This window comes from Phoca vitulina, unplaced genomic scaffold (genome assembly GCF_004348235.1).
Source record: "Phoca vitulina isolate PV1807 unplaced genomic scaffold, GSC_HSeal_1.0 scaffold70, whole genome shotgun sequence".
In the NCBI taxonomy this organism is placed as follows: Eukaryota; Metazoa; Chordata; class Mammalia; order Carnivora; family Phocidae; genus Phoca; species Phoca vitulina.
Window position 1 is genome coordinate 6,973,031 of NW_022589773.1, and position 72,089 is coordinate 7,045,119.

The 72,089-nt window shown below is 39.4% G+C and overlaps 1 protein-coding gene, 1 non-coding gene and 4 pseudogenes across 2 annotated transcripts in view; 3 read left to right on the forward strand and 3 right to left on the reverse strand.

The window, feature by feature from the left end:
• Positions 1–5,850: 5,850 nt before the first annotated feature.
• LOC116624724 lies at positions 5,851–6,365 on the reverse strand (annotated as a pseudogene).
• A 15,419-nt stretch (positions 6,366–21,784) lies between these two features.
• LOC116624757 lies at positions 21,785–22,707 on the forward strand (annotated as a pseudogene).
• Positions 22,708–24,253: 1,546 nt separating this feature from the next.
• On the reverse strand, positions 24,254–35,021 carry LOC116624758 (annotated as a pseudogene).
• Positions 35,022–48,506: 13,485 nt separating this feature from the next.
• On the forward strand, positions 48,507–48,613 carry LOC116624805. The gene has a single exon (XR_004297958.1). It is a non-coding gene; the product is annotated as a U6 spliceosomal RNA (small nuclear RNA).
• Positions 48,614–56,103: 7,490 nt separating this feature from the next.
• LOC116624759 lies at positions 56,104–56,387 on the reverse strand (annotated as a pseudogene).
• Positions 56,388–58,569: 2,182 nt separating this feature from the next.
• Positions 58,570–72,089, forward strand: part of HABP4 (hyaluronan binding protein 4) — a 42,281-nt gene continuing 28,761 nt past the window's right edge. The window contains exons 1-4 of the mRNA XM_032392902.1: positions 58,570–59,064; positions 63,745–63,907; positions 70,442–70,582; positions 70,815–70,883. Coding sequence (XP_032248793.1) covers positions 58,710–59,064; positions 63,745–63,907; positions 70,442–70,582; positions 70,815–70,883 — 728 coding nt within the window. The 5' untranslated portion in view covers positions 58,570–58,709. The remainder of the gene's footprint in view (positions 59,065–63,744; positions 63,908–70,441; positions 70,583–70,814; positions 70,884–72,089) is intronic.

The window sequence follows — 72,089 nt, forward strand, 5'->3', positions numbered from 1 at the left end:
TTGCATCAAGTATGTTTCTAATCTCATTTACTGCACTCTTCATCTGTTTCTTTTTTAACTCATTTATCTCTGTTGTAAGGGTCTCATTGTCTTCTATTCTTTTCTCAAGTCTGGTGAGTATCATTATGATTATTGCTTTAAATTCTCCATCAGGCATATTATTTATACTATTTTGCTTAATCTCTGGCTGTGGTCTTATCTTGTTCTTTGATTTGGGATATATTCCTCTGTCTTCTCATTTTGTCTAAGTGTTTGTCTGCATCTGTGTGTTAGAGGAGCCAGTTATGTCTCCTGCTCCTGAATGTAATGGCCTTATGAAGAAGCGGTCAGGGCCTAGCACATTAGGGGCTATCTCCAGTGTGTGCTACATGCACTCTGCTGTTGTGTTCTGGCTATTCTAGCCTTCAGGCCAGTCATGTGGAAACTCTCCTTGCCTTCTGTGGGCAGTGTTTAGTTACTGGCCTGAAAATTACAAGTTTTAACTATGTGTCTTCTGGTCACCTTGTGAAATGAGGGAACCAAGGCCATGTAAAACTTTCTGGTCAGGAGACATGGTAGGGGTAGGTTTTTGTGCTGGTCTCCTAGGGGAGGGGACCCACTGTTCTGGGACTGAGGTAAGCTTGACTGAGAAGGGCAATTCCACAAGAGTGCAGGGGGTGGGTCTTAGTGTTAGCAACTTCAGGCTTTAAGACTCTCTGGTTGCAAGAACTTTCAAAATTCAGCCCCTCTCACTTTCCAAGCCAATAACATTCTCCTTGTGTGTCCCCCTCTGTGCTCCTCTCTCTCACCCTTCTCCGTGACCATGGCTCCCTCCCCTCTGCAGCACCCATGATCCATTTCTCCCCTAAACCAGGTCTCCACACTTCCTACCTTCTTTGATGTGGCCTCTTCTCTAGCTTTAGTTGTGGAGTTTATTTTGCCAGGCTTCAGGTTGATTTCTGGAGTATTTAGGATGATTTGGTAGTTATCTAGTTGTATTTGTGACACCAAGCAAGCCTAGGGTCCTCCTACTCTGCCACCATCTTCCCCCTTCTCCATTTACCCTTGATTGGCTTCTGCCAATTTTCTCAGGATCTCATCTGCAGGCTCTGATATCTATCAAAATTTGGCAAAGTTTTCCATTAATTTTAATTTCCTCTTGGCTGTTTAAAGGAATATCATAGTGTATCAGAAAATCCCTCAAGAATACCATCAATCCTAGGAGGGGCCCTATGGGGTCCTCCTTCAAGGATAAATATGGAGGCATCTGTAGGGCCACTGACTTGGTGGACTTTTATGTCTTGTAGTGTCTTCAGAGTGGAAAGACAACTCAGGATTACTAGAATAGTACTTTTTAAAAAAAGGAAGAAAGAAGGGAACTGTAGGAGTTAATGTCAGTCTTATAGTCTTTTATTTTAGGTACTTTTTATATCTTTAACTTTTCATTAACCATTTGCAATGAAACTTTCAATAAAGCTATTTTGGAATTTTGAAGCCTTTGGAGGCTTCTGCATGCCAATTAAAATAGGTGTCCCGTTCTATTTGTTGATTTGGGAGCCCTTGCTTTGAAGTTCACTTCTTAAATGAATGATCTTGTCTAATTGAATCATTTCTCATACTGGCCATTATAATTTTAGATTGAGGGCTGGCAGGACCCTAGCTACAAATGGAGTTTAACCCATATTTCTGTCCAGCCATATATTGGGGCCCCCAACCTGACAGTTACCAAGCTAAGTTCTCAGGACACAAATTTTAGTAAGATTTTGCCATTTTTGTAGATATCTACAGCTTCCGGGACCACAATTCTTAGATATAAAATAAACAGTTGTGCTGGAAGGTGGCATGCTCAACTCTTTGGAACTAAGGGTCCCATTTCTTTAGCTAAGCCTTGAGTCTCTCAGAGCCAAATTAATGCCTAAGAGGAGCATGCCACTGAGTTGGGGATTGTGTGGTGTTTTACAGTGTGCCTCACTGCATGGAAATTTTCTTGAGGTTGGCAGGTGACCTAGTGTCAATCTAACCCAATCCATGACCAAGTTATGTTAACAGAGAAGTCTTTGAGTTAAGTGGTTAGCATTTTAATAGCTTTTAAGTCGACCCATGCCCACTAATTTTATTTACACAAAACAAGATAAACATGTGCACATCAACACATCAGCAGTAACCAAAGAGATGTTACTGTGGACTGGCCAGTAGAGTTCATGGGTGTATCACCAGCAATTGTCAACGTGGAACTAGGGACTGGAGAAAGTACTGAACCAGCAAATCCAAACAAATGAGGACTGCAGATTGAACAACCAATACTTCCTAATGTGGAATCTTGGAACTGAACCAAGAGCTGAAGGTTCCAATCAAATGCAGAACTACAGACTTAACCAAGGGCTAGAGACTCGGGTTCCAGGTGGAACCATCTGCCAGCTCAAGCTGACATGCTAAGCCCTGGACTGGAAAGCCAATTAGATTGTGAGCTTGACAGAAAGAAAGTGAAGTTCAGAATGGAGAGGAACTTACTTATGACCCTCAGAAATGGCAAGAAAGACAGAGAATTCAGGGGTGTCTGGGTAGCACAGTCAGTTAAGCATCCTACTCTTGGTTTCAGCTCAGGTCATGATCTCATGGGTCGTGAGATGAGCCCAGAGGCAGGCTCCATGCTCAGCGGGGAGTCTGCTTGGGATTCTCTCTCTTCCTTTCCTTCTGTCCCTCCCCCAGCTCATGCTCTCACATGCAGGCTCTCTTTCTCTCTCTCTCTGTCTCTCTCTCTAAAATAAATAAATAAAATCTTTAAAAAAAAGAAAGAGAATGCAAAGGGTTCCTGGGTACCAGTGCCTGTGTTTCTCATTGTCCCTAAAGCCAACAGAAGTTTCCCTCAGATCCCACCACTGCCACCAATATTGTTAAACAAACAAAATTCATCTGAGTAAATTTTAAAGATCTTATTGGCTTTATTCAGTGATTCATGAATCAGGCAGCATTCCATCTAGCAGATAGAAGGGAGCTCCAAGGAGTTGTACAAAATGACTTCTAAGCAGAAGGGGGGAAGGACAAGAAAGTTAGTAGCCAAGAATGGATTTTTTGTGACAAGATCACCTTCCTTTAGAAGATAGCAAGGGCCTATCAGAAAGATTATCTCACTAGTGCTAACCAGATAATTCCAGATTGATTTAAAATTCCACTCCCGGGAGAGGTTGAAACTATAATTAAGTTGGGTATTAAGTCTCAGTTTGGTGATGTGGGACTTAGCACAAGTGACTCTATTTGAGGTATTTTGTCTCTTTTTTAACAATATATACTTCAAACCTGACTCTTTTTAAAATGTATTTTAAAGTTTCAAGATAAATTAAAACCTGAGTAAAACAAAGCAAGATTTTTTTCACTTTGAAAACATATCAATAAGAGCATTTCAAGCTGCTTGATTGCTACAACATCTTCTATTCTAGTTATTGTAGGAGACCGAGCATAACGTAAGTCCTTTTAAATGATGTCTTCACAGATAAAAGTGCAAATAAAATAGCTTTGCAAATAGATGTAGATGAAATAGGATAAAAATGTCTGATCACTTGTTTTGAGGGTAACAGGAAGATATTTTACCATAAAAATTCTCCAAAATAATTTCCTCAATGTTCTGTTTGGCAACAGACTCAAACTTGAGTTCCAAAAAGTCCTCTTACAAAGACAAATCTAGGGAGGAAATGGTTTCCCACAATATTTCAAAGGGATTTTTAAGCTCTAACAAGAGGAAAGTATCTGCACAAACCAGGTACATTTTTCATCCAAAAGAGCATTCATTCCCCAAGATGTTTTTAAGAACCTTGCCCATGAGAGTTTCATCAAGTCACGAGTATAAGGAAACAATTTTTAGCATCAATTTGCCCTATATACTGTCACAAATGCCCAGATACCTCCTAATAAGCAATGATGGTATTCCTTTATTCTTAGAAATTACTCTTGGTTTTGAATAGGAGATCTGACATGGGTTGCAAATAACAGTAAGCCTGTCAGACCAGCTTAGAGAACAAAGAGAATTATTAAAAGGAAACAGGGTGTCTAATGGACTCCAAAGCCAGGGTTAGAACCTAGAATTGGTCATCAGAACCTTCTGAAAACACATGGTTTCTGGCCTCAGTTCCCCTCGTTATAGATATGCTTCATTTTTTTCTCTCTATAGATACACTTCTTTGCTTCCCCATATATATGGTTAAATGTACATCACTGTAAACCAGCACCTGAGTTATTCATGCTGTATTCAAGTCACCAACAGAAACAGACTGGCATTTGCAAATCTCAATTTCAAATTACTAAAAGGCAGAATTTGGTTGCCCAGGTTGGGTCAGGAGATCCAATCAGCAGACACAAGTCACTGGTAAAAAGGTGGACTGGGGTCTCTGTGATCTGAGGGACAGTTCTCAGAGAAGAGGGAGATAGCTTATAGACAATGCTGACAATGCAAAAAGTACATCTTTTTCAGTAAGATGTATGTTTTCCACCTAACAATAAATCATGAATGTGCATTATATGTTGAAGTATTCTTTCACAGTCATCTAGATAACATTGTATTCAGTTGCATGGGAGCACCATAATTTCTGGAGCAATCCCTGTTATTGAAATTGCAGTTTTTTAGTTTGCTGTTTTTATAATCAATACTTTAATGACCATGCTTATAGTTAATTCTTTCCATATGCCCATGATAATTTCCTCAGTTTGTATTTTTCTGAGTAGATTTGATAGATCTGAAAGTTTGCAAAACTTGTAAGTCTTTTGATATGTATTAGAATATTATTTGATCTTATATATTCAACTTAATAGTCCCTGAATTCAAGGTCCTTGTGTCCTATGTCTTTTTTTCATTTTCTCCAGCAACTTTCAAGTTGTAGAGTACATTGTAGAGATTAAATTAACATGTGTTAATTAACTGACACACTTCATAAGTGAATATGTGTGGTGTGGTTGGGGAAACACCAGATTGAAGTATAGGAAATTTGTTCAACACACAAATAGGGATGTTAATTGCTAATAATTTAGACATTATAAATTGGAATTTGACTCTTGGAAAAGGACACACACTAAAAATATTTGTAGTTTTTACACTTACCCTATTCATTTGATTAACCAGAGGGAATAAAGTACCCAATGTGCCATCTTGAACCATTATTACCCTGATATGTAGCAAGAAGCTACATGTTCCTCCTTTCTATATTTAGAATGACACTATGGCAGTATCCGACTACCCAAATATCTATTCTCCCCTTCTTTCTTTTTTTTTTTTCCAGGAGTTTTTTATTGTTTGACTTACAGAATACACAAACCCAAGCAGAGAAGTCCCCAAGGAAATGAGGGTCACGTTTCATTGTTGTTTGCCCTTTGGTCCTTCATCTTCTAAGCATTTATTAGATTTTCTTTTAAAGATATTAGACATTTATTTTTATCACAAATATAATCCAGATGTGAATAAGTAAATTTATTATCCTCTAACATCTGCTTCTCCTCTCCTCCATGTTCCTTTATTTTTTTTATAAACTTTTTAAAAGATTTTTATTTATTTGACAGAGAGAGAGAGAGAGCACAAGCAGGGGAAGCGGCAGGCAGAGGGAGAGGGAGAAGCAGGCTCACCACAGAGCAGGGAACCTGGCATGGAGCTCGATCCCAGGACCTGGGATCACGACCTGAGCCGAAGGCAGAGGCTTAACCCACTGAGCCACCCAGGTGTCCCATCCCCCATGTTCCTTTAAATAGAAAAAAGAGCTAAGTGTCTCTTCAAAGCCTATTTGGCCATAGCTGTCCCACCTGTGGTTTTAAAAACAGACTCTAGCTTACCTTCTGAAATTCCTTCTTGAACTATAGCTCATTCGTCTAAAAAATCTTAGGAAAGAAGTCCTATTGATATTGTCAATAGTCTCCAGAAAGTGAGAATGGTAACTGTGCTGAAGGCAACAGAAAGGGGTCTTTGGCAAACTGAGGACCACTGGGAAATTGTGCAGAGGCAAATCTTGTCAATAAGATACCAGGACCTTCAATTAAAGCTAGGCGAATGCCACCCATTGCAGCTGACCCAACCATGACCACTGGTCCATTTCTTGCTGCCAGTATGGCTCCTGTTAAGGCACCACTTGTGATGGAGTTCCAGGGATCTTCTTTCCCTCTAACTTGAACCATACTGCAGTCAATCATGGAAAATAAACCTCCCCAAACTGCAAAGCTACCTCCCAACTGCAGAGCCCTGGTTTTAATACCTGTCAAACTCCCTCACAGTCTGTGGTTTACTCCCACTGGAGAATTGCAAAAACCTTTGATTGCTTGAAAGATACCAGCCCCTATGGTACCATCATAAAGACCCCACCACAATCATCCACAATTCGCCAAGGGCAAGGCTCTCACGTGTACTACTCCATCTTGACCTCCCCTTCTTTCTTCATGATAAAATGCCTATATTGTTGGTGTATCATTGTGTCTAGCTAAATTCTATATCTACCATCCTTCCTTGAAATTAGATATGGTCATTGTCAATGAGATATCAACCAATGTTGTTAAGTGGAATCTCAGGAAACTTCTTTAAAAAATAGACTCTTCTGTATTTTCACCCTTCTTCCCTCTTCAAGCCTGAAATGTGAATGTGATGTCTAGAGACCTAGCAGCCATTTTGAAAAACAGAAGCTAAGAGCTAAGGATGGTAAAGCAGAAAGGTAGAAGGAATCTGAGTTTTGGATGACTTGATGAAACAGCCACATCTAGGAAGACTGCCCAGTTCTGCATGTCTTATGTGAGAGAGAAATAAACTCTGATCTTGTTTAAGTCACTCTTATTTCTAACAGTCCAAAGCCATTTTAACTGGTAGAATATCCAAGTTAGATTTTGACTGGATGGTTCTAATGATAGGGCTGCTAGTGTGACACACAACTAGATGGCCACCACAGATTTGTGCTTCCCTTCCACAGTGTAGAGTTTTGCCACAAAGGGATTACTCAGGTAGTGACTAATGTTTTGTCATTCCTAACACCTAGGTATGGCCATGTGACTTATTCTCAATAACAAAATGTGAGCAGAAGTGACGTGTGTTTCCAGACCAGCGATGTTAAGAAGAGGATATGCCTAACCCACAATCTCTTCTGACTGTAAGCGAGATGCAGAGAATCAAACCGAGGATGCTGAAGCCCTAGGAGATAGCAGAGCTCCAGTCAGGCCTATCACTACAATGATGGAAGCTGCCAGCAATTAAGAATCTCGTGGAACTGTACATGAATGAGAAATAAGCATCTATCATGACTGAGCTATTAAATTTTTTGGTTCATTTGTTATAGCAGCCAGATTTACCTTAACTAATACAGAAATTAGTATTAGAAATATGATATTGATAGGACAAAAATCTAAAATATGTGAAGCTCAGTTAGTGATGAGGGGAAGCAGTTAAAGAAGCTAATATCAAAAGCCAAATAAACACAGATTCAGTTCATGCAGCCATAACATATTTGGCAAAACTGTCTTAACTGATGAGTTGGAAAGACCAGAGTCTACGAGTCAGTAGCTTTAGTGGAAATGGTTGGTAAGATTTGGCATGATAATGTATGCTGACATTTACTTTCTGCTTTTAGCAAGTTATTATTAAAAAAAAAAAAAGATGGACATCTGGGAAGAACTGGACAGCTTGTAAGCAGAAATGGAAGGTAATAGAGAAAATCCAAACATTTGGGACTTCTAAGGGTTGCAGAAACTGACTGCAAGACCCCAACAGTAAGAGACAAGACTGGAAGACATCTTTGGTACCAAAACTTATACCTAAAGCAACAATCCTTCACGAATGCAGCATTATGGGGCACCTGGGTGGCTCATTTGGTTAAGTGTCTGCCTTCACTCAGGTCATGATCCCAGGCTCAGCAGGGAGTCTGCTTATTCATCCACCTACCCACCCCCACTTGTGCTCTCTCTCTCTCTCTTTCCCAAATAGGTAAATAAATAAAATCTTAAAAAAAAAAAAAAAAGAATGCAGCATTCTCATCTACTGTTTCAAAAGGCCTCAATGTAGTACCCACTAAGAGAGCAATAGGGGGCAAAGAAATGGAGAAATAGATTTAGGCTTCAGAATTCTGCCCTGGGTGCGGTTATAAGCACATTGAACTGCCTGGATGCAAATAGATCAGAAGCCTATTAAGTGTCACAATGAATTCATGACCACAAGGGGTCACAGAGATTATGGCCAAAGGGAATTCTTTCTAGACAACATGCTTGGAATCCACTAAATGAACTGCTCTCCCACCACTATCAATGCCTGCCCTGCAGGATTTTATCATTGCTATGGACAAATTGCTATGACTGCTGTGTTTCTTTATTTTTCTTGTCTGAATGGGCATTTTATCCTGTCCCTGGTCCACCATTATGTATTGTAGAGCAGACAACTTTTTGCTTTATAGTCTATAAACCATGAGGAGTCACTTTTGGGTTTCATCAAGAGGACTGTGTACCACCTGGATGTAGTAAATTGGATGGGTCTTGGGAGGAATTGAGAATGCTCTATGTGTGGGAAGATGGGTGTTCTTGGAGTTTTGGTAGTTACATGATAGGCTAGAGAGAATTGGATAGTTGTACACTAAGGTTCATTTTCTACAAAAATTCTTTTTCAGTCAAAGGGATAAGATTTTCTAGCTCTCTGTGTATCTAGGTGGGGTCATGTGACAAGAAACTTTAGGGATAAGACCCAGCAACCTATGGTTTAGCAAAACCTCCAGGTGATTCTGGTGACTGCTCAAACGTGGGGGTCATTGCCTTAAGAGATAATGCAGCTCAGTTTCTAAAAAGCTGGAGTCCTTCTTTCCCCAAGGAGGAAAACCATATATTAATCAGGAACACCTATTTTGGACTTAACCTGAGTGAAAAGTAAAGTTCTTTCACAGTTGAGCCATCATACATTTGGGAGTTTATCTGTTTCAACGGTTTAACTCACTTGGAGAGATTGGAAAGGGACTAAGAACCAAACCCATCTACATCCAACCCACCCTGGACACTGAGAACTGAAACTACTTCACTTACCTTATTCTCTACATTACATAATTTTCTTTTTTATTCCTCTGTCTTCATACTTTTCTGGGAGTTCCTTTCCCCAGCAAGCTTTGAGAGTTCATCACAGAACTTCCCAAAAGAAAGTCTCCAATGGAAGACATCAACAGGCAGTTTGTGCCCTACAATTCTTTGAAGCCCTAGCCTCAGCCCAGTCCTTATTGTTTCCACCAATCCTGACTGTTTTATTTGATCTTTACCTGATTCTAATCAAATCCCTGTATTGAAAGACCTATCTTAAGACAAACTTCAAATTCTCAATAAATTCTGGCCTGACCTTCCCCTCTTTGAGACCCTGCCAAAGCTCTGAGGAGGTGTGGTTCTTACCAAGCCAAGCAATAAACTCAGCTTTATCTTATCAACAGATTGTGTTGGTGATAGTTGGAAACCATCCCTGGACAGGACTAACAAAATACCACTATATCTATGAGTTGTTTAGTAAATAAAGTAAGTAAAATTCATGTAGATTAAGAGCATATAATAATGTTTGTGCTTACAACTAGAAGAATGAAATCATAACCTCTCATCCTCCCTAGACAGAGTATGACCTTGGCCAAGAATTTAGTCAAGAACTTACGAGTACTGATTTTACAGCCTCAGCTAGGTCTAATCCAGCTAAGGGAGCAGGCATAAAAGGTACAGTTATGAGCTAACAATAGGTTTTCTTTGTCTTCCTAGAAGACCTGAGAGGTCATAATTTGAAAGCAGAGAGTGGAGGGGGGGGATGAGGGAAAAGAACCAATACTGTTTATATTATATCTGTGCAGTAAATAATACACAGGACAGATTTTATTGATTGAGAAGTGGCTTATAAATTATGAGTCAGCAGGAAAATAGTTCTCTTCCTCCTCAAGGGTTTACTGCACTACTTCTGAGAATTAAAATTTGTCCTTGGGAGATGGTATGATGAACATGATAATGTATTTGTGTATTTTATTCATTAGTTAGCCTGGACAGTCCAGAGAATAAAAGATATGTTCAACTTCCACTGGAGGAGAGATATCAAGAGAACTCAATTTTAAGTGACCCACAGATACTGACACTCTTCCTGAGATTGGAGCACCAGTCTTCCCTCACACCTATGCCCACCTGTTCTGACACTTGGAGAGCCACCACCAACTTTGGTTTTCAGGCCCTCTTCTCTGGAGTATAATTCCAATAACTCATACTTGAGCACTTAGACTGCTGAGAGAGAGGTGTGGATCTCCAGTAAGACCAATCCTTATGTGCTGGGACTAGAGTTTCTTGGAAAGTGGCAGGGGTGGGGGACATCTATGTATGACAGGGTTTAGAAGGAGATACTTTAACAGAGAAGAAAGAGATTCAAACAGGAAAGAGGAGGAGTCCCTGTGGAAGGTTTAGCTCCTTCAGCACTTAGACCTAGGACTTCAGGAAGACTTTTCAGTGTATACTTCTGAATTTTTCCTCTCCTATGTGATAATTCCAATTCCAATTCTGGTGAGCATGGTGTATCCTCAGAAGCATGGGTAGTAGTCATATGAACAATATGGAACAAGGCAGAAAGGAAAGTCTGGCTGGCTCCTCATTCATGCTCCCTGGGCCTGTGTGGACAAAACAGCATCCTATTCTAGAGCCCATGAGTTCCAGATGGTGACTGGCAGAAAAAAGGACAGAGCTGATAGGGGCAGGGAGCAGCAGCTGATGGGGGATAATTCAGGAGGACTTAAAAATGAGATCACTCCCTATAAATACATACTTACATACTTTAACTATTTGTATGTATAATTTTGAATGTATGGTAGAAAAAACGGGCTAGTGAATGAAGTACATATTCTAATGAAGATCAAATAAGAAATTATTATTTCTCACTCATTAAATTGGACATTATTTGTATATGATGATATGAGGGCTCCACAAAGTCTATAAAAATTTTTATAAAATTGTCCTTTTTACAAATTCATGGAAACTGAAAATAAATTAGTGGTTGCCTTGGGCTAAAGGTGGAAATGGGATTGACTCCAATTAGGCAGAGGGGTCTGCTGTGGGTGAAGAGAAAGCTCTAAAATGAGATTGTAGTGATGGATGCACAACTTCATAAACTTATTAAACTGAATTGTACACTTACAATAGGAGGATTTTGTAGAATGTAAATTATCCTTCAATGAAACTGTTTTTAACAAAACCCCAAATTGCCCTTTTCAGTTAAAAAGAATACTTACTTAGGGCACCTGGGTGGCTCAGTTGGTCAAGCATCTGCCTACGGCTCAAGTCATGATCTTGGGGTCCTGGAATCAAGCCCTGCTCAGCAGGGAGTCTGCTTCTCCTTCTCCATCTGCCCCTCCTCCCTGCTTATGCTCTCTTTCTCCCCAATAAATAAATAAAATCTTAAAAAAAAAAAAAGGAATACTTACTTAAAATCCTCTCCTATGAACGTGCATCCTAAGTGCTGCCTGACCTTCAATCAGAGAATAAATTAAGAAAAAATAATTCCAGAGCATTCCATCTGAAGTGCCAAATTGATGACTTCACTGAAAATATAGTATACATCAACTTTTTAATTAATTAATAAAATCACACCTACTTTTGCCATTGGTTGTGACATATCTACTAATGTAGAAAATTGTTTTCAACTGTATATGTACAATATATTGTTAAAGTTCCTCTAGAATAAACTGTTATTATCATTATGATTTTTTCATGCCTTGGAAAATAGCTAAAGCAGATGATATCTTTCTGTCTCAAAATTTTTCAGAGCAAATGATCTGAATTAGTTCTTGTTCATATTGCCTGACCTGAATCCCCTGGCTAAAGGTGACCAAAAAAACATGAGCAGAATTTGGAATTGGGTCTGAGAGAACCAGCGCATTTGTGGATAGCTGACATGTCAGCAGCTACATTGAGTAGCTATGGGGCAGCAATCTGCCATGTGGATGGAGAAGTGAAGACAGACAACTAAGAAAAGACGAAATCTGACCCACAGAGCCCACAGAGAAGAGATCAGAACAGGGCATACTGCCCGACCTCTCAATGACCCTTCAGCTCCCAGAGGCCTTGTCCCTTTTCTGAGGCCCAGCTGCATTTCTGCCCATGGTCTCCAGAGAACTCCTGTCTTTCTGTTTTATGTTACTTAACTAAGACAGAAACATAATTACATGTATAGGAACACAACTGGGAGGATAGTCACCCAAGTGGCAACACTGGTTCCATCTGGGTAGTGGGATTGCTGGTGATGTTTATCTCCTTCTTGTGCTTGTATGTAATTTAAAATTATCATTTTGTAGTAAGGTTACTTTTGTATTGTAGTAAAATACATATAACATAAACTTTACTGTTTTAACCACATGACAGTGAAAATTCAGTGGCATTTAGTATGTTCAAGATGCCGTGCAACCATCACCCCTATCTAGCTCCAGAACGTTTTCATCACTCCAAAAGGAAACCCTGTATTCATGAAGCAGCTACTCCTCATTCCCCCTTTCTCCCTAGGCCTCGGCAACTGCTAATCTGCTTTCTGTCTCTATGGATTTGCCCATTCTTGAAGGTTACAATCATTTTTTTTTTTAAGTTTAACATGCATAAAACAATAGCAGACCCCCTGACGGTCGGCAGCTCCCTTGCTGACCTACACTGGAGTGCTTCTGACATCTGCAAGCACTGCTGTGGAAATATCTGATCTCTTACAACACTAAATCTGTATTAGGCAATACATTTCAAATTTCTCTTAATTAAAAGTCATAAAGTGAATGAATATTATAAATAACTTAGTTTAAGCACTTATATTTTCTTTCCTTTTTTTTAAGTAGGCTCCATGCCCAGCATAGAAACCAACACAGAGCTTGAACTCATGACCCTGAGATCAAGACCTGAGCTGCGATCAAGAGTCAGAGGCTTAACCGACAGAGCCACCCAGGTGCGCCTAAGCACTGATATTTTCAAATGTGCACATGCCAAAGTAAGAAAAATTATGTCCTAAATATAACCTCTCTGGCTCTTTTTGAATGATCCTTGTCCTTACTGCCAATATTTGTGTGGCTTTCATGGAGCGGAAATGTGATGATTAATAGGCTTAATGATATCGTCTTTTTTGTCTGTGTCTGGACTTAAAAACTATATGACAAACATTTTTACTATTATTTGGAGATTCTAGGAATTTTCTCCAGTTTAGTAGATTAAGTGAAAGGAATATGTAGGGCAATATATAAATTTCAAGGATAAGAAAATAAAACTATTTCACAAAATTTACAAGAGGCAAAACAAACCAAAACTTTTTTTTTTAAGATTTTATTTATTTATTTGACAGAGAGAGAGTGAGCACAAGCAGGGGGAGTGGCAGGCAGAGGGAGAGGGAGAAGCAGGTTCCCTGCTGAGCAGGGAGCCTGATGTGAGGCTTTATCCCAAGAACCTGGGATCGTGACCTGAGCCAAAGGCAGCCACTTAACAGACTGAGCCACCCAGGCGCCCCTAAACAAACCACAACTTTAAAATAAAAATTAAACCAAAGAACTTCATAAAGAGACATGTCAATGATCAAGACTTATTATATGACACTAATTCTTCTACTTGGAAAGAGAATTTATGGATGTAAGTAGACACTACCGCAGCTGTAAATTTTAAATATGGTATTCATGCTAGAAACTCTCAAAACTCTGTTTAGCTACATAAAGATGCGGTAGACAATTATTGGTTTTGAAAAAGATTCAGTAACTTTGCACATCAATTTATAATGATGAATCAGAAAAATGCTGATTTATTTAAAAACAATCCAGCTTTAAAAAACATTTATAAATGAAACTAGTACCTCCTTCATGATTGTATGAGGAGTAAATGAGATGGAGTGTGAAATTTGGCACTCAACGAATAGTTTTTAAAAGTGAAATTGACCCTCTTTGCAAGTCATTTCTTCACATTCTGTATAGCACTGAATACAGTTGACCCTTCAACAAGGTGGAAGTTCGAAAACCTGCATATAACATTTGGCTCCCTCAAAACCTTAACTGCTAATGTTGACCAGAAGCCTTATCAATAACATAGTCAATTAATACATATTTTGTATATTATATGTATTAATACTGCATTCTTATGCTAAAGTAAGCTAGAGAAAAAAGTTATTAAGAAAATGATAAGGAAGAAAAAATACAGTACTGTACTATATTTACTGAAAAAAATCTGCGCATAAGTGGACCCATGCCATTCAAACCCATGTTGTCCAAGGCTCAACTGTACAATACTCTTTAGTGAACACATGTGAGTTAATTACATAAAGTGTGCCAGAAAAGTATGTAGTAATATACAATGTGTCATATAATTGAAATTCTGTATGGTGATAATACATTCTGCAATTAGGAATGATTCTGATGTGTAAAATATTTTGCTGATTGTCTATCTAAAAATATATCCTTTCACTTGTTTTTTTTTCAAGTTTTTATGGCAGTAAAATATATATAACATAAAATTTGCTATTTTAATCATTTTTAAAATTTTGTCTTTTTTTAAAGATTTTATTTATTTTATAGAGAGCGAAAGAGAGAGAGAGAGAGAGAGCAAGCAGGGGAAGCAGCAGAGGGAGAGGGAGAAACAGACTCCCCGCTGAGCAGGGAGCCTGATGCGGGGCTCGATCCCAAGAACCTGGGATCATGACCTGAGCCAAAGGCAGATGTTTAACTGACTGAGCCACCCAGGTGCCCCTATTTTAATAATTTTTAAGTGTATAATTCAAGGGCATTAAGTACACTCACAATTTTGTGCAGTCTTCAATACTATCCATGTCCAGAACTTTCTCATCAACCCAGAAAGGAACTGTGAACTCCATTCCCTCCTCCCCCAGCCTCTGGTAACCTCTATTGTGCTTACTGTCTTTAAGAATTTGCCTATTCTAGGTATATTCTCATATAAGCAGAATCAACCTTTTATTTGCTTTTAACCAGAGGGGGGGAAAAATAACCACTGTCTTCAACTCTGCCTCCACTTTCCTCCATACTCAATGAATTGCCAAATCCTGTAGATCCTATCTCCAACATGTCTTCTGAATTTATTCCCTCCTTTCCATTCCTGCTTCCCTGGCCCTAGTTCAGACCTTGCTTGTTTCTTCTCACACCATTATAAAACCTTCCTCCCCAGGCCCCCTTCTTCAGTTTCCTCCCTCAGTCCTTTACAATTTCTGGAAGTGAGCTTCCTTAAGTATGAAACCGAGAGCTGAGGAGATATATATCTTTGGGTCCCTAGCATTTTGCAGTGTGCCCAGTACATGGCAAGTTCTCAGCCAATGTTTATTAAATCAAATGAAGCCAAGTTGAGTAAACTAATTGCCCTTGAGGAGATGACAGTGTAGTGGGGAAGACCAGAACATCAATAACTTAAATCCAATGTGATTATCCAAAATTAAAGTCTGGTGCAAATGGCACTAGAACAGATAAGGGATTGATTAAGTCCACTTATAAAGATGGACATCCAGAAAGCCTCAAAGAAGAAAGGATATATTAGCTGCTACTAGAAGAATATTATAGAACACACTTGTGTATTAAGGGTTATTCACACCCAACTGCATCCCCAGTAGATTGCAAACTCTTTGAGGATTTTATTCATCTTTGTGTTAATTACAAATGCAATTACTTATAACTTGAAAGCTTTGGGGATGGGCAACCCTGTTGGGACCCCTCTCACTCTTGAGAGCTTTTTCTGTATCTTCACTTAATAAACTTCTATTTACTCAAAAAAGAAAAAAAAAGAAAAAGAAAGCTTCGGGGATTTTTGTTTACTGTCTTCCTCCTAGATGGTAAACTCCTTAAGCGTGAGGAATGTGTCTTAGGCACTATTGTCGTCCCAGTACCTGGCACATAGTAAGTGCTTAGTCAATATTTATTGAATAAATAAATGAATTTTGCAAGCCTTGCAGAAACCAGCAAGTGCTTTTTGCAACCTCATCTTCAGTAGGAAACCTTTCTGATGCATAAGAGGATTAAATTGCTTTGATGCTCCGATTTCACACATTGTAAGAGTTTACAGTCTCCCCTGAGTCCTGAGATTGAGGCAGGACTGGGACTCCTCCTTCTCTTGGCTGTCTTTGTCTCCCATGTCCTGGCTTCCTCACATGCAACACCACATTGGCCTGTGCTAACTTACACCTCTACCCCTTTTTCAGTGTATCACAACTCAAAAATCACTCACATAGTAGTAATGGATTCTGGAGCTGGGGAAGAGAGAATGGGAAGTTATCATTGAATGGGTACAGAGTTATCCATTGGGATAATGGGATATCCAGTGAGATCAGCAGACAGATAGTGGTGAGGGCTGCACAATGTCCCAATATTAGCTGTCTCCCTAGAAGGGATTCTAGAGCCACATGATGAAGTAATAACATTTTCCTTCCTTAAAAAATTATTATTGAAGTATAGTTCACATACAATGTTATACTAGTTTCAGGGGTACAACATAATAATACACAATCCTATACATTACTCAATGCTCACCATCTGTTACCATATAAGTAATAACATTTTCTTCACTTGGTTACATCGTATATACTACGAATTTTTTTACATTTGTTTTTATTGATATTTTACTTGCTGTTTTGTTTCCTCTGTTGCTATTGTTTTATTATTACCAGCAATATTTTATTTTAAAATCAACTTTAATGAGATATAATTGCATCAATAAAATTCAGATTTGTGACTTTTGACAACAGTATACATCTACCTAACTACCATCCCAGTGACACAACACATTCCATCCTTCCAGAAAGTTCTCTTGTGCCCCGTAGCTAAAGAGTTTCTAAATTCAAAGTAGTACAACAGCAAAGGTGTAATGCTTTGAATTTAGAAACTCTCTAGCTAAAGAGAAAAGATCCCAAAGATTTCTTACCAACAGTTTTTGCCCTATCTTCAGCAATTCCCAAGCTTTCAATCTCCAGAGAACATCGTGCCTGGAAGATTTGGCAAGTGTTTGAGCAGCTATCTTTGTGCCACATGGCTGACTTGCAGCAACAGGTGGGAAAGTGATCTAATATAACCCAGTGGCAAAAACAAAGAACAACAAAACAAAACAAAACAAAACAAAACAAAACAAAAAACCAAAGCAAAAAAGAAGGAAGAAGGGAGGGAGAGAAGGAGAGAGTAGAAAAACAAACAATCATGGTTTAGAAAGGACAACGCAAATTGGTTATAAATAACACACCCAGATACTTTTTTCTAAAACCTAACTCCAATGAAGCATCATAAATTCTGCAGTTATCACCATTTTAACATTGAGCTTTTTGTTTCCCATAAGCAAGGATATATATGTCTGAGAATCAATATCATCAGGATAATGTAATATAAAATGTTGTCTGTAACATCATGTAATATTCATGGATTCATGAATGTAATATTCATATTCACTTCGTGTAGTGAAAATTTAAACTAAGCATTATCATGATAGCCTTAATGAAAATTACTTTGACAAAGAATTTCTCTATTAGAATCATAGAAAATTCAATGCCATTCTTGAAGTGTCCAATTGTGACCAACCTTTTTTTTTTTATTTTTTATTGTTATGTTAATCCCCATACATTACATCATTAGTTTTAGATGTAGTGTTCCATGATTCATTGTTTGTGCATAACACCCAGTGCTCCATGCAGAACGTGCCCTCTTTAATACCCATCACCAGGTTAACCCATCCTCCCACCCCCCTCCCCTCTAGAACCCTCAGTTTGTTTTTCAGAGTCCATCGTCTCTCATGGTTCATCTACCCCTCCGATTTCCCCCCCTTCATTCTCCCCCTCCTGCTATCTTCTTTTTTTTTTCTTAACATATATTGCATTATTTGTTTCATAGGTACAGATCTGAGATTCAACAGTCTTGCACAATTCACAGCGCTTACCAGAGCACATACCCTCCCCAGTGTCTATCACCCAGTCACCCCATCCCTCCCATCCCACCCCCCACTCCAGCAACCCTCAGTTTGTTTCCTGAGATTAAGAATTCCTCATATCAGTGAGGTCATATGATACATGTCTTTCTCTGTTTGACTTATTTCGCTCAGCATAATACCCTCCAGTTCCATCCACGTCGTTGCAAATGGCAAGATCTCATTCCTTTTGATGGCTGCATAATATTCCATTGTATATATATACCACCTCTTCTTTATCCATTCATCTGTCGATGGACATCTTGGCTCTTTCTACAGTTTGGCTATTGTGGACATTGCTGCTATAAACATCGGGGTGCACGTACCCTTTCTGATCCCTACATTTGTATCTTTGGGGTAAATACCCAGTAGTGCAATTGCTGGATCGTATGGTAGCTCTATTTTCAACTTTTTGAGGAACCTCCATACTGTTTTCCGGAGTGGCTGCACCAGCTTGCATTCCCACCAACAGTGTAGGAGGGTTCCCCTTTCTCTGCATCCCCGCCAACATCTGTGACCAACCTTTTAATAAAGTAAAAACGCTTTTAGCCATACATAAAGGATTAATCTGTATACCCAAATTAATGCTTTGAGTGGAAATATTTCTGATAAATATAGATTGAGGTCTAAATACAACTCTATCTATATTAATCTATCGATCTATATCTTATATATGCACAATATACGTAGTATATGTTATCAGTGCCCTGGCCATTTCCCCTCACAGTTATCACTTCAGCACATACTCATTGGACTTCCAGCCGCCAGAACCTGCAACTCTTTACCTGAGAATTTGCTCTCAACCCTAGAATCCCCTTTTTATGTCCGGGCAGTACATCCGAAGTGCTGGGGGACTAATACCACTGCCTCCTCCCAGCACCTCTCCAACAATGGAGACAGTTGGTGTTTACATATTCAGCTCCTCTCGGGTGTGATGTCTCAGGCGCATGATCTTCATGGGCTCCCAGCATTTCCCCAGTGAGATTCAGTTTCAGTTGCCCACAGTGGTCATTTGCTTGCTTGAAGAGGCAGACTTTACTGACTGCTTTCCCTTCCTTGTTTCACTTCCCTACCCTCCAGCCAGTAGTTTCCTCTCTTCCCAAATAAACTTGTTGTACTCAGATCCTTGTCTCCGGATCTGCTCTGACAAACCAGAGATGATAAGCTGTGATGTCATTTATTTAGATGTATATGTATGTATGCATAGAAGACAATGTGAAAGATTGTGTACTGGGGGGAAGGAATTAGGATATTGATTTCCTTCTTTTTTGCTTATCTCTATTTTCTAATTTTCCTTTAATGATCACATTATTTATATCATTTATTTTTTATTGAGATAAAATTCACACAACATAAAATTTATCATTTTAACCATTTTTGAAAATATACAATTCAGGATTTTTCATAGATTCACAATGTTGTGCAACCAGTGTCACTCTCCTATGTTCAGAACATTTCCATCACCCTAAAAGAAACCCCACAGTTTCCAATTCTCTTCCCCAGTCCCTTGGGAATCACTAATCTATTTTCTCTATGGATTTGCCTATTCTGGGTATTTCATATAAATGGAATCATATTACATGTGACTTACTGTGTCTGGCTTCTTTCACTTAACATGTTTTTAAGGCTCATCAATTTATCAGTTGACGAATATTTGGGTTGTTTCTACTCTTTGGCTATTATTAGTAATGCTGTTGTGAACATTCATATATAAGTTTTTGTGTCTATACATGTTTTCGGTTCTCTTGGGTAGATACCTAACAGTGGAACTGCTGGTCATATGGTAACTCTATATTTAACTTTTTGAGGAATTGCCAAGTGGTTACCCTCAGTGGCTACACCATTTTACATTCCCACTAACAACGTATGAGAGTTCCAATTTCTTCACATCCTCCCAACACACATATTATGTTCCTTTAAAAATTATAGCCATTTTAGTGGGTGTGATGTGGTATCTCATTGTGGTTTTCATTTGTACTTCCCTAATGATTAATAATATTAACCATCTTTTTATGTGCTTATTGCCTATTTGTGTTTCTTCTTGAAAGAAATGTCTATTGAAATACTTTGCCTAGTTTTAATTGGGTTGTTTATCTTTCTGTTGGTGAGTTGTAAGAGTTCTTTATATATTCTTAATACTAGACCCTTCAGCTATATGACTGGCAAATATTTTCTCCCATTCTGTGCATCCTTTCACTCTCCTTATAGTGTCTTCTGATGCACAAAAGTTTTAAATTTTGATGAAGTCAATTTACTTGTTCTTTTGATGTTATATTCGAGAAACTACTCATTAACCATTACTTTTTATATCATTTTTATAAGTATTTTTCACACCTAGTTCTTGGATCTTGGCTTCTAATATAAATTGTCAATATTGAGAACCACGTTTCCTTGGAGAAATGGCTGATACGAAGAAATACTGAAGATGAGCCTGAAGCATCTTGTAGTGCCAGAAAGTAAGAAAAGTGGTTAAAAAATAGATAAATCAAAAAACAAAAAATCCCTACATTGATATGAGTATGTCAAAGGGACGGAAGAGTAAATGGAAAGAGCTTTCAATTGTCAAAACTGAAGTGATTTGAACAACAAAATATAGTATAGGATTGTAACATATAGTATAAAATAAATATCCATGTGTCCATATTATACAAATAAATGATTGATTAAATTAATAATGGGGGAGAAGAGACAAATCTCCCATGCAGAAGAATTCCAAATAAGAATACAGTATGAGAAGGGAGGAATCAAAGAGTAACTTTACACTGGAGAAACATGACAAACACTACTCCAGCCAGGGGGTAAAGGGAAATATCAACAGTAATAAACCATGTTGATAGTATGTATCCTGATGATGTGATGAAAATGGTATTTTGCCTCTGTGATCTTCCTCCTACAAGTCCATATCCCTATTCTAACCATGGGAAAAGTATCAGACAAATTCCAACAGAAGGACATCCTATAATATATCTCCAGAATTCCTCAAAAATGTCACAGTCATAAACAAACAAACAAAAACAAGGAAAATCTGAGAAACTGTCACAGCCAAGAAGAGCCAAGTTTCCCTGATGTAACTAACAATTGAGTGTAATGTAGTATTCCGGGTAGAATCCTGGAAAGAAAAGGACATTATATAAAAACTAAGGAAATCTGAATAAACTATATATTTTAGTCAATAATAATGCAGCAATACTAGTTTATTAATTGTAACAAACATATCATAACATATCATAAGGTGTTAATAATAGGGAGAATTGTGTGCAGGCAATATTTGGGAACTCTCTGTACTAACTGCTTACTTTTCCAGTAAATGTAAAACTGTTCTAAAAATTAAAATCTATAAAGAATACTATTTATAACAGCATCAGAAATATGAAGTCAGGGGCGCCTGGGTGGCTCAGGCGTTAAGCGTCTGCCTTCGGCTCAGGTCATCTCAGGGTCCTGAGATCGAACCCCCCATCGGGCTCCCAGCTCCACAGGAAGCCTGCTTCTCCCTCTCCCATTCCCCCTGCTTGTGTTCCCTCTCTCGCTGTGTCTCTCTCTGTCAAATAAATAAATAAAATCTTTAAAAAAAAAAATCTTTAAAAAAAAGGTAATATGAAGTCATTAGGCTTAAATTTGACAAAACTTGTGAAAGACCTATACACTGATAACTACAAGGTGTTGTTTATTAACATTTTGAAGTTTTGAAATTTTAAAAGCAATCTTTAAAAACAAGAAATGGAGGGGTTGGGGTGTGGGGTCCGCTGGGCTGGTGGGGAAGCCGAGTCTCGCGTGAGCGGGTCTCCTGGGGCTTGGGCCGCGCTGAAGGAACAGCCCTACGTCTGGGGGAGAGAATCCCGGCCGGTGAGACCCGCCTTCCCTGGCCCGGGCCCCTCCCAGTTCCACCAATGCGGGCCGCTTTCCGGTCCCCGTAGCACCGATGGCTGAAGAACAACTTCAGGTTGAATTGTTCGCGAAGGCTGGCAGGATGGGGCCAAGATTGGGAACTGCCCCTTCTCCCAGAGACTGTTCGTGGTACTCTGGCTCAAGGGAGTCACCGTCAACGTCACCATTGTTGACACCAAGAGGTGGACCGAGACAGTACAGAAGCTGAGCCCCGGGGGGCAGCTCCCGTTCCTGCTGTAGGGCACCGGCACCGAAGTGCACATGGACACCAACAAGACTGAGGAGTTTCCGGAGGCGGTGCTGCGCCCTCCCAGGTACCCCAAGCTGGCAGCTCTGAACCCTGAATCCCACACAGCTGGGCTGGACATATTTGCCAAATTTTCTGCTTACATCAAGAATTCAAACCCGGCACTCAAAGATAATGTGAAGAAGGGGCTCCTGAAAGCCCGGAAAGTTTTAGACAATTACTTGACATCCCCCCTCCCAGAAGAAGTGGGTGAGACCAGTGCTGAAGATGAAGGCATCTCTCAGGGGAAGTTTCTGGATGGCAATGAGCTCATTCTGGCTGACTGCAACCTGTTGCCAAAGCTCCACATAGTACAGGTGGTATGTAAGAAGTACAGGGGATTCGGGGCGCCTGGGTGGCTCAGTTGTTGGGCGTCTGCCTTCAGCTCAGGTTATGATCCCAAGATCCTGGGATCGAGCCCCACATCGGGCTCCCTGCTCGGTGGGGATTCTGCTTCTCCCTTTCCCTCTGCCTTCTGCTTGTGTTCCCTCTCTTGCTGTGTCTCTCTCTGTCAAACAAATAAATAAAATCTTCAAAAAAAAAAGAAGTACAGGGGATTCTCCATCCCGGAGGTGTTCCGTGGTACTTGCAACTTGCCTATGCTTGGGAAGAGTCCAGATGATGAAGAGATGGAGCTGGCTCACGAGCAAGTGGCCAAGGCCCTCAAATAAGTCCCTCCTGAGGCTCGAGGCTCCCTCTCCCCTCTCCATTTTCTCCATAAAGGTGCCAGCTGGTTTCCACGGGCTATCCAAGGGACACATTCCAAAATGGCCCATGGGCAGAGAATCCTGGAGCACTTTGTGTAGGGCTGGCTGGGGGGCTGAGAGGAAAGATGGGGAATCTAGGTAAGATTTTTATTGTGGGGTGGTGTGGGTAGGATAATGTATTTCAGTGATAAAATACAGAATGAAAAAAATAAAAACGAAATGGAGAGATACACTGAGAAAAGCAAAACGATGTTTTATGTTTATTTTAGGCAGTTTTCAAGTAATCAAATTTTATCTAAGACATAAGAATTGTTTTTCAAGCATCAGAATGAAATGGTGGGAGGTAAAGAGAATATTGATCTACATATAATTACTTTATGTTTGTGGATTATTTGTTCAATAAAGATGATTTTTAAAGCCTCTCTAAAAAGCTCTTAAAAATAGAAACAACAGATTGTGATTATTTTATTTTCCCAAGATATTAGTATTAATACTTTGTGGGACCTACCAAAAAAGTAACACCAATGGAGTGTTTGTCAAAAATATTTACTGGCAATATTTTAATGTTATGACTGACAGAGGTGACAGATAACAATTAAGTTTAATGTAACAGTTGGGGCAAACAGTACACTATCCAAAAAGCTTGAAAGGAAAGGATGAAAAATGAGATATCCATTGGGACTTTGAAAAGCTCTGATTTTTTTTTTTTTGGAATCCAGGAGGTCAAACAAATACGTGAAGCTTTGCATTTGGTCAGGAAAGACCTGAAAAGGCCTTAAGTTCTCACCTCTGGCTAACCTTGAGGTTCTTCATAAGCAGAAAGTGAAGGCTAAGGCAGAGTGGTAAACTATATAGCTGAAGTGTGTACCAACATGCACAAAGAGTCTCCTTGGTAAAGACTATAGATTTATTGGTTCCAGGCATCTAAGAACATCTCTGTCCAATTATTAGCTGACCACTAGGCTAACAAAGCAGAGACTTTAGCATACACATGCAACAAAATATACTGATTTTATAGCATTCATTCAGGAAACTCACTAAACACACACACAAACAACAACTAAAATAAGTAGCAACAACCAAAGCTCTGGAGAGATCTGGTTTTCAAAGTTGCCACATTATACTATTTAAAATGTCCAGTTTTCAACAAGACTTAAAAGACATGCAAAGAAACATGAAATTGTGGCCCATTTATTGGGGGGAAATAATCAGTAAATACTGTCCCTGAGGATGCAGATATCGGACTTACCAGACAAAGATTTTAAATCAACTATTTAAAACATGTTCAAAAAGCTAAAGTATATCATGTCTAAAGAACAAGAAAAGTATAAGAATAATGTCTCATCAAGTAGTCAATAAAAAAAGATAGAAATTACAAGAAGGAACAAAATAGAAATTCTGGAGCTGAAAATTACAATAACTGAAATTAAAAATTTACTAGAGTAGTTCAAATTTAGATAGGAACTGTCAGAAGAAAGAATCTATGAACTTGGAGATAGATCATTTGAGATTATCCAGTCTAAGAAACAGAACGAAAAAAATGAAGAAAAATACAGAGCCTAAGAAACCTGTGAGACACCACCAAGCATACTGACATATGCATAGTGGGAGTTCGAGAAAGAGAGAAATATAAAGCTGGGCAGAAAGAATATTTAAAGAAGGAATGACCAAATTTACTGAAAAACATTGCACATGCAAGAAACTCAATGAACTACAGTTAAGACAAACTCAAACAAGGCTGGTCAAGAGATAGTTATTTCAGTTGATTATTCACAGTCAGTTATAGATCAAATAGATCCTTTCCTAGACATATTATAATTGCACTGTGAAAGGCCAAAGACAAAGAGTCTTGATGTTATATATGAATCACATGGTAACCACAAACCCAAAACCTATAATAAATAAAGAGAAAGGAAGCCAAACATAACACTAGAGAAACTCATGACAAAGAAAGAAAGGGGGGTACCTGGATGGCTCAGTCGTTAAGCATTTGCCTTCGGCTCAGGTCATGATCCCAGGGTCCTGGCATCGAGTCCCACATCAGGCTCCCTGCTCCGCAGGAAGCCTGCTTCTCCCTCCTCCTCTCCCCCTGCTTGTGTTCCCTCTCTCACTGTGTCTCTCTCTGTCAAATAAATAAATAAAATCTTAAAAAAAAAAAAAAAGAGAGTAAGAGAAGAAGAAAGGAACAGAGAATTAAAAGAAAAACAACCAGAAAATAATTAACAAAATGGCAATGAGTATATATCTATCAATAATGTCTTTAAATGTAAATGGCCTAGATGCTCCAATCAAAAGACATAGGGTGACTGAATAGATAAACAAAACAAAACAAAACAAAAAAACCCACCAAGACCCATCTAAATGCTGCCTACAAGAGCTCTTACCTCTAGCCATCCAAGATGCTGAAAGGAAAGAAGGCTGGGGCAGACAGGGCCCCAACCCCCGCTATTGTGAAGAAGCCAGAGGCCAAGAAGGTGGTCAATCCCCGTTTGAGAAAAGGTCCAAGAATTTTGGCATTAGACAGGACATCCAGCCCAAAAGGGACCTCACCCACTTTGTCAAATGGTCCCACTACATCCAGCTGCAGCAGCAAAGGGCTATTCTCTATAAATATCTAAAACTGCTTCCCACAATTAACCGGTTCACCCAGGCCTTGGACTGCTAAACAGCTACTCACTGCTTAAGCTGTCCTACAAATACAGCCATACTGGACTAAGTATATGCTGTTAAATTTTCTCTACATAAAAGTAATAAAAAGTTCTCTTTCATCCAGTGTCAAATACATACATACATACATATGTACAAAGCAAGAGAAGAAACAGATTGTTGGTCTGGACTCAGAAGAAAGCTGCTGGTGAAGGGGATGTCCCCACTGAGGGGCTGCCTGTCCTTGAGCCTGGGATTAATACTGTCATCACCCTAGTGGATGATGAGAAGTGTCAGCTTGCTCATGATGTGGATCCATTGAGCTAGTTGTCTTCCTGCCTGCCCTGTGTCGTAAGATTGGGGGCTCCCTATGCATTATCAATGGGAAGGCCAGGCTGGGATCTCTGATCCACAGGAAGACCTTCACCACTGTTGCCTTCACACAGGTTAACTTGGAAGACAAAGGAGCTCTGGCTAAGCTGGTGAAATCTGTCAAGACCAATTACAATGACAGATATGATGAGATCCACTGTCACTGCGGAGGCAACCTCCTGGATCCAAAATCAGTGGATCACATTGCCAAGTTGGAAAAGGTAAAGGCTAAAGAACTGGCCACCATACTGGGCTAAGTATATGCTGTTAAATTTTCTCTACATAAAAGTAATAAAAAGTTCTCTTTCATCCAGTGTCAAATACATATATACATACATATGTACATACATACTGCCTACATGAGACTCACCTCAGACCTAAAGATACATGCAGACTGAAAGTGAAGGGATGAGAAAACATTCACCATGCAAATGGAAGCAAAGAAATAGCCAGTGTAACAATACTTATAGCAGACAAAATAGACTTTAAAACAACGACATTACATAATGATATAAGGATCAATCCAACAAGAGGAGATAGCAATTGTAAATATCTACATTGAGCGTACTCAACATCAGAGAACCTAAATACATAAAGCAAATATTAACAAACATGAAGAGAGAAATTAATGGTAATACAATAATAGTAGGGGATTTTAACATCGCACTTACATCAATAGATAGATCATCCAGACAGAAAATCAATAAGAAAACAATGTCTTTGAATGACATATTTGACCAGATAGGCATAACAGGACATAACAGACCAGATGGACATATACAGAACATTCCATCCAAAAACAACAGAATACACATTCTTTTTAAGTGCACATGGAACATTCTCCAGAATAGATCACATGTTAGGCCACAAAACAAGTCTCAATAAATTTAAGAGGATTGCAATCATACCATGCATCTTTTCCAACCACCGCAATATGAAACTAGAAATCAATCATAAGAAAAAAACTGGAAGAAACACAAGCATGTAGAGACCAAACAACATGATACTAACCAACCAATAGGTCAATGAAGAAAATGAAGAAGAAATTAAAAAAAATACATGGAGACAAATGAAAACAAACCATGATGTCCAAAATCTTTGGGATGCAGTGAAAGCAGTTCTAAGAGGGAAATATACAGTGATATAGGCCTATCTCAATAAACAATAAAAAGCTCAAAGAAACAATCTAAACCCCCCAAAAAATTAGAAAAAGAAGAACAAACAAAGCCCCTGGTGATTAGAAAGAAGGAAATACAGATCAGAGCAGAAATAATGACATAGAGATGAAGAAAAAGGAGGAGAAGGAGGAGAAAGAAAGAAAGAAAGAGAAGAAAGAAGGAAGGAAGGAAGAAAAAAAGAAAGAAAGAAAGAAAGAAAGAAAGAAAGAAAGAAAGAAAGAAAAACAATTCTTTCTTTGAAAAGATAAACAAAATTGATAAACCCTTAGCCTTAGCCAGACTCATGAAATAAAAAAGAGGAAGGACCCAAATAAAACCAGAAATGAGCAAGGAAAAGTAACAAGTGACACCACAGTATTACAAAGGATTATGAGACTGCTATGAAAAATTATATGCCAACAAACTGGACAACCTAGAAGAAATGGATAGATTCCTAGAAACATACAATCTTCCAAAACTGAATCAGGAATAAGTAAAAAATCTGAACAGACCAATTACCAGTAACAAAATTGAATCAATAATTGATTGACTATTGGGGCACCTGGCTGGCTCAGTCAGAAAAGCATGCTTTTCCACGATCTTGGGGTCATGAGTTTGAGCCCCACATTGGATGTAGGATTACTTAAATAAATAAATAAATCTAAAAACAATCAATTAACTATCAACAAAATAAAATCCAGGACCAGATGGATTCACAGGTGAATTCTACCAAACATTTCGAGAAGAGTTAATACTTATTCTCTTCAAACTATTCCAAAAAACAGAAGAGGAAGAAAAGCTTCCAAATACATTCTACAAGGCCAGCATAGCCTTCATACCAAAACCAGATGAAGACACCACACACACACAAAAGAAAGCTATAGGCCAATATCCCTGATGAACATAGATGAACATAGTCCTCAATAATCAGCAAATTGCATTCAACAACACATTAAAAGAATCATTCATCATGATCAACTGGGAATTATACCAGGGGTGCAAGAACAGTTCAGTATTCACAAATCAGTCAACATGATATATATAGCACATCAACAAAACAAAGGATAAAAATCAAATTATCATCTCAATAGATACAGAAAAGGCATTCGACAAAATTCAACATCCACTCATGATAAAAATTCTCAACAAGGTGAATTTAGAGGGAATACACCTCAACATAGTAAAGGCCATATGTGAAAAATCCATAGTTAACATCATACTTAACGGTGAAAAACTGAGAGCTTTCCCTCTAAGATCAGGTACAAGACAAGCATATCTATTCTCACCACTTTTATTCAACATAGTACTGGAAGTCCTAGCCACAGCGATCAAAGAAGAAGAAGAAATAAGAGCCATTCATATTGGTAAGGAAAAAGTTAAAATGTTACTATTTGCAGATGAAATGATATTATACATAAAAAACTAATGACTCACCAAAAAGCAGAAGTAACAAATGAATTCAGTAAAGCTCCAGGATATAAAATTAATACCCATAAATCAGTAGTGTTTCTGTACACTAATAATTTGAAGTAACAGAGAAATTAAGAAAACAATGCCATTTACAATCTCACCAAAAGAATAAAATACCTAGGAATAAACTTAACCAAGGATGTGAAAGATCTGTACTTTGAAAACTATAAAATATTGATAAAAGAAATTAAAGATTACACGAACAAATGGAAAGATATTCCATGTTCATGGATTGAAAGAAGTAATATTGTTAAAATATCCACACTACCCAAAGCAATCTACAGATTCAATGCAATCCCTATCAAAATAGCAACAGCATTTTTCACAGAACTAGGACAAATAATACTAAAATTTGTATGGGACCAGAAAAGACCCTGAATATTCAAAGCAATTTTGAGAAAGAAGAACAAAGCCGGAGGTATCACAATTCCATATTTCAAGATATACTACAAAGCTGTAATAATCAAAACAGTATGTTATGGACACAAAAAAATAGACACATAGATCAATAGAACAGAATAGAGCCTAGAAATAAACCCATACTTAATGGTCAATTAATCTATGACAAAGGAGGCAAGAATATACAATGGGGAAAAGGCAGCCTAGTCAATAAGTGGTGTGGGGAAAACTGGACAGCTACCTGCAAAAAAATAAAACTGGACCACTTTCTCACACCAAAATACACAAACTACAAAAAACAAAACAAAACAAAAAACCTCGAAATAAATTAAAGACCTAACTGTGAGACCTGAAACCATAAAATTCCTAGAAAAACATATAGGCAGCTATAGAGACATTTTTCTAGACATCTAAGGCAAGGGAATCAAAAGTAATATTAAACTATTGGGACTACCTCAAAATAAAAAGCTTTTGTACAATGAAAGAAACTATCAACAAAACAAAAAGACAACCTACTGAATGGGAGAAGATATTTACAAATGGCATATCCAATAAGGGGCTAATATCCCTATATAAAGAACTTACACAACTCAACAACAAAAAGCCAAATAATCCAATTAAAAATGGGCAGAGAACCTGAATAGACATTTTCCCAAAGAAGACATACAGATGGCCAATAGACACATGAAAAGATGCTCACCATCATTCATCATCAGGAAAATGCAAATTAAAACCACAATTAGTTATCACTTTAGCCCTGTCAGAATGGCTAAAATAAAAAAGACGAGAAATAACAAGTGTTGGGACTGATGTGGAGAAAAAGGAACCCTCATGCACTGTTGCTGGGAATGTAAACTGGTACAGCCATTGTGGAAAACAGTATGGAGCTTCCTCAAAAAATTAAAAGAAGAACTACTGTATAATCCAATAATTTCATTACTGGTTATTTACCCAAAGAAAACAAAAACACTAATTTGAAAAGATATATGCCCTCCTATGTTTATTGCAAAATTATTTACAATAGCCAAGATATAAAAGCAATCCAAGTGTCCATCAATAAATGAATGAACAAAGAAGATGTGGTATATATGTAAAATGGAATATTACTCAGCCATAATAAGAATGAAATTTTGCCATTTGTAACAACATGGATAGACGAAGAGGGTATAATGCTTAGTGAAATAAGTCAGTCAGAGAAAGACAAATACTATATGATTTCCCTCATATGTGGAATTTAAGGAACAAAACAAACAAAGCAAGAGACAAAAAAAACAGACTCTTAAATACAGAAAACAAACTGGTGGTTGCCAGAGAAGAAGGGGTAAAGAAGAATAGGTGAAGGGGATTAAGAGTACATTTATCGTGATGAGCACTGAGTAATGTATAGAATTGCTAAATCACTGTATTGTATACCTGAAACTAATATAACACTGAATGTTAACTATACTTCAGTTAAAAAGTGTAGAACACAGGCAGTAATTCCTCTGACTTCAGCCATAGAAACATTTTTCTAAATATGTCTCCTCAGGGGGCACCTGGGTGGCTCAGTTGGTTAAGCGACTGCCTTCAACTCAGGTCATGATCCCAGAGTCCTGGGATCGAGTCCCACATCGGGTTCTCCCTCTGACCCTCTCCCCATTCATGCTCTCTCTCACTCTCTCTCTCTCAAATAAATAAATAAAATCTTAAAATAAAATAAAATAAAATAAAATAAATATGTCTCCTCACATAAGGGAAACAAAAGCAAAAATAAACAAGTGGGACTACATTAAAATAAAAGCTTTTGCACAGTGAAGGAAACTATCAACAAAACAAAAAGGCAACCTACTGAATGGAAGAAGATATTTGCAAATGATATATTTGATAAGGGGTTAATATCCAAAATATATAAAGAATTTATACAACTCAACATGAAAAAACCCAAACAATCCAATTTTTAAAAATAGGCAGAAAACCTGACTAGACATTTTTCCAAAGAAGACATATAGATGGCCAATAGACACATCAATAGTCATCAGGGAAGGGGCGCCTGGGTGGCTCAGTTGGTTAAGCGACTGCCTTCGGCTCAGGTCATGATCCTGGAGTCCCAGGATCGAGTCCCGCATCGGACTCCCTGCTCAGCAGGGAGTCTGCTTCTCCCTCTGATCCTCCCCCCTCTCATGCTCTCCCTCTCTGTCTCATTCTCTCTCCCAAATAAATAAATAAAATCTTTTTAAAAAATAAAAAGAATAGTCATCAGGGAAATGCAAATCAAAATTACAATGAGATATCTCCTCACACTATCAGAATGGCTAAAATAAGAAAGACAAGAAATAAAAAATGTTGGCAAAGATGTGGAGAAAAAGGAACCCTTGTGTGCTCTTGGTGGGAATGTAAATTGGTACAGCCATCGTGGAGACAATATGGAGATCCATCAAAAAATTAAATAGAGAAATACAATATGATCCAATAATTTCACTGTTGGGTATTTACTCAGAGAAAATGAAAACACTAATTTGAAAAGATGTATGCACCTCTATGTTTATTGCAGCATTATTTCCAATAGCCAAGATATGGAAGCAACTTAAGTGTCCATTGATAGATGAATGGAGAATAAAGATTGGTATGCATATACAATAGAATATTACACAGCCATAAGAAAAGAATGAGAGCTTGCCATTTGGGACAGCATGGATAGACATAGAGAGTATTATGCTAAGCAAAATAAATCAGACTGAGAAGACAAATGTCATATGATTTCACTCATATGTGGAATATAAAAAGAACAAAACAAATGAATAAACACACAAATGGAAAACAGAATTAAACCTATAAATACAGAGAACAAACTGATGGTTGCCAGAGAGAAGGGGTTTGGGGTATAGGCAAAATGGATGAAGTGAAGGGGATGGGAGATACAAGCTTCCAGTTACGGAATGAATAAGTCACAGGAATAAATGGCACATCATAGGGAGTATGGTCAGTGATATTTTAATAGGATCATGTAAGAGATGGTAGCTACATTTGTGGTGAGAATAGCATAACATATAGAGAAGTTGAATCACTATGTTGTACATCGTGTGTCAACTATATTCAAATTAAAAATTTTTAATAAAATTCTCCAAAAATGAAAAAAAAGAATCTTGAAAATAGCAAGAGAAGCAAATCATCATGTACATGTGATCCTCAATAATATCAATGGCTGATTTCTCATCAGAAACCATGGAAACCAGAAGGCAGTGGGATGACATATTCATAGCAGTAAGATTTTTAAAAAATTGTCTACTGCCGAGCAGTTTTCCAATGTAGTTATATAATTTTACATTCCCACCATCAGTTTATTAGAGTTGTGGTTTCTCCACGATCTTGCCATCCTGGTATATAGTCAGTCCTTTTCATTTTTGTTGGCCATTTTACTGCATGTATAATGGTATCCCATTGTGATTTTAATTTGTATTTTCTTAATGACTGATGATGTTGGGCATCTTTTCAAGTGCTAATTTGATCCATAGATCTTCTTTGGTGAAGTGTCTTCACATCTTTTGCCCAATTTGTCATTAGTTTTCTTATTATTTAGTTTTGAGTGTTCTTTATGTATCCTGTATACAAGTCCATTATCAGATGTGTGATTTGTAATATATTCTTCCCATCTCTTTTTTTATTGAGATATAATTAACATATAACATTATATTAGTTTCAGGTATACATATATTTCTATATATTGCAAAATGATCACCACAATAAGTCTATTATCTGTCACCATACATAGTTACAAATTTTTTCTTGTGATGAGAACTTTTAAGACTACTTTCCTAGCAACTTTTAAATATGCAAAACAGTATTATTAACTATAGTCACCATGCCGTACATTACATCTCCATGACTTCATCAGAAACCATGGAAACCAGAAGGCAGTGGGATGACATATTCATAGCAGTAAGATTTTAAAAAATTGTCTGGAAGTGTTTACATTTTGACCACCTTCACCCATTTCACCTATCCTCTACCTCCTTCTCTGGCAACCACCAATCTGTTCTCTGTTTCTATGAACTTGGATTTTGTTTTGTTTTGTTTTGGGGGGGTTTTGGGGGATTTTTTTGTTTTTGTTTTTGTCTTAGATTTCACATGTGAGATCATGCAGTATTTGTCTTTGCCTGACTTATTTCACTTAGCATAATGCCCTCAATATCCATCCATGTTGTCACAAATGGCAAGATTTCCTTCTTTTTTTATGACTGAATAATGTTCTATTGCATACATATAGCACATCTTCTTTATCCATTGATCCATCAATGGACAATTAGGTTGTTTCCGTGTCTTGGTTATTGTAAATAATGCTGCAGTGAACATGAAGATGCAGATATTTTTCTTTTTTCTTTTAAGATTTTATTTATTTATTTGACAGAGAGAGAGAGACAGCGAGAGAGGGAACACAAACAGGGGGAGTGGGAGAGGGAGAAGCAGGCTTCCCGCTGAGCAGGGAGCCCGATGCGGGGCTCGATCCCAGGACCCTGGGACCATGACCTGAGCCGAAGGCAGACGCTTAACGACTGAACCACCCAGGCGCCCCTGCAGATATTTTTTCAAGATAGTGTTCTCATTTTCTTCAGATAAATAACCAGAAGTGGAATTGGTGGATCTTCTAACTTTTGGAGGAACATCTATACTGTTTTCCCCAGTGACTGTATCAATGTACATTCCCACCAACAGTGCAAGAGGGTTCCTCTTTCTTTACATCCTTGACAACACTTGTTATTTCTTGTCTCTTTGATAATAGCCATTCTAACAGATGTGAGGTGATATCTCACTGTGGTTTTGATTTGCATTTTCCTGATGATTAATGATGTTAAGCACCTTTTCATGTACCTGTTGGCCATCTGTATGTCTTCTTTGGGAAAATGTCTATTCAGGTCCTCTGCCCATTTTTAATTGGATTATTTTGGCTTTTTGTTGTTGAGTTGTGGAAGTTCTTTTTTTGTTCCGACCTGAGTGGGAAAAACTCACTTCTGAGTTTCTCCTTTACTGTCACACTACTACACACTAATAACACTTCTGACACTAGATACGGTTTTTCCCCCAAACCAAGCAATTCCACGGCACCAGCTGAGTGTTCTACAATTTAAAACAATTCTGACACTCTCTACATAGAGGTAGCATCAGATCCCACAAGTTAAGGGCCTACAAGACTGCCCCCCACTAAAGATGCCAACATCAAGCCCGGGTTTTAACCCATGTTTTTGACTGATCAGCTATAAATCAGAGGTTCTTGTGAGCCCTTCCTCAGGTTCAATTAAGTTGCTAGAGCAGCTCACAGAACTTAGGAAAACAGTTTGCTTACCGTTTACCAATTTATTATAAAAGGATATGATAAAGCATACAGATGAACATTCAGAGATGTGTAGACGTGTATATGGGAAGGGGCACAGAGCTTCCATGCCTTCTCCAGGTACACTACTCTCCTAGCACCTTCACATGCCCACCAACCTGGAGGCACCCCAAACCCCACTGGAATTTTTATGGAGGCTTCATCACATAGGCATGATCAATCTTTTACTCCATTTCCAGCCCCTCCCCTCTCCCTAGAGAATGAGGAGTGGAGCTGAAAATTCCAAGCTCCTTATCATGGCTTGATCTTTCTTGTGACCAGCCCCCATCCAGGAGCCTACCAAGTCACCTCATTAGAACAAAAGACACTGCTATCTCCCAGGAAATCCAAGAGAAACAGACACCATCCAAAATTTTCTGGTATCCTTATTTTTAACTGTTGTGGCTTGCTGAATAAAAGCAGCTGAATTTGATACAAGTTTAATGTCATTTCCTTCAAGAATTAACTCCTCTTTCTGGGCTCGAAATACTGAACAAGCAATGCCTGGCCTCATCTGAACCCTGAGGATATATTTTTCACCCAGGAATTTTTGGATTTCAACAAGAGAACCATTCTCCTGAATAACAACGTTGATGGGGAAGTGAGCATTCACAGACCACATCTTGAACCAGAAGCCCAGCCCTTGACCATGTTCTGTACATGACTACAGATGGTGTGAACAGTAATCAGTTCATTCTATTTCCCTACCACTTGTCAATTCTGAACCTCTTCTTTTTCTTTCCCAGGAGACTGAGTTCTACACTGATGTCATTGAAGTCCCTTCATAGGGTTCCTCTGGGGCCCTTCACAATACTAGTGCATCCCTTCAAAGTGAGGTCAATGACATTTTCTGGAATGTCAACAGTCTGATTGCTGAGAATGGTCTTCATTCTCACAGTAGATGTGGCAAAAGCCCACTAATTTTCTTTAACAACAAGATGAAGTCAACTGAAGACTTCTTGCCATTCCCCCCAACTCCAATCAGTAACATTCCAACACACAGCCAACCTCTGAGCCCAAAATACTCCCCAAATTCATCATGAAATCTGGCTGCAGTGTAGTTCACAAGTCCCTCTGGCTCCAGACATCACTGGCTGGTCTCCTGAGCTCATCCACACCACCATACCGTTCCTTTCTGTGCCTTGCATTCATTGTACATTTCTATTCCATTCTTTCTGGAACTTTGTGTGTTGCTTCTTTCTATGCTCAATTCCCCTTTCCAACTTCCTCCATTCTTTTACTTCTTCACTATTGTTTCTGGTCTCACAACTTCCAGGAGATTTGATCTTCAAAAGTCATCAATGATTTCCCAATATCAAAACCCAACGGCTTCTTTTAAATTCAGTTCCTATGTTCATCCTCAGACATAACCTTTGTTATCAGTTTAGTACTATCTTTCCAGACTCCTTAAAATGCACTTGTATACATGTGCATATAAAAATGCACTTATAAAAATGCACAGTATATTTTATGGCTTTTCTTAAAAACCTCACTGAGATTAAGCTGTTCCTATTGCTTTGTAATTTGCTTTTTCACTTAGAAAAATATGTCCTAGAGATTTCTCCATGCCACACATTCAGCTTCATTTTATTTTTTTTATTCACTGCATAGTATTCCATGGTATGTATTAATAGCATAGTTTGACAATGTTATTCCATATTATTCTTCTACTGATGGACATTTAGACTGTTCAAATTTTTTCTAATATTTTAAACAATAATGCAGTGACCTTATGCACAGGGGAAAATGACCTTATGCACATAACCACCTTATGCACAGGGGAAAAATGTTGCTGTATTGAATAATTACTAGGTTGGAAGCTATAGAAATTTTTAACTGATAGAAATTGTCAAATTGCCCTTCAAAATGCTGTGATAATTTACATTTCTCCCAAGAGTATAAAAGAGGACACATTTCCTTACATGTACTTTAATAATAAACATGATAAATATTTTTTATTGTTGCTAAACTGATGGGCAAAATCATTTATTATTTAAATGTGCATTTCCTTGATTATGTTGCTTTTGAGCAGCATTTCATATGTTTGCTAGCTATTTGCTTTTTTTCTTCAGAAAATTTCCTATTCAAATCTTTGGTATATTTTTCCATTGAGTTGTCTTCTTCTCGATGATTTGTATAAGTATTTGCATATTCTACATATTTATCTATTGTCAGTAATATATATGTTGTAAATATTTTCTTCTGATCTCATACTTCTTTTACATTGTTTACAGCATCCTTGGTTGTTCAGATGTTTTTAGTTTACATACAATTTAAATGTGCCAGTCTTTTCCTGGTTTCTGTGATTTGTTTAAGCCCTTTCCAGCCCCAAGACCATAAAAAAATATTTTTTGTAATTCTTTCATAGTTGAGTTTGGTGTTAGCTTATTTTTTAGGTGTTAGCTTATTAACCTATCTTAAATTTGTTATTGTGGGTATGATATGAAGTATAAATCCAATTTATTTTTTAAATCCAAATGGACGGGTATGGCAGAAAATGCTAGATGCTCAGCAAACCATTTCTTCTTTTTTCTTGGACATACATTAATCTATCTTTCTAAGCCTTTGCAGTTAAGTGTGGCCATGTGACTAAGCTCAAGGGAACAAATGTGGCAGAGATTATGGACCCTGTTTCAGGCTGGTCTATGAAAATTTCCCACACTCATCCTTGATTGTCTTTCCCCTCGTGGCTGAGGCAGCCAAGCATGCACCCTTGGAAACTACGTTTTGAAAAAAGAAACATCCTAAGATGGGGAAAGTCTTGATCCCTGAATCACTGCTTGGAGGAAGACCACTGCCAATCAGGAACACCCATTGTAGACTTTAAGTAACAGAGTAATCTTTCATATTATTAAACCACTGAGGTTACAGCAGCAAATATTACCTTCACTAATCTTAGAGCCAATTTTCCCAGTACTATTTACTGAAAAATTTGTCCCTTCACTAGTGAATTTTACCTTTACTGTAGAATAGTATTGCAGTTAAGAGTACAGCCGTGGCATTGTTTTGTGCACATGGGCCTTGTAAGTAATCTAAGTTTCCCCATAAGTAAAATGGGGTCAATGAGAGTATGGGTACATAGTGAGGTCTCAATAAATGTTAGTAGTTTTTGAAGTTATAATTGTTATATGCTAAATCCCATTAAGCATGTGTCTATTCCACTCTATGATATATTTGTCCATTCCTTGTTTGTTTATTTGTGCCCTATGTCTTTCCTTGGGATTAAACTTTCATTTTGCTGGACTTAGTACTACCCCTAGACCTGGGCAACTGGGCCTCTGTCGTGGGCCCCAAGGCTTATAGGGCTCTGCTCTGGCCTTCCTCCAGGCTGGTGAAGAGTGGGTGAAGTGTATAAAGAGTCCATTAGGACTACACAGACCCCATGCCTATACCCTCAAGATCATGTTCTAAGTACCTGGGATTTCAGAATTTCCTGCCCACTTGGCCCCACTTCCAGGACCTGTGCAGGCCTCTTCCTTACCTCTAGTTAAATCACACATCTAACTAGACCTGAGGGCTGGCAAGGTGGAAGCTACTTAAGGCAAGGTAGGATGGAACTTGGACTTGCAGGTTAAGGTTCTACATGCATGATGTGGTTTCCCCTGCAGAAAAAGATGGAGCTCGTGGTAGGAAGAAAGAGACAGAAATGTCACAATTTGGACATCTTCATCTGTACTCCTGCCTAAGCTCTGCAAAGGTTAAGGGAGCACTTGACTGGATTATATCCTCTGGAATATTTTTTTCAGTGAGCAACTGTGGGAGGGAAATTTCTGAGTCCTCACATTAAACAAGGCTTATTTTTGTCATTCCATTGGATTGCTAATTTAGCCGGGACTAGATATTCGTCTATCTATATATATTTTTTAAAATCAAGCTTTGAAAATATTGCTTTAGTATTTTTCAGTATTTAATTTTATTGATGAAAGGTGTAATGCAAACTGATTCTTACCCCTCCCCACTCCCCAGAAGGTTTTTTGAATTTTCCCTTTATTCTTCATATTCTGAAAATTCGCCATGAATTTATATACCTTGCTCTTCACTTGTGGACATTTTAAATCTGGAGATTCTTGCCTTTTTTGTGCCAGAAATTTTTAAATTCACTCTGGATATTGCCATTCTCATTTTCATGAATGCCAATTATAAAATTTTGACCTCCCAGACTGATTCAATTTTTCTCTCCCTCTGTTGTCAATGAGGGACATGAAGAACAAGTCATGCCCTTGACTAATGTATACCACAAAGTCTTTCTATATCTTTGCAACCAAATTGATATGTGTACCAGTTAGCTATAGCCGCATAACAAATAACTACAAAACCTCAGGGACATTAAGAAAAAAAAACATTCCTCATGCATCTGCAGGTTGATTGGGAGCTATGCCCTTGGCTGAGGCAGTTCAGATATACAAGTTACTCATCCTCCTGGGACTAGATGGCTAGCCCCGGTATGCCTTCCTGGGGACGCTGGAAGCACAAGAGTATATAGGCCTAATGGTGTATTCATGGCAGGTTGCTTCACTTCTGCTAACATCCCATTGGCCAAAGCGAGACAATGGCAGGACACAGGGTAGGAAATTACACTCTGGTGCTGTGTGACAGGACACTGCAAAGTTACATGGCTGAACATGTGGTTATAGGGAAGGGTGAAGAATCAGGCCATTAGCGTCATCATAGTCTGAGTGCATAAGTGCCTTCCTATGGTACCCACGTGGTCAGCTCCAGGGCCACGTGCTGAAAAATGCGGATGGAAATGTTCTCCAGTACACAGTTGCAACTTTGTACCTACGCAGGCCCTGCTATGTGACTTAAACCCACAAAAGACCTTTTGTAACAAAAGGACTACAATGTCATAAATACAATGGTTTTGTAAATTTGGTACTCGTGTAAATGGCATAGAAAAGATAGTCATACCCTCATGGGAGCACAGTAATATTCTTCTTGGTCGACTGGGTAACAGCAGCCTAATAATACTGGGGATAACCTGATAAACCTCCTCAACTCGTGATTGCCACATTCATAGTAATATAGAAACAAGAGGGATCCAGAATTCTCACACAAGATGGCTGAGAGGGACAGTCCTGTTGGAAGACAGTGCCAAGAGACTTGCCTTGATGCCATCTCTCATAGCAAGCATGATGTTTTTATGTAAAATAATGTATATTACATATCAATACAAAATAGCAAACACTTTTACAAAATTTGCACAAGATTGAGGCAGTTTCCATTATTCATGCAGATGGATTTTACTATTATTACTTACCTCTGGAATTGTTTTTGTTGACATAGGTGGTGATTTGGGGGATCTTCTAAGCACTCCTCAACCCCCCCCCCCCCAATCAGCAAGCATAGCACACTGGGCAGTTTTACCATTCTGCCTAGTATTGAAAGTGACTGAGTTACTACTGTGAGGTACTCATATTGACTCTCTTATGATCCATAAAAGACATAAATTTCATTATTTTAGACCCACAATGATTTAACTGTCAACTTGATTTGGAATCAAGTTCAAAAATGGGATATGTAATAATACATATTATTATAAGTAATAATATAATTTGGCGGGGAGCCTGGCTGGCTCAGTTGGTAGAGTGCTGGATGTTGATCTCAGGGTCATGAGTTCAAGCCCCATGTTGGGATAGAGATTACATAGAAAAATAAAATCTTTAAAAAATTATATAATTTGTCTTGTTGGAATAAAATCCAAAATAGACTAAATTGAAGCAGTTTAATTAAATAGCTGATTAATAATACATTCAACAAGCACTTAAATCTTGTAAGAAGTCATTGAGCTGACTCTTGGGATGGCTTCCTTCTTCATTACGCTTAAGATCTGTAGGTATGTTGGGGGCTTATACCAAAGGTAGTCAGTACATTTTGTATCTACAGAAAGTTTCTGCTGTGGCATTTCATCTTAATTATTGTCATTAAATTAAGGTAAGTAAGGACAAATACATCTTTAGTTTAAGTTGTATTTCTCCTTACTTCTGGTGTCAGAGATTAATTCTGAAGAATGGTGTCAGTACAGTTATTGTTGATATTCTTTTTTATGCTTTTTATTCAGATCTGATTCTGGATTTATAGGAAAGATGAAAAACAGCACAGAGAGTTTTCATATATCCCTCACTCAGCTCCCTCTAATGTATAACCACAGACAATGATCAAAACCAGAAAATTAACATTAGTACAATGTTAATTTAGTACAATGTTACTACAACTGTAGCAAACTACAGTTCTTATTCAAATTTCACCAATTTGTGGTGCCTGGCTGGCTTGGTCAGTAGAATATGTGGCTTTTAATCTCAAGGTCGTGAGCTTGAGCCCCATGTTGGGGATAGAGATCACTTACATAAATAAACTTAAACAATTTTTTCACCAATTTTTTTCAGTAATGCCTTTTTTTTCTTCCAAGATCCTATCTGGGATCTCATAGAACATTAAGTTATCATTCATCCTTACTTCCCTCTAGCCAATAATAGTTCTTCAGTGTTCCTCTGTCTTTCATGATCTTGACAGTTTGAAAAAAAAATTGATTAGTTATTTAGTTGGACACCCCTCAACTTGGATTTGTGACTGGCTTCTTTCACTAAGCATTTTTTAAATGTTTATCTGTGTTGTAGTGTAAATCAGTAGTTTGTTCCTTTTTATGGCTGAATAATATTCTATTCCATGGCTATATTTTATGTGTGTGTATATGTATATACACACACCACATTTTGTTTATCCATTCATCAGTTCACAGACATTTGGGTTGTTTCCATTTTTTGGCTATTATGAAGAGTGGTGCTATAAACATTCATGTACAAGTTTTTATGTGGGTGTATGTTTTTATTTCTTTTGGATAATACCTAGGAATGGAATTGCTGGGTCATATGGCAACTACATGTTTAACTTTTTGAAGAACTGCTAAATTGTTTTCTATTTTTTTAATATAGATTTTATTTATTTATTTGACAGAGAGAGACACAGCGAGAGAGGAAACACAAGCGGGGGGGCGTGGGAGAGGGAGAAGCAGGCTTCCTGCGGAGCAGAGAGCCTGATGCGGGGCTCGATCCCAGGACCCTGGGATCATGATCTGAGCCGAAGGCAGACGCTTAATGACTGAGCTACCCAGGCGCCCCCTAAATTGTTTTCTAAAGCTACCACACCATTTTACATTCCCACCGCAGTGCATAAGGATTCCATTTTTTTCAGCAACACTTGCTTTTATCTGTCTTTTTCATTATGGACATTATGTCCCATAATTTTGAAGAGTTCTGTATATTTTTAAATATTAGTCTTTTGTTTATGGTATATTTTCTGAATATTTTCTCCCTGGTTGTCAATTGTCTCTTGACTTGGTTCATGGAATTTTTGTCAAACAAATTTATTAGAAATTAGTGATTTGAGATGTCACCTTTGTTACACACTGTTTCCATATGTACTTGGGTCTAATTCTAACTTTCTGTTGTATTCCACTGGTCCACTTGCCCATTCATACACCAATACCACACTGTTCTGATTATAATGACTTTTATGTATTAATACCTAGTAAAGCTAGTCCCAAACAGCTTTTCTTTTTCAATGTTTTCTTGGCTATTCCTGCGTGTTTGTTTTTCTATATGAACTTTAGTATCAACTTGTCTGACTGTATAAAATGGTTTGCTGATAGTTTTTTTGGGACTGCATTAACTTTACAAATTAACTTAGGGAGAACTTACATCTTTAAAATGTTCAGTCATCCTATCCAGCCTATTTTATTGTCCTTCGGTAGTGCTTTAAGATTTTCCTCATATAGCTCTTATACATTTGTTGTTAAATTTAATTCTAAGTACTTAATCTTGTTTGTTGCTATAGTAAACAGTGTTGTCTCTAATATTGTCTTATGTTTATTGTTTGTGTATATGAAGGCTATTGATTTTTATGTTAATGTTATATCCTACTACTTCACTGAATTCTTTTATTGTTTAACTTAAATTTATCATTGATTTTCCTGGGGTTTCCAGGTATAGAATAATATCATCTGCAAATATAAATAGTTTTACTTCTTCTTTATCCATTCTAATGCCCCTAGTTGATTTATCTTATCTAATTGTATTAGTTAATACCTCTAGTACAGTGTTGGATAGCAGTGGATAATGTGCATTCTTGTCCTGTTTCCAGTCCTAAAAGCATTGCTGGTAGCATTTGACTATGAAATAAGAAATTAGCTTTAGGAGCATGTGTGTGTGTGTGTGTGTGTGTGTGTGTGTGTGTGTTAAGAAAGTATTCTTTAACAAAAATACTAATTCAAAGGTATACATGCACCCAATGTTTTTATAGCAGCATTATCTACAATAGCCAAATTATGAAAATAGCCCACGTGTCCATCAATTGATGAATGGATGAAGAAAATATGGTATATATTAAAATAGAATATTATTTTTTAAAGATTTTATTTATTTATTTGACAGAGAGAGACACAGCGAGAGAGGGAACACAAGCAGGGGGAGTGGGAGAGGGAGAAGCAGGCCTCCCGCCGAGCAGGGAGCCTGATGTAGGACTCGATTCCAGGACCCTGGGATCATGACCTGAGCTGAAGGCAGACGCCCAACGACTGAGCCACCCAGGCGCCCCTTAAAATAGAATATTATTGAGCCATCAAAAAGAATGAAATCTTGCCATTTGCAATGACATGGATGGAGCTAGAGAGTATTATGCTAAAAGAAATAAATCAGTCAGAGAAAGATGAATACCTTATGATTTTAGTCAGTTGTGGAATTTAAGATACAAAACAAATGAGCAAAGGGAAAAAAAGAGAGCGACAGGCAAACCAAGAAACAAACTCTTAAGTATAGAAAACAAACTGATGGTTCCCAGAAGGGAGATGGGTGGGAGGATGGGTTAAATGGGCGAGGGGCGATAAAGAATTAAATGGGCACTTGTGATGAGCACTGGGTATGGTATGGAAGTGTTGAATCACTATATTGTGCACCTGAAACTAATAATACCCTGTATGTTAAATAACTGGAATTTAAATAAAAACTTTTTTAAAAAATATTTTTTAATTCCTATATTCCTGAGTGTTTTTATGATGAATAGGTATTGATTTATTCAAAGGCCTTCTCAACTTCTATGCAGATATAATATGATCTTTTTCTTAATTTATTATTGTGGTATGATATTAATTAATTTCCGAATATTAAACCAGATTTGCATTTCTGCAATAAATCCCACTTGGTCTGGATGTTTTATTTTCTTAATGTGGCATTGAATTTTTTTGCTAATATTTTAATTAAAATTTTTGTATCAATATTCATGAATTATATTGGCCAATAGTTTTCTTTCTCTGTACTGTGTCTAGTTTAGATATCAGTATTATGTTTGCTTCATAAAAGAAATTAGAAAGTTTTCCTTCCTTCTTAATGTCCTATATTAATGGTTTGGTAGAATTTTCCTGTAAAATCATTTGGGCCTGGTGCTTTCTCTTGGGGGTAGTTACTTAATAATTTTCTGTCTTCTCTATGGAGATTGGTCTTTTAAAACTTTCTAATTCTAATGGGTCCAATTTTGCCAATCTGAATTTCCCTAGGAAATAATCAATGTCTTTACCATTTGTATGGAAGTCTTATATGATTGCAAGTTTTTTCTTGTCTTAGTGGTTATTTTCCCTTGATATTCATTTAAAGTGTGTTTTCTTTTCTTTTTTCTTCTTTTCTTTTTATTTATTTGTCAGAGAGAGAGCACAAGCAGGGGGTGCAGCAGGCAAAGGGAGAGGGAGAAGCAGGCTCCCCATTGAGCAGGGAGCCCAATGTGGGGCTCGATCCCAGGACCCTGGGATCACGACCTGAGCCAAAGGCAGGCACTCAATCGACTGAGCCACCCAGGAGTCCCTAAAGTGTGTTTTAAAAGAAACCCAGTATGGGGCGCCTGGGTGGCTCAGTCAGTTAAGCGTCTGACTCTTGATTTCAGCTCTGGTCATGATCTCAGGGTCATGGGATTGAGCCTGCATTGGGCTCTGCATTCAGCACAGAGTCTGCTTGAGATTCTCTCCCTCTGCACCCCCCCATTCAAGCTCTCTCTCTCTCAAATAAATAAATAAATAAAATATTTTTAAATAAATAAAGAAACAAAAGAAACCCAATATGATGGGTGAAGGAATGAAAGGAGACTTTTTTCTTCTTGGTGCACTTCTTTTTTTTTTTTTTTAAAGATTTTTTATTTATTTGAGAGAGAGAGAATGAGAGACAGAGAGCATGAGAGGGAGGAGGGTCAGAGGGAGAAGCAGACTCCCTGCCGAGCAGGGAGCCCAATGCGGGACTCGATCCCGGGACTCCAGGATCATGACCTGAGCCGAAGGCAGTCGCTTAACCAACTGAGCCACCCAGGCGTCCCTCTTCTTGGTGCACTTCTATATTACATTTCTTCTCCAGTGGAAATATTCATGTACTACTTATATAATTTTTTAAAGGATTTTATTTATTTATTTCAGAGAGAGAGAGCATGACCAGGAGAAGGAACAGAGGAAGAGGGAGAGAGAGAGAATCCTCAAGCAGACTCCCAGCTGAGCATGGAGCCTGATGCGGGGCTTGATCCCAGGACACTGAGATCATGACCTGAGCTGAAGTTAAGAGTCAGCCACTCAACTGACTGAGCCACCCAGGCACCCCTATTACTTATATCATTTTTAAAAAGCAATATGAACAGAAGAATAAAGCCTAAAGGACACACACACACACACACACCCTCTAACTGATAAGGGGTCTATGGCTCAATTAGTCTCCTTTGATATAAATTAACATGTCAAGATACAGTTTGAATCAGCCAACTATTTTAAAAATTACGTTTGTAGGGCGCCTGGGTGGCTCAGATGGTTAAGCGTCTGCCTTCGGCTCAGGTCATGATCCCGGGGTCCTGGGATCGAGTCCCGCATCGGGCTCCCTGCTAGGCGGGGAGCCTGCTTCTCCCTCTGCCTCTGCCTCTCTTTCTCTCTCTGACTCTCATGAATAAATAAATAAATAAAAAACATTTTTAAAAAATAAATAAATAAAAATTTAAAAATTACGTTTGTATCTGAAACATATTTTGGAGATGATTGCATTATTATTTAGATGAGCAAATTTTTAAGGTGCATGCTGTCCCCCATCCCTCCAATGAAACAGAAAGCCTCTCTGTGAGCTCAGATATAGACTTCTCCTACAGCTCTAGCACAGTCCCCCAGTTATACCAGGTGCTTAAAAGTTGATGACTAAGGGGCGCCTGGGTGGCTCAGTCAGTTAAGCATCTGACTCTTGATTTCAGCTCAGGTCTTGATCCCAGGGTCATGAGTTCAAGCTCTGTATCAGACTTCGCACTGGCCATGGAGCCTACTTAAAAAAAAAAAAAAGTTGATGATTGATTATTACTTTGGCATAGTTATAACACCTTATGTTTTCATGATGCTTTTCAGGTGTTCAAATATTTTCTTATTTGGCCCTCACAATACCAAGTTAGGTAGACTTGGCAGGGTATCTGCATTTTACAGGTGAAGAGAAAAATCTCAAAGAGATTAAGTGGCTTTCCTAAGCCATCTGGCTGACATGGGATGGGTTAGAACTAGCACTAAGTCCACTCCTCTTTTATGCTATGGTGCTAATTGCAGCCTGATTTCTCTAAGACATGTTTTAATGGTATGCCCCATCACAATGTTTGCTAAATGATAGTGTCAATAACAGAGATGTTATATAGGCAAAACAATTTAGAGATTGCACTTTTAAATGCTCACTCGGCCTTAAGAGGGTAATTATATAATATATAATGACTTAGGAAACCCAGCCACTTTAAAAAACTTACTATAATGGTGAAATTATCTGCGATGCTAAGCAAAAGAACCAAGTACACTGTATTGCTTAGCATTTCTATTTAGCTGCAAGTAGAGTTTTTAGACATTCCACCCCCATTCATTCAACACATATTTATTGAGTGCCAAGTACATGCCAATCCCTTTTTTCAGCACTGAGGATACAGAAGTGAACAAAACAGAGTCTGTGTTCTCAGGGCTCACACTCTAGTGGAGGGAGACAGACAACAAACAAATGAATATACACTATGGGCAATGCTATGGAGGAAGAAATGGAGCTTTAAATGGGCTGGCCAGGGAAGGTCTTTCTGATAAAGAGACATCTGAGCGGGACATAAAAGAATGTAGGAAGTGAGCCATATTCCCTCCAAGCAGAGGGAATAACAGGTAGAAAGGCCCTGGGGCAGGAGAGAAAATTCTCTCTGTCATTCTTAAAAGTGTAGAAGAGGAACTACCTCATCCTCAAATGATCCATAGAGAGCCACCAAATCTACACTTTCTCCCAAGATTGGTGACTGGTGTCTTGGATTTACATGATTGCTTTTATTTAAAATAACATTTCTAATAAATAGTAAAAACTACTTTGCCTCTGTTGCCTAAATAATATCAAATATATTTTTTTAAATTTTTTAATTTTTTTAGAGAGAGAGAGAGTACGAGCTGGGAAGGGGCAGAGAGAGAGGGTGAGAGAGAATCCCAAGCAGGCTCCATGCCCAGCGAGGAGCCCACTGTGGGGGCCAATCCCACAACCCCGAGATCACGACCTGAGCCAAAATCAAGAGTCAGATGCCTAACTGACTGAGCCACCCAGGCACCCCATTATCAAACTTTTTAAAAAAGAAAATACTGAGGGGCGCCTGGGTGGCTCAGTCAGTTAAGTGTCTGCCTTCGGCTCAGGTCTTGATCTCAGGGTCCTGTGATTGAGCCCTGCATCGGGCTCCCTGCTCCATGCGGAGCCTGCTTCTCCCTCTCCCTCTGCCCCTCCCCCTGCTTGTGTTCATGCTCTCTCTCTCTCTTTCTTGCTCCATCTCTCTTGCTCACTCTCTCTCTCAAATAAATGAATAAAATCTTTTAAAAAAAAGAAAATACTGAACATTTTATTTCTTTATTTATTTTTACCTTCATATCTTCCCCACATAGACACTGTCTTTTTTCTTTCTTCTTTTTTTTTTTAATAAATTGAATTTTTACCTAAAGGACTAAAGCTACATAGCACGGGGCTTTTGAAAAATTTAGTTGACCAGGGAAAACAATCAGAAGAGATGCTCTTTTAGCTGGGCACTTGAAGAGCTGAACTGCCCTTTGTGTTATAGAAACCACACTTCTTGCTCAGAATGTTTGTTTGCCTTCCTCAGATATAGGCTTTATGCTAAGGAAATAACCAGGATATTTAGTGTTTTGTGTCCCTGACCTCCGAGTTTAATGACCTCCAAACCCAAAACTCATGACTTCAAACAGCGGCCATATTATTACCTTATGATTCTGTGGGTTGACCTAACTCAACTGGGCAATTCTGCTGGTCCTCTTGGTGTTTCTCAGGCAGTTGCACCACATGGTGGGGGAGGTTATAGTCATCTGGAAGCTTGCCAGTGACGCAGGAATAGCTGATTCTCCTTCCCCCAAATAGTGTTGGGCTTCTCCTCTCTATTTGGGCTTTCCACGTGGCGGCTTGGGCTTCCTCACAGCATGGCAACTAGGTTCCATAAGGAAATGGAAGCTGCCATTCTTTCTAAAGGCTGAGCGCAGAATTGGCACAGCATCATCTCCACTTCATTCTATTAGTTAACAGAGTCACAGCCAGTCCAGATTCAATGAAGGAGAGGACTGCACAAGTACATGAGTAGCATGGAATTGTAGTGCATTGAGATCCATCTTTAGAGACCAATTATAGCACCTTCTCATCCTGCTTCATTGTTAGGTGTGTTTGCTCTTGTTACATAACCAAATAGAAAGTCTATAACACATGCTGGGAAAAAGTATTATGCAAACACAGAAAAAGGAATAACCAATACTTTCTGGCAGGGAGAAAAATGACTTTGATGGGAAGGAGATTTCAAGCTAAATCTTCAATGATGAATGGTCTCCCTGGGAAGCTCAGGTAGGACAGGTGAGGCAGAGGAAATAGTGTATGTGAGCCTGCTGAGGCCTGAAGGAGCCTGTGGTGCTTGGGGGAACCCAGGACCTTAGGAGCATGTGAAAGGGTAGAGGAGATGGTGGAAAAAACTGAAGAGGAAATCTGGGGTTTGATCAAGACAGGATATTCCAGGGGCCTAAAGAGCACTTCCACTAGCTGAAAGAAAAGCCAGACCCTCCTTTGGGTAAAGTTAATTCCTCAGCATGCACCACCTACCTGTATTTTGGAATACACATTGAGAGTATAGGTTTTAGTTTGCCTGGGCTGGCCTGCCCCATGTGGTTGCCATGATGCTAATTTATAAATATTCTCATTCTCCTCTCCTGAGTACATGGGATTGTGCTTCCTTAACCCCTTTGAAGATAGGTATGGTCTGATAACTTGCCTTAGTTGAAGAAATGTAAGTAGAAGTGATGAGCAAGCAGAAGCTTTAGAAGGCAATGAGAGATTGTGCTCGCCTCAGCAGCATGTACACCAAAATTAGAACAATACAGAGAAAATTAGCATGGCTCCTGCACAAGGATGACATGCAAATTCGTGAAGCATTCCATATTTTTGAGAATTTATAAAACTCAACACCTAAAAAACAAATAATCCAATTTAAAAATGGGCAGAGGACATGAACAGACATTTCTCCAAAAAAGACATCCAGATGACCAACAAACACAAGAAAAGATGCTCAACATCACTTATCATCAGGGAAATGCAAATCAAAACTACAATGAGATATCACCTCACATCTGTCAGAATGGCTAAAATCAACAACACAAGAAACAACAAGTGTTGGCAAGGATGTGGAGAAAAAGGAACCCTAGTGCACTGTGGGTGGGAATCCAAACTGGTGCAGCCACTCTGGAAAACAGTATGGAGGTTCCTCAAAAAGTTAAAAATAGAATTACCTTACAATCCAGCAATTGTTACTGTGTATTTACCTAAAGAATACAAGAACACTAATTGGAAGGGATACACACATCCCTATGTTTATAGAAGCATTATTTACAATAGCCAAGGAATGGAAGCAGCCCAAGTGTCCATCAATTGATGAATGGATAAATAAAATGCGATACACACACACACACACACACACACACACACACACACACACATATGATGGAATACTATTCAGCCATAAAAAAGAATAAAATCTTGCCATTTGCAATGACATGGATGGAACTAGAGAGTATAATGCTAAGCAAAATAAGTCAGTCAGAGAAAGGCAAACACCATATGATCTCACTCATATGTGGAGTTTAAAAAACAAAACAAACAAGCAAAGGGAAAAAAATAAGAGAGCCAGTGAAAGCAAGAAACAGACTGTTTTTTGTTTGTTTTTTTTTAAAGATTTCACTTACTTATTTGACAGAGAGAGAGACAGCGAGAGAAGGAACACAAGCAGGGGGAGTGGGAGAGGGAGAAGCAGGCTTCCCGCGGAGCAGGGAGCTGGATGGGGGGCTTGATCCCAGGACCCTGGGATCATGACCTGAGTTGAAGGCAGATGCTTAATGACTGAGCCACCCAGGTGCCCCAAGAAACAGACTCGTAACAGCAGAGAACAATCTGACGGATACCAGAGGGGAAGGGGTGGAGGAGATGGGTTAAATAGGTGATGGGGATTTAGGAGTACATTGATAAGCACAGGGTGCCATATGCAATTGTTGAATCACTACGTTGTACTCCTGAAACAAATATAACACTGTATGTTAACTAACTGGAATTAAAATTAAAAATTAAAAGAGGAAGTCAATGAGAGATTCATCACATATCCTTTCCCCACCTCAAGCACCACAGAAACAGGCTGAGATGGAAGCTTCATGAGCCTGGGCCCTGAATAACTATGAAGAGCAAGTGTTCTGCCCTGGCCCTTAGTGGGCTTGCAGTGTGAGTGAGAAATAAACCTTTGTTGTATTAAACTGCTGAGATGTAGGGATTATTGGTTACCACATATATCTTAGTCTATTTTGACATTATACTGTAGGTGATCTTGAGCAACTTATTTGGCTCCCCTGTGCCTTAGTTTCTTCACCTGTAGAGAGGAAACAATAGTAGCTCCCTCTTTTATTTTATTTATATATTTGAGAGAGAGAGAGCATGAGTGGGGGGCGGGGGCAGAGGGAGAGGGAGAAGCAGACTCCCCGCTGAGCAGGGAGGCCACTGTTGGGCTCAATCCCACGACCCTGGGATCATGACCTGAGCAGATGCTCAACTGACTGAGCCACCCAGGCTCCCCCTGAAGTATCCTTTTTAGAATTCCTTTTCTATCTTTCTTCCTTTTTTATTGAAGTATAAGTGAAAATACTACATTAGTTTCTGGTGTATAACATAGTGACTCAACAAGTCTATACATTATGCTAGGCTCATCGCAAATGCAGCTGCCATCTGTCACCATACAACACTATTAGAATACCATTGACTATATTCCCTATGCTGTGCCTTTTATCCCTGTGACTTATTCATTCCATAACAGGAAGGCTGTACCTTCCATTCCCTTCACCCATTTTCCCCCTTCCCCTCTCCTCCCCTCTGGCAACCACCAGTTTATTCTCTGTATTACAGGTCTGTTTCTGCTTTTTGTTTGTTTGTTCATTTGTTTTTCTTTTCTTCTTTTTTTTTTAGATTCCACATGTAAGTCAAATCATATGGTATTTGTCTTTCTCTGACTTATTTCATTTAGCATAATGCCCTCTAGGTCCATCCATGTTTTTGCAAATGGCAAGGTCTCATTCTTTTGTATTTTCTATCTTTATAGTTATCCTCCTATCACAACTTAATTCTCTATGTTTAGTCTCCCATTTAAATTGCTGTGTGTTCCTGTTTTTTGATTGGGCTCAGACTGATATATAAAGCATTAGCACACAACAGAATATATTGTGGCCATTAAAATGATGATGTAGATGTATTAACTGTATCTATGTCATTGCTGAGTGAAAAAAGTAAAATTATATGTGTATATATGCATGAAGAAGACTGGAAGGGTGTCAGAAACTGTTAGTGGTTATTTCCAGGTAATGAGATTGTATGAGTTTTACTGTCTTTGTACTGTTCTTAGTTTTACTTTCTTCCCATGAGTGTGTATAATTTCACCCAAAGCAATAAAGTTAATTCCTTCCAACCCTCAAAAAACCCAGGTGATATTCTGGTTCTGGCACCAATTCCATTGTGTGCGTTGTGGGGAGGGGGAGTCCCACACAGCATCTAGTAATTCTCCAGACACCAACAGAGTGAGAATTCAACTCCGTTCTGACACTATCTACCCCGAGATAGCATCAGATTGCACAGGTTAAGGGTTCACTTCTATAAGACTGCTTTCTGCTCCAGATGCCAGTCGCAAGTGCTGGTTGTTACCTATGCTTCTGACTGACTGGCTATAAATCAGAGGTGTCCTATGATCCCCCTCCTCACGTTCAATTAATTTGCTAGAACGGCTCACAGAACTCAGGGAAACATGTTACTAGATTTCTGGTTTATTATAAAAGGATATAAATCAGGAACAGCCAGGTGTTAGAGATGTATAGGGCAAGGTATAGGCAAAGGACACAGAGCTTCCATGCCCTCTTTAGGCACACCAGTCTCCCCAAATCTCCATATGTTCATCAACCTGGAGGCTCTCTGAATTCCATCCTTTCGGGTTTTTATGGAGGCTTCTAATGATTGATTAAATCATGGCCATTGGTGATTGATTCACCTTCCAGCTCCCCTGCCCTCCCAGAGGTCAGGGGGTGGGACTGCAACTTCCAACCCTCTAATCATCTGGTTGCCTCCATTGGCAATCAACCTGCTACCAAATTCTGAGGGTTTGGGGATCCGTGAGCCAGGAATTGTGAACAAAGACCCAATATATATGAGAAATGTATTTTGGTCATCTGAATGACCAAATAGATATTTCTTATAAATCACAACATTGCACTGGGTGACACCCTTGATTTTAAAAGGTAAAGTCCAAACTCCTTACCACGGCTTATGATGTAATTTAAGGCCTAGCCCCTCCCTATTGGTTTAACCCCATAATCTGTCATTCTACACAGAAATTCTAATTAATCGGAAGGTCAGTCATTCATCAGACCTGGTCTAAAATTCCCTCCTTTTTAGAACCTTTCCCAATTCATTCCCCTTAACCTTGTGTTATGGTGTCAAAAGTTATATGGCTAGGGACTTTTCAATGGAAGAGGTGGTCTGAGCCCCTGTTGGTGCAGGATCTCTGTCCTTCTTGGGGGGCGGGGGGTAGGCTCTTTTTCATTGTAAGCTGCTATACCAGGCTGAGCACCTCAAACATACCAGCTGCTAGATAAGGCTAAACTATGTCAGGGACAAAGGACAACCAGGTTTCCATCAGATGATACTGACAGATCCAGTTGCTGGCTTTGTACTTTGGCTTTAGCTCAGTGCTTCTCAAATTTTACCGTGCACAGAAATCTTTTACGGTTGTTGTAAAGTGCAGATTCTGATTCAGTAGCTCTGAGGTAGGCCTGAGATTGTGCGTTTCTAACAAGTTCCTGATTTTCTAACAAGATGTGCAGGTGCTGGTCCATAGACCATCCTTAGAGAGGGAAGTATTAGCTTATTTCTAAATACATTTTTGAAATATAATCTAAGAAGAAAAGCAGCCTTATTTCTACATCTTAGTCAACTCAACCTTAGCATGGACACAATACAGCTTTCACGCCACAAAATGATATTGGGGGGGTCCTAAGTAAACCATTTCTCCCACGAGTGCCTCTCTGGACACTCCCCCACATAATTTCTCTTGGTGATATAATTATGGACTTCCACTCAGCTCCTCTTTAGGGATTATGTGCACATAATATCTGCCCTCTGTTCATACAGCTTTTTTTTTTTTTTTAAGATTTCATTTATTTATTTGAGAGAGAGAGAGCATGAGAGGGGGGAGGGTCAGAGGGAGAAGCAGACTCCCTGCCGAGCAGGGAGCCCGATGTGGGACTCGATCCCGGGACTCCAGGATCATGACCTGAGCCGAAGGCAGTCGCTTAACCAACTGAGCCACCCAGGCGCCCTCATACAGCTTTTTAAGGAGAGAAACCATGTCCTGCTCATACCTCAGCTTTTAGCTCACTACTTAGTGGGAAAGCATAATGGTTAGAAGTGGCAGACTGCCTGCATTCATGTCCCAACTCATGTCCCACTTACTGAGGCACTTCTCTTACTCTAAGACGGGGACAGTAGAAGCAGCTACCTCTTCAGGTTGTTGTAAGGATTAAATGAACAGAATTAGGATGACGGCTAACACCTAGCAAATTATATAAAATTTAGCTATGATTATTACTGAATGTGTAGAATAATGAATCTTTCAGAAACAGTATCACATCCATTTGATCATGTAGCATGTATTAATTAATTTTCACCCATTAATTAATTTGTTGCATTGTTATTAACCCATGCAAAATTATTTGTCAGGAGCGCATGCATACAAACAAGAAACTCATTCATTCACACAACAAATATTTCCTGAATGAAGGGCACCTCTCCAGGCACTGAAGATGAGGCCAGAAAGAAGGGGCCAGAAAGAAGGGAAAGAAGGATACAGAAACGAGATAGATATAATTTCTGGCCTTACAGAGGAGAAAGAAGAAGAAAGAATCATAATGCAGGGGGCAAGAGTCCAATGCTGCAGGAGGCACAGCAATAACATGTTCATGCCAGTCATCACGTTTCCTGCCAGCGTCTATTCAATATGCAGTATCGGAAACCGTATTTTCCTCGGAGAACCACCCCCCTTCACTCTGTCCCAGCGTTCAGGGGGCTGACTACAATCAGCCTCCAGCTTGGCCTGGTGACCCAGGCCAGGCCGATCAGAGAACTAAATGCCCTTTACTATAGCAACTGGCTCAAAGGTGTACACATGACCAAAGAGAGGACAGTGATCCAATTCTGGGGCTCCTGAATAAATGTGGAACGAAAAAGGTCTGAATTCCGAATTATTTTATTTAGCTTTGATTAAAGTTTCAACCAAGATCAAGATTTTAATGGTAGGAACTTAGAATACAATTCTGTTCCATGAGCACAGGGGTCTGCGGGTACAAACAACTGTGCTAGCCTGTGACATCTCGCCGTAAGGAGAAAAGCTGGAGGGAACCTCAGTGATACCAAGACCACAAATATTAGCAGGTTGGGTAAGGTCCTTTCTGGATTTAAATATTCTGTATCTGGTCATCATGAACGGACTTTGGCTTGCAAAATATTCTCTTGTCGCATCCTGATTATTATTGGTTTCTGGTTCTACAACCCCTAACTTTGAGACTACATACTTGCTTTATTCATTTCCTGTGGGAAACTGAATTTAAATTCACTTACCAATCTTGTAACAACTAGATCAGGAACTATAACTTTATTGATCTTATCACAATGGACTCAACTGACATGAAAAATATGAGATCCTCTTAGAGTTAAGAAAAATATTTTTGTTCTTACATATATTATATAAGCAAGTAGAAACAATTGTAAAATAATATAATATTTTTTACCCTTTTCAATTTACTTCTTTGGTTTTATTTCCCATCAACCATATGAGGAACATAGGACTGATTATAATCATCCTAATTTTATAGAGGAGAAAATGTAGGCAAACAGGTAGCAGTAATCCAGTGGCAAAACAGAATATATAGAATGCAACTCATTGGTGATTCACAAAAACTCAAACCCCTTACAGCTTGACTGGCCCCTGTGCCTTGATCCCTGCATGTATCTAACAGTAATACAGCTACATGTCTTTAAACTCTGATCTTTCTGTGAATTTCAAGTCAATCTGGAAGATTTTAGTGTATTGTATTTTACTGTTCCTAATGGAATTTGTATATTAAGTAACTCAAGGTAATTAACATTTTGTAAATAGTTAAATTTTACTGCATTTCCACTGGTGCCGATAAATGACTGCTATGGAAATGCTGGTGGTGTTATTCAGCATCCACTCCCCACTGCTTTTTTGGTATGCTTTATTTTCTAAGTTATGTGTGTGTGTGTGTGTGTGTGTGTGTGTGTGTGTGTGTGTGTTTTCTGTTTGGTATTATAATTACCAAAGATGGTTTTTATATCTTGGATTATTAAAAATATCAGTCTATTAAATTGACCACATTAAACACAACGTTACAAATAACTCATGCTAATGTGGTAGAGTTGTATTTCAGGAATGCATTTAAGGATGTAATCTCCCGCAGAAAAGTAGGAAAAAATGTGAGGCTGCTTAATAAGTTACCATCAGTAAATTCTATGGTAATCAATAGCCCCAAAGGAAACCCATGGCCAGCTAATGCCAGCTAGAGGCTACTCATCTCTATTTCAGTGGTTCTAAAGGTGTTCTTAAACTTGAAGCACCCAGGATTGGTTGACTTACAACTGTTTTAGGAAGTTATGATTTGGAAATTAGGACGCAGTGCTCACAGGGCATACCTTAAGAACCTGCTGTGGTTGGCTATGTCGGAAAGGAAATGGGGGTGTGGGCTGTCTCCAGATGTCCAGTAGGAAGATGACAGGCCCTCTCTCATGTGGTAATGGTTCTTTGGTGTTGTTGCTTGGTGATGGACAGCTTAAAGATACCAGAGACAACTCTGGCTTGAAGCAGTGCTTCTCAAATATGGTCTCTGGTGCATGTGGTGATGTTGCATGAAGAATCTTTGGAAATTTCATCCACCTCATAATGATGAGGTCTCATTATGACTCTACCTAGTCTTAAGTCTGATTCAAAATGATGATGATACTAATAAAGTTGATGACTTTTGCTGACCACTTACTTTGTGCCAAGCATGGTGCTGAACACCTCCTATGGATTATCTGACCCAGTGTTCACAATAATCCCCTGAAGTAGGTATCACTATTTTTTTCCATTTTACGGATGAGAAAACTGAGACACAGAAATAAGGAACATTTCCAAGGTCACAAAATGAATCAGTGGCAGAGCCAGGATTCAAATTTGGTCTAACTCCAAAATATATGCTTTAAAAATTGTGGTAAGATACACATAAAATTTACTATTGTAGCCTTTTTTTTTTTTTGGCACATCACAGGTACATTTATTGATGCCACAAAGGAAACAACATGTCTACAAGTGTACCCGATGCTCCATGTTCCCATTTAACAGAGCTTGCTGAAATTTACAGCCAAACTGACATTCCATCCGATGTGTCTTCCCAAGTAAAGCTGGTTTATGATGACCATGAGCAGGTGCAGGACTTGAAGCTTTCAAAGCTTTACTTCTTTTAACAGCACTCCTGATTTTATAAACAATGAAACCCACCACCCCATTCCTACCCAAATCTCCTGGTAAACCTGGGTATAGTAGGGCTTCATGGGGACCCAAACATCTTTAACAAGGCTTTGAAGCATGTTGGCACAGGACCCCTGGCTCAGGCTGCCCCAACCCATAGGGCCAATGACTCCGAAAGTTCACCAAGTGCACTATTGTGCATTTGGGTTGTTTCCACCTTTTGGCTATTGTGAGTACTATTGCTCTGAACATTCATGTACAAGTTTTTGTTTGAACACCTGCTCTCAATTCTTTTGGGTAAATAGAATAAGCTTTTGATCATAAACCTCTGCTGACTCCAAAAAGGAGATGACCAAATATCTTAAAATCTTTAGTCATTCAACAAATACTTACTGAGGACCTACCATACAACTACCTAGAATGCTAAGCACTGGGAATATAAATTGCAATGAATAAGAATGCAGTGAAAGACAGGCATCATCCCTGTCCTCCTTGGGAATGACAGAAAATTGAATAAGTGAGTAAAACACAAACCTGGCAGCAGTCAAGCTAAAGATTTCCTTTTCCATTTGCTATTAAAGGAAAACAAAAGCTGGTGATCACACACCTGAGCAAGATGCTCTAACAGGATGCTTTTGAATGCTGTTTAATCTAATATTAAACAATAATGTTATTTATCATCTTACATAATAAGTCTGAGTTGGGAGTTTCCCCAGTGGGATAATCAAGGAATTAGGTTTTCTTCATCCCTCTGCTCTGCCATTCTCATAGTCACAATAAGGGACAGCAACTCCAGGCGTCATGTCCTCTTCACATAACAAGGAGCAAAGAATAGAGGTGGGAAACGGCAGATCCCTTCTCAACCTGTTTTTAGATATAAGAAAAATGTTCTCAGGAATCCTCCAGAATACTTCCCCTCAGAGAAGATCTGCACCAAGAGCCTATTCCTACACCAATCATTGGCAAGAGTATGGAATTACAGTGCATGATTTAAGATTAATCAAGTTTGAGGCTGGAAGGGGGCCCAGCTTCCCCTGGGCTGTACAGCCACCTGATGCCCTAACAAAATACAGGTTCTGGGAAAATGTAAGAGGAAAAGGAAGGGCTATGGGATAGGCAGGCAAGTGCCAGCACAACTTCCTGGAGGATTGCCCAGTTCAGAGCTCTCTGAGCTCCAGGCCTCAATTGAAAACCAAACAAACAAATGAAACAAAACCTCAACATGTCCAAAACTGAATTCATGATTCTCATCAAAATGGTCTCTTCCAGTGCTCTATTTCTTTGGAATGCACCACCATTCCAGCTGTAGAAGCTAGAAATACAGGAGTCATCATACCCTCTTCTTTTTCCTCAACACCCCTATCTAGTGCATCACCAAGTCCTGTTATGATAACCTCCAAAATAGCTCTTGAATCTACTAGTCTCTTCACCTCCACTGCCACCATTCTAATTCAAGTCACATGCATCAACTCTTCCCTGGAGCTCGGCAACAATCTTTTGCTTGGTCTCGTTGCAGCCATTCTGACCTGCCTCCAACCTAATCCTTCGCATTTCAGCTAGAGTGGCCTTTTGGCCTTTTTAAATACATGCTTAGGCTTAAAATTTGCTTCCCACTGCTCCTAGAATAAAGACCAAAGTGAGGGTCTCCCCCAGCTCTTTGCAATTCAGTTACAATGGTTTCTTTTGAGTTTCAATGGGTTGTGCTCCATCCCACTTCAAGACATCTGTACTTGCGGTTGCTCCTGCCCCTGTCATCCCTCGTATCTCAGTTTAACCGTCACTTCCGAGGGAAAGCCTTTCCAGGTCTCCTAATTAGGTCAGGTCCCTTTGCTTCGGGCGCGTAAAAAAGTCTGTGCCTTTCGTTTAGGGCAGTTTTCTGTCTATAGACTAAGATACACGAAAACACGGAGCTAGTATCTCTGACGACATAATGCCTGGCACATAAGTGTTCAATACGTAGTTGAATGGCTAGATGAATATATAAACTTCAAAAAAGAGTGGCCCATAATGAATACAGACCCAGTCCCAGAAAGAATACAAATAATGGCTGTGACCCACCCGCACAGCCGAGCTGCCTGGACTGACTACAAGACTCGTTGCTCCTCCCAGTAGCTCCGCCCCTCGTGCCCCGCCCCTCTCTGCTGAGTCGGGGGAGGGGCATAGAGGTCGCGTGACGTGACAGCAGCCCGCCGTTGATTGGGCTTCCAGGGATGCCGGCTAGGAAAGGGGGCGTGTCTGCGTGCGCTGATTGGCTGTCGGGCGGCGCCTGGGCGGGCAGCGGTGGCGGCGGCGTGGGGGCGGGCGCCGGGAGGGACGGGATCGGGCAGGGCAGGGCAGGGCAGGGAGGGCGGCAGCAGCGGGCGGGATGGGTCCTCGCCACCGGCTTTGCTGAGATTCGCTCGCGTGGGCTGCCAGCGGCGGGCCCGCAGTGGCCGCGGGGCATGAAGGGCGCTCTGGGGAGCCCCGTGGCCGCGGCCGCCGCAGGCGCCGCGATGCAAGAGAGTTTCGGCTGCGTAGTGGCCAACCGCTTCCACCAGCTGCTGGACGACGAGTCGGACCCGTTCGACATCCTGCGCGAGGCCGAGCACCGGCGCCAGCAGCAGCTGCAGCGCAAGAGGCGCGACGAGGCGGCGGCGGCCGGGGCCGGCAACCGCGGCGGCAGGAGTCCGGCCGGGGCCTCGGGCCACAGACCTGGCGCGGGCGGCGGCCGGAGGGAGTCCCAGAAGGAGCGCAAGAGCCTCCCGGCCCCCGGCGCGCAGCAGCCGGACAGCCCCGGGGGCGGCCCGCTGCCACCCGGTACGCGTGCCCCGCCCGGCACCTGGGCACCCCCGGGTAGGCGCGGTGGGCGGGAGGGGAAGGAGAATGGGGTCATGGAGGTCACCCCTCCTCGGCCGCCTCTCGACCCCCAGGGAGGTCCAGATCCAGAAACGGAAGGGGCCTCGGGGAAGGCTTGGGTTAAGCTGAGGGTCCTTGTGGCGGAGGAAGGTAGGAAAAGAGGACGGGAGGGGGGTGTCACGCCCCTTCTGGCCTTTCCCAGCCCCTTGTGGGGGTGGGGGGGAGTGCGGGCGTGGAGTAAGGGTCTCACAATCCTGGAACTGAGCCTTTACAAGTTGGGCAAAGTTGAGGGGTACTGGTGGGGTGGTGTGTGTGGCGGGGATAACTGGGGTTCGCTACCCCGGGGAGCTCAAATCTAGAGCTAGCAGGGACCGGCTCCATCCTCCAGCCCAACCACTGCAAGATTCGGGTCGGGAGGAAAAAAAGAGAAGCGTGGTGGGGGGAGAGTGAGGAAGGAGGGCGCACCCGGCCGCGGGAGGTGGTGGCGAGAGCCCAGGGTCTGTGAAGAATCGCGGGGGTGAGGGGCTCGGGCCTCTGTGATGGAGCGAAGGCCTGGGTGACCGCGGGGGCGGGCTGTGACGTCAGGGCCGCGAGCAGAATGCGGCGGGGGCGGACGCGGGGTCCCCGGCTCTTTGCAGGCTCCGTAACTTCACCCCATCACCGTACACCCATCCCCTTACGGTGGCTTCCAGCAGCCAGCCCGCATCATTTTTCAACACAGCATGTAGTGTCGTTGGGATGTGTAACTTGTCATTAACTCAGGCTGCTTTAAGAAAAGCGTTTTTAACCTTTAACCTTTTCAACAAGAATATTCAAAGTTCCCCACACCCTGCTTAGCCAGATACCCCTGTCCGCATCTAGCCAGGGAGGGTGCTTAAGAGTCGTTTATCACCTGAACTGCATCAGTTCATAGTCTGCAAGACTCCACCTGTGTTTCCAATGTTTTCCTAAAGTAAGGCAGTGGTCCTAGGGTTTGCTTTTAAAAGAGTGTTAAGATGTGTGGTTCGACCACTCGAGCGAGCCATTGTATTCAACTCGGCTTTACTGGCTTGTTCCTTGATTACAACTGTGCTTCCCAGCCCTGAGATTACAACTTCTGACTTAAGTGACTTTGGTGCAGCTAGGTAATGTTTATCTGTGAAAACTTCAGTCCAACAATATCACTAGAGAATGAGAAAAGTCACTGTAATAAAGATGTTGAAAATTATTTTAAATGCTACTGGATATCTGAAAACCCCATGCTGGTAGGCCAGTACGTTTATGAGCCTATTTAAACGGTGAATGAGACGAGATATATTGTACATTTTGTGTTATGTTCTCATTTTTCTCATATATCTATTTAGATAAATATAGTAATGAAAGAACTGAGGAAGGCTAAGCGTTTCCTCTCCCTTTACTTTTTAACAAATGAAAATAATGTATCCTTTAGAATAGTATGAAACTGCATTCAGTGCTGTTAACATATTGCTTTTTAACCGTTTTAATATTAAAAATCATGCATTTTTATTATAAGAATTTTGAACAATTCCAAAATGTGTGAAGTAGAAATCTCCTATTTTTCTTACTTGTTAACACCTTGCATTTATGTACATACAGAGCTATTTCTTTTTTCCTAAATTTAAATGATATATAAACTGAGTTACAACCTGCTTTCACTTAGCATTTTAACTAGTGGGTTTATAACATTTTTCTGTCAATTGTTCATGATCCAGATGATCTGGCTTTTATATCTAGATCTATATTAAAGATCTTTTGTGAATTTTTTAGTTAAAATGGCAATTTTGTCATTTGTCAGTTCTTTTTCAGACGTGTTATTTCAGGAGCAAACAACTCATTAATTTCCATTCATGTAGTTACTGTACTAAATTTATAGAGAGCTACTCTCTAAAGGTTTTGTAGCCCTAATTGATATGGACTGTACTTTTCTAACATTCAAAATTTTTAATTTAGTTAGAATATTATAAGTGAATGCTCAGTGTGGACAAGAATCAAAGTCAAAACATGTTTGACATTTATTGGAAACATTTTTGGATGTGGATGTGGAAATCATAAGATTTTCCCATAGAAACAGGTTTTTAATGCCCTTCACTATTTAACAACATATATAGATCCTTGGATGAGCCTTGTTCAAGAAATTCATTCTTGAAATCCATAGAGGCTATTTCAGCTTCACTTTGCCTAACCTTTCAGAACTATTGTCTTTGAGTCAAAGCTTAACTTTATTTTGTAGGAAATCTCGCTGTAAATTTTATTGTATTCTGTCCCTTCATACGGGCTTGGGTTTAGAACAGTGATCAGACAGCATGTGCCAGGCTTTTATTGGAAAGGGCTAGAGGAATTCAGTGTTTGCATTATCTGCTTGGAGCTGCTGACCCAGCACAGAAACAAACTAGGTTCAGTTGCAGTCTTGATCTCGTAGCACTAAATTGTGGGGAAAAAACTGGACCCCTTTTATCTTTGGGTTTTGGGGAGAGAATGAAATGTTTGCAGTGTATTTGTAATTATTCTAATAAGTAGCCAGTTGTATTTAATGGTTTTTAATTTGTACACCAAAACTTTGGAAGACGTTTTAATACAAAGTATGCAGTAAATGTCATTTTAAGTTTTGAATGGTGAATTCCAAATTTAATTGATACATTTAAAAAAATAACCTTGAGGAAGCAAAAAGGGATAGCTCCTAAATAATTCTGTAGTTAAGTGGAAATCTTAAGATTTTAAAAAATAGGTTATAAATAGGAAATTTGAAGCTGCATTAAAATAACTTTTTACATTGAGGGAAAAGTATTGAAAAGTATTGTTGCTGTTGGCATATTAGCTGATTTCATAGTCTCTTGTAGTTTTCAACTTGTTAGATAATTAACTTTCGTAATAACATTTTCTACCTAACATTTCAAATTGGATCTCTATTAGTAATATACATGCCTTCAGATTTGGCATTGCATACTCCTGGGACAAGTGTCAGTCTCTTTTTTGTTTCTGCAAGAGAAGCTTAATGATCTATTTATGACAACATCTTTCCCATATCCCAAACATGTCATAAGCTAGATTGTGGCATCAGTACAGGATGCAAACTGGATTTAAGCATCTCTAGGTTATGGGACATTAACTTAAGATTGAACTTAGATTTATTATGTAACTTTTCACATTTGAAAAAAATAGTTTATGTTAACTAACAAGTAATAAATTGCACAATTTTATGTTAGTGGTGTCACAGACTTGATTTTTGCTTTAAAATGGGATCAGTAAGGTATTGGAACTATGTTAATATTTACATGTGCCCAATAAAAAGTTCAGATAGGAAATATTCAGTGGGAAAACAAAAATATGTATAAACATATATTCCTTAAGAGTCATGTGTTATCTAAGTAAGAGAGGAATCTAGGAATTTAAAAAATACCCGTTAACTCAAATACATTTAATATTTTTATAGCCATACAACCAATGTGAAGGGTAAGCTATACCAAGGAAAATCAAAGCTACTATAATAAAAATAGTACATCCCCTGTTTGAGATGGAGACCTTTTAAATGCATATAATGAAAAATAAATACATTTTTGGGAGATGATTTAAGAGGCGACAGATTTCTTCACAGTGTATTTACCAAGTATTAGCTGCCTTCAGACATGGAATCTAAGTATTTTTAAAGCATCAAAACTAGAGAGGAGTAAAGTGAGAGAGAGAGAGGGAGAGATTGAAGCCTATAGTGGCCATGGCTGAGTGCTGGTTTCTCTGCAAATGAGAGATGTCCCTTTGAGTGCCGACTGGTCCTTGTATGAGTTGGCAAATAGCAGCTTGGCCTCATATTGAGAAGTATGATCATAAATGCATAAAACTCAACAAAGCACAAGAGCAGGAAAATCTGTTTTCAAGCAAAAAAAGATAAACAGTACGACTATTTAGAAATGAAAACCTTAGTAGCCAATGATAAACCATAGTTTATCTAAAGTGCAATCTGAAATACAGAGTGTTTATCCTTTAATTTTTCTGTATGGAGCTTAACTACCATGTTTTAATAAAGTTGCTTTTGTCAAAAGTAGTTAGTTTAGCAAACATGTCTATCCAGAGCTGTCACACTCTGAGATACCTGTCATTATAGGTTAGTTGGTATAGTTTATATTTCCTAGGACAAAAGAGAGAGAACATAAGTATCTTAAAAGTTTTATTAGGAAGTACAGTTGACCCTCAAGTAACGTGGTGGGGATTAGGGGCACCAACCTCCCGTGCAGGTAAAAATCCACATATAACTTCTGACTTCCCAAAAACTTAACTACTAATACCCTACTGTTGACTGGAAGCCTTACCAACAACAGTCAGTTAGTGTGTATTTTGTGTATGTATTATGTATTGTATTCTTACAGCAGATAAGCTAGAGAAGACAATACATTGACACCACTGTACTGTATCTAAAAAAATCCAGGCCTGCGTGGGGCCACGCACTTCAAACCGGTGTTGCTCGAGGGTCAACTGTAGTTGACTCTGGGCCCTGGCAGTATCCACAACTTTTTTCTTCTCTGAATGTTTCTGAACTTCCCAGATTTTCCTATGACTTTGACTTCCAGAAAAGTGGAATTTAAAACTCTCTGTAAACATGCTGTCATGGACCTGGTGTCCCAGCTGTCCCTTCTGATTTGTCCCTGGCAGGCCAGAGGCGAGCTCCCAGAAGAGGGGAGCAACAGGGATGGAATGACAGCCGGGGGACGGAGGTGACACTTGACCGAGCAGAGCGCAGATCCTACAGGGAGTATCGACCCTATGAGACCGAGAGACAGGCGGACTTTACACCTGAGAAGTTCACAGATGAAAAGTATGTACTGCAGACCTCGGCCAGGAGGGTTGGTGGGGAGCCAGAGGGTTTTAAGAGAACTGCTACCTTTTCATGGTGCCAGTCCTGGGAATATTTTGCCGATTGAAGTTGGCAGTTACTTTAGTTGACACAGGAGGGAAATGATTATATGGTGAAAAATGAATTATTTATTGGTATAACTACACAAAGCACTCCTGTAAAAAACTAGACAGGAGTCTGTTAAACTGGTTAAATTTTCTTTTGCAGTATAGGCTTGGGATATAATTATGGTTTTGACTTAATATTACTAATTTAGACTACTAACAAATTTATTTATTTATTTTTATTATTATTATTATGTTAATCACCATACATCACATCATTAGTTTTTGATGTAGTGTTCCATGATTCATTGTTTGTGCATAACACCCAGTGTTCCATGCAGAACGTGCCCTCTTTAATACCCATCACCAGGCTAACCCATCCCCCCACCCCCTCCCCTCTAGAACCCTCAGTTTGTTTCTCAGAGTCCATTAGACTACTAACAAATTTAAACAAGTTCCTGGCCCCATGGTTAGGCCAATTGGCTATCATGATGACATTTTAAGAAGAACTAATACAGTGTGTGACACCAATTTCTGGCTCCCATACCTTCCCCTAGAAAGTACTCTGAACTGGAACGTGGTCTCAGGCTGGTGTGGCTGGACGCCACTCCTGAGTGATGGGGCAGTGGGCGGGCTACCTGTGCCTACCTGTACATGGAGAGCAGTTCTTGGGGTCTCCTGCTTGCTACCAACATGACAGGTGCCCGCTGCCTCAAGTTTTTGTTTAATAATTCAACCTGCACAACACTGAGTTTAGATTAAACAAACAACTTGTGAATCACATTTAAAGGAAAATAGGTCGAAAAGGCTGAGGGAGACTAGAACAGTGTGTGTTGACACTATCAGCTGTGAGTAGTTTCATGACAAGGGAGCCATTATTCCCAAAGTCTTTCAACTTCTTGACTACTGATTCCACTTAGGATCCTGGCTACAAGTTAACCAAAGGACATGGCTTTGTAAAACCATGTTCATTAACCACCCCCACCCTCCCCAAAAGTGCAAAAGTCCAGCAGAGTAGCTCAGTCTGGGAGGGCAGAGGCAGGCGGTGACTTCAACAGATCTGTTCCCTAGAAGTTACATGGTCAGAACATCAAGATGCTGTATCTGCCGCCATGTTGGAGGGTGAGGGAAGAGAAAGGCTTAATTCTGCTATTTTTGGTGATTACTTCAATTTTGCTGTGTAATGGCCATAGTCTGCTTGCTTACAAAAAGCCTTCTGGATCAGAGCTATTTATTTGGGGAAGCATATGTGTATTTTTTTTCTCACTTCAGGGATTTATTCTGTGGAGATAAGGAAATTATAGCTCAAAAGCACAAACTCATGTTTCCAGCTTTTTTAAGTAGCAAAATGAGTCCTTAAAAAGGGTGAGTATATGTTAACACAAAACAATGCCTATTAAGTGAAATCATACATGTATATAAGGGTGGGGGTAGGGTGGGATATGGGATTATGGAGAGATTTTTCTTTTTCTTTAAAAATAATTTCAGATTTATAGAAAGTTGCAAGACTTAGACAAAGAATTCCTATATATATCCCCACACAGATTCCCCAAATGTTAACATTTCCGTTATCATACCCCCCTCCTTCCCTTCCTTTACACACACACACACACACACACACTCACCTTTTTTCTTTGACATTTAAGAGTAAGGTACAGAAATATCTCTTTATCCCTACATACTTTAAATGTATTTCCTAAAAACATGGTACAGTTATCCAACTCTTTAACACTGATACAATTCTGTTATCTAATCCTCTAAATCATGTAATCTACAGAGTACTCACATTTCACCAGTTGTCCTAATAATGCCCTTTTAGCAAAAGAAAAAAAAATGCCTGGTTCAGGATGCAGTCCAGGAATGTGCATTGCACTTAGTTGTCTTTAATGTAGAACAGCTCCTTAGTCTTCCTTTATCTTTTATGACTTTGACATTTTGGAAGAGTGTGGGCCAGTTATTTTGTAGGACAGCCCAGAATTTGAGTTTGTCTGATGTTTCTTCATGGAATGATATTATGCACTCTGGCAGGAATACCACAGAAGTGATGTCTCCTGTCCTTCTCGTGTATTACATTAGGTATATGTAGGTAATTTTTACCTTCAAGGAAATTTGAAATTATTTTTGATAAGTCATGTACTATCAGAAAAGTTATTTTCCTTAATTTCTTAAAAAGTACTCTCCTATTAATAAAGATCCATAAGGCAATTTGACCATTTAGAAAATGCATGCAATTATAAAGAAAATTAAAACTACTTATCTTACCATCTAAGATGATTACTCTTAACACTGGCCTAATTTTTTCCTTTTTTTCTTATACATAGATACACTTAAATATTAAGATGATAATACATATGTACTGAGTCCTTTATATGCTTTCAATTCCACTTGACATGGCAGAAGTGTTTTCCATGTCCTTAACAATGTTTGGTAAACATTTTTTATGGTTCTATTATGTGTTGTTTGGATGCAGTACAATGTAATCATTCCCTTAGGGTTGGACCTTTCCTAGATGGGAGCTCTAGAAGTGGGAACCATAAAGCAGTGGTCCTTAACTGGGTGTCATGTATCCTAGGACCCAGTTTGTGCTTTAGTGCAAGTTTGGTTGGGTACATAGAGTGTGAAAACAAATTAGCGTAAGGGGGGATCTTTTGATACATAGTGACCCAGTCACTATCCTACTAACCTGCCCACTTACTCTATCACTAACAATCTATAAGAGCATTTCTCATAGCTCTTTCTCCAGGTTTGAATATAATAAATTGAACTTTCTTCTTTGCTTTTTTGATAGTGAAAAATCGTATCACCTTGCGTTTTCTATGATACCTATACATGTTTATTGGACAGAATTATAGAATCCTGATAATCTTTTTTTTTTTTTTTTTAAGAGAGAGAGCATGCATGCACAGAGGATGGGGCAGAGGGAGAGGGAGAAAGAGGATCTTAAGCAGGTTCCATGCCCACCGTAGAGCCAGGTGCAGGCTCATTCTCACAACCCTGAGATCATTACCTGAGCTGAAGTCAGGAGTCAGATGCTTAATCGACTGAGCCACCCAGGCACCCCTAGAATCTTGATAATCTTAACAGACTATATCTAATTCAGTCCTGTCCATGTTTATGAATGGGGAAACAAAGACCCAGAGTTGCAGTGATGGGTACTCTGGTCATAGCTGGCTCACGTGGATTTTTATTCCACTAAGGCAGAACACATATTTTCATATAGAAGCAGTGTCAGAAATGGTGCTGGGAGTAGCTGTCCATGTGGCTCAGGTGCAGAGATCAGCCAGGTATCTTGCATATGGTGGGGGGTGGGGGGCGCACCACTACTGTTTTTAATGCAGGAGGAATTTTTCTTTAGGCTCCAAATAATGAACTTAAGTGAACTCTTTGAACATAGGCTATTAGGAAATTAGTCTGCTTCTGTCTGGATTATTTTGACTCTTTGGCTCTTCCTGAAGTTTACTGCTAGTCATTCAAAGTCTGTTCCAGTTCTGAAAGAATCACTTACTCAGATGTTTGTTTGGTTTTTTTTTCTTCTCATAAGGAAGCATTTTAAAAAATTGGGATAAAATATATATAGCATAACATTTACCATTTTAACCACTTATAAATGTATGGCAGTGCAGTGCATTAAATACATTCACATTGTTGTACAACCAGCACCACCATCCTTCTCCAGAACATTTTTATCTTTCCAGAGTGAAACTCTGTACCCAGTAAACACTAACCCCTCACTTTCCCCTCCATGAACTTCATTCCCTTTACCTGTAAAACAGGTACTTGTGTCTGCTTATGAGGATTATTGTCAGAGAGTGGATTACAGGGATGTAAAGCACGGTGCTTGGCTGAAATGTTATTTTCCTTGCTTTTGCTTGTGAGTACAACACAAATCAAGCTTCCTAAATAGAGTACAGGATTTCTCAATGCTCACTAACCTGTAAAAAAAAAAAAAGGATATGTTTTATTTTTTTTTTTTTATTTTTATTTTTTTTAAAAAGGATATGTTTTATTGTTCCACCTTTTAGTATATGTGCTGCCAACACAAGCACAGAGAGGATATGTTTTATGATCAAGGGATTATAGAGAAGCAATTGAGAATAGATTTAATTGGGAGAAGGGGGTGGGTAATCTGGGGAGTAAAGAAAAAAATGGTTCAAGGGATTAAAATAAACCAGAACACACAGGGCTATTTTAGGGTCAGTTTCAATCGCTATTATATTTTAAAGGACTTTGTATTTTATTGGTATCTGATGTAGATTTCATGTAAATTTAGACCTGATTTTGACTGTTGGCATTATTTTCCATGTATGTTTTGGCGTTTCATTTCCTCTCAATATTTAAGTACATTTTTTTTTTCTTTTATGGCCCTGTCCAACTCCCTTGTTAAGAACTTATTGTTACTTTAATTTTGTCATTGTTTTAGAACTCTGCTTCAGATATTTATCAACATGTAATCAATTTTATGACAATTTCTATTTAAAAATTTTGTTTTGGGGTGCCTGGGAGCCTCAGTCCGTTAAGCAGCTGACTCTTGATTTTGGCTCAGGTCATGATCTCAGGGTGGTGAGATAAGTCCCGTGTGGGTTCCACGCTCAGTGGGGAGTCTGCTTAAGATTCTCTCCCTCTCCTTCTGCCCTTCCACGCCACGTGCGCACATTCTTTTTCTCTCTCTCTAAAATAAATAAATATTAAAAAAAAAAAAAAGAATACAAATTTTGTTTTGGTCGGGGTGGAGGAGGTGGGAGGAGAAAAGCCAACCTAGAGAATGTATTTAGGATGATGTTTCTTGTAAGAGCCTTGCATAAAGTTAATGATTGGTGATTCTGTATTTTTTTAATCTTTTTAAATAGGAGAATAGTGAGTTTTGTATCTTTTTACCCACTCTCATATAGTAGCTTTTTAATGTAACATTTTCAGCCATAGCAGTAGACTGGAACATATCTCCCGGTTTGGGTGCTTGAGCTACTAACACCACTAGGGTTCAGTAAGTAATTTGTCATGATTGTAAATGTTTTGTAAAGCCTTGACAAATTAGAAAATATAATTTATCTTATTCAAGTAAGGTTGTAATGATGAAAAAGATGCCCTTCCTACAGTAGCTTCAAGTCCTCATAAAAAAATGACAGTGACTAGAGACGTGGCCAGGAATGGGTGTGAGGAGAAGTGGGTGGGCGGTCAGGCCTTGGACCAGCGGATGTGGCAGGGGACGAAGGGAAGACAGTTGAAGACCGCTGGTTCTTGGCTTAGGTACTTCGTGCTGTGAGTTGGGGACCATAGGAGGAGCACGGGGTCAGTGTTGGTCACGTATCTGCAGGACCAGGGCATGGACAGAGGGTATGTCCAGGAAGTAACTGGCTTTGTGGCCTGGAATCAGAGACCCCAATGAGAGACGCAGGGTCACATGAATGAAGGTCACACAGCAGTAGCGTAGAGATGAGGACGATGTGTGCCAGAAATAGGAAGTCAGGAATGCAGGTACACGTAAGGACAGTCAGGTACCCGGAAGAACGAGGGAGGCATCTGTGTGTGGAGCACCAAGACTAGTGAGATGAAAGAGGCAAGGTATAGAACTGGTCCCTTTATGTGACTCTGGATGTGCCTACCTGTGAGAAGTGGAATTGGGTAGCTAAGGAGCAAGGGGAATAGCTTGTGAATTTTGTACCCTGTTTCAGTATGACCTATTACAAAAATAGTTTTCTAAGGACAGGCAGGGAAAGAGAAGTCAGAGAGGTCAGAGGAAAATTAACGGTCAGCAGTGTCCAATGATGAATAGGGGTCAAATGACATAAAGACAAAAGTTGCTGTTGGCTTTAACAACAAGGAGCTTCAGCTGTCTTTGGAAGTTTGTGTAGGGCAGTGGGGGTAGAATTGAGTTGGTTGCAGGTTAATGTTTTCAGCCCCAAGTGTCACTCACTGACTGGTTGTGTTTGGGAGAGGGAGATTTGGGAGGGGGCATAATTTGAAGTTAAATTATTTCTGTTATACAAAACATTCCAAATTTAACTTGAATATTGAATATTAGAGCTGGGATGAATCTTGGAGTTTATCTAACCTCATTTTATAAATGAGGAAACCAGATCCAGAGAAAGGGATGCCCCTCCACAGTAAGACCTGCCCAGGACCTGCTTCTCTCGTCTGGCATCCTCACTAGCAGCCATGTGACCTTGGGCAAGTTACCTACCTCCTTTGTGCCTCTTGTTTCCTGAGTTGTGGACGATAGTTGTATACTGTAGTTCTGTTTATGAGAATTAATTTCTGTATGTGACATGCTCAGAACAGTGCTTCAGGTAGTAAGTAGTATTCGGTAAACATTAACTATTACTTTATTTTTCAAGCCACTGTTCTTTCCAGTATATTTCAGCCATCGTGTCCTTCTAGAATTTTTTTTCTGAAAAGAGTCTTCTTAGCCCTTTAATGCAGTTCACCACTTTTGATTATACCCGTCTCTTTCTAGACCCATTGACAGGTTTGATCGAGACAGACCCCTGAGAGGCCGTGGAGGCCCAAGAGGGGCCATGCGAAGCCGAGGCAGAGGCGGCCCCGGGAACAGAGCTTTCGACGGTTTTGACCAGAGAGGGAAACGAGATTTTGAGAGGTATGGTGGGAATGAGAAAATGTCAGTTCCTCTGGAACCGCTGTTTTCGCTTTATGGTCTTGGTGATACATGGTACGAATCTGTTATGTGTTAATATTTAGTTGACTTTATATAGTGTGCTCTTATTCCTGAGGGAGCTGATCCTGGGACAGCTTTTCTGATCAGCTTTTCTGATTTGGAGATTGACTGGAGACCACCTTCCAGTTTAAGGGAATATTCTTTCTTTCTCTAGAGCAATCAGAACCGAAGACAACATGGGTGGATGTGGAGTTCGAACCTGGGGATCAGGTAAAGATACCAGGTACGGTGCAAATGTGTGCCTTCTGTGAACCTACAGTTAGGTGGAAATCTGGATCTTTATTTTCCTTTCGTAAAAAGTACTCTCTGTTGTGCTTTCAGTGGCTTTATATTTGTGTGCCATTAGGTAGAGATTCGTTTTAGGCTTTTGTTTAGTGAGATGACTTCTTAAAGCATGTTTGCTATGTTGCAATTAGATTTGAAAACGACTTTGAAAGTTCTTTTATCATATTTTAGCCCAAACAAATTTGTATTTGCTGATGCCCTAGCACATGGCACTGTACATAGGCCTCAGAATGCTTTTTAAATTCCTGGATATTCTATACTTTACTTTTCTGTGACCTCCCCAAGTTCTCGTATACATTGCGTCTTGATTTTATGAAATCATTTGCAGGTCAAGCTCAATGACAAGTTTCACTGAAGGTTCAAATCTGATATTTTTCTGAGGCTTCATAGTGTCTCAGATCTGTGCCAGTTTTACTACTTAGAAGAGGTACTTGGTTCTGCTGTTTCATTTCATGGCTGCAGGGACAGTGCCTTCCTGTGTCTGCAAAGACTGGGCAGCAAGTGCTTCCGGGCAGTGCTGGGCAAGGAAGGCGTCCCCCAGCGCATGTTGTGGGGCAGGCTTTCCAAGCCTTGTCCTTGAGAGGAAAAAGAAACTTGTTGAATGTTTCTCAGTATAGGGTTTGATAGGATCTTGATTATGAATCTTTTAATTTTGTTTATTTTTACTTTGATAATATATACTTTAAAAAGTAATACCTCTGAGTCACCTGATTTATCACCTTGTTTAACACCATCAGTCCAGGGGCGCCTGGGTGGCTCAGTTGGTTAAGCATCCGGCTCTTGGTTTCAGCTCTGGTCATGATCTCAGGGTGGTGGGATCAAGTCCTGTGTCTGGGCTCCCCGCTCAGCAGGGAGTCTGCTTGAGGTTCTCTCCCTTTGCTGCTCCTCTGCCTCTCTAAAATGAATAAATAAATCTTCTAAAAAAAATAAAAGTTTGAGGGTTTTGCTGTAGTTAGTATTCCTCTTTGAAGGCATTGGCAGTGCTAACTAAATTTAAGGATAAGATGTTTTCAAAATGGTACAGTGAGCCATTTCCAATGTTAATGGTTTTCTTCAGCAGTTTGACAGTGGGTGCCTGTGTTGAAAGTAGAATTTTCTCCATTTGTGGTAATTAAAAAAATCAGATATCAGATATTATTTTCTC